The following is a 65,846-nucleotide window of genomic DNA, read 5'->3' as shown; positions in this document are numbered from 1 at the left end:
TTTATTTGATTATCTTGTTAATATATTTTTGATTTGGATCATCATACTTGTTATTTTATATTAATAGGTGCTCGTAATCATCAAAGGTAAATTTATATTGAACTGTGACGAAATCAATTCACACATGTCATCGTTGTTATATATTTAAATAAAATTTTTAGGTCAGCATCTTCGGTGGTCTCGTATATACTCGAAGAATGAGTATCAATACTCTCAGCCTAAAAACCCTTGTTTCTAAGCTATCTATTGAACAATATCAGTACTATTCATCTAGTACCGATACTCGAACCCAGAAATACCATGTTTGGGCATGAGATTCTAACCCAACTATCCCCATTTGCCCCCTCTAAGACCCTTAAGCATTATTAAAGTCTTATGTGAGTTATTAAAGTCTCTCATGCTTAAAAACATTATGACTAATATCTACCACGAATCACATATATGTTCTATGAACTCAACTAACCAACATTGCTCACCATGTTTGGGCATGAGATTCTAACCCAACTATCCCCATTTGCCCCTCTAAGACCCTTAAGCATTATTAAAGTCTTATGTGAGTTATAAAGTCTCTCATGCTTAAAAACATTAGACTAATATCTACCACGAAAGCACTATATGTTCATGAACTCAACTAACCAACATTGCTCACCTAATGAACTACAAGTGGTATAGACAAGTTAGAATGTTACCTTAGTGCTAGGCTACTGGAAAACGTCCTCAATTCAATCAAGGACCAATTTCTCTTTGCCTCTTGCCTTGGAGCTTTCTCCACTTTTTTCACTAAACACGAATGAAACATATCACTAACCTAACTAGAGGCTTAAGAATAATAGAAACGAGATTCATAAGCTCTAAGAATGAACTAGGAATGCTCTTGAACCCCTAAATATAAAACCCATCATAAACCCCCACCTAAGGTTTCCATGGCCAAAATATAAGAGATTAGCTTGAAAAGAAAACTCAAGAGATATGGATTTAATTTCTTACCTTTGCAATCTCGGAATGAGGATGAATGATTAACAAAGTTATCACTTTTGTGGAATTGAGTGAGAATGAGAATGAGAGATGGTAGAGGAGAAGGACAAAAGAGTATAGAAAAAGTGCTTCCGACGTGAGATCACCCAACATTAATGGAATTCAACCTTTGTTTCAAAAAGGGTATCAAAGGTGCTCGTAATCATCAAAGGTAAATTTCTATTGATCTGTGACGAAATCAATTCACACATGTCAACATTGTTATATTTAAATAAATTTTTTAGGCCAGCCACTTCGGTGGTCCTGTGTAATACTCGAAGAATGAGTATCAATACTCCCAGCCTAAAACCCTTGTTTTTAATCTATCTATTGAACAATATCATTACTATTCATCTAGTACCGATACCGAACCCAGAAATACCATGTTTGGGTATGAGATTCTAACCCAACTATCCCCATTTACCCCTCTAAGACCCTTAAGAATTATTAAAGTCTTATGTGAGTTATTAGAGGTTAAAAGGAGTCTCTCATGCTCAATCATCATGACTAATATCTACAAAATGCACATATATGTTTCATGAACTCAACTAACCAACATTGCTCACCTAATGAACTACAAGTGTATAGGCAAGTTAGAAATGTGTTACCTTAGTGCTAGGCTACTGGAAAACGTCCTCAAATCAATCAAAGACCAATTTCTCTTTGCCTCTTGTCTTGGAGCTTTCTCAACTTTTTTTACTAAACAATGAATGAAACATATTACTAACTAACTAGAGGCTTAAGAATAATAGAAACGAGATTCCTAAGCTCTAAGAATGAACTTAGGAATGCTCCAAATATAAAACCCATCATAACCCCCACCTAAGGTTTCATGGCCAAAATATAAGAAGAATAACTTGAAAGGAAACTCAAGAGATATGGATTTCATTTCTTACCTTGCAATCTCGAATGAGGATGAATGATTAACAAAGTTATCACTTTGTGGAATTGAGAGAATGAGAATGAGATGATAGAGGAGAAGAGATAAAAGAGTATAGGAAATAGTGCTTCCGACGTGAGATCACCCAACATAATGAATTCTACCTTTGTTTCAAAAAAGGGTATAATTGCTCTCCTAGTCCTTCCCTTTTTGACCCAAGATAAAAATGATTTTTAACATCTTTGGGCCTTAACAAGCCCAATTTCATATTCACTTGGACCAAGGCTTTCTTACAAAGCTAATGGGTTTATTTAAGGTTCTCACGGTTTAGTTTAAAACTCTTAACCTGAGATTTAGAGCATTACATAGTTGATATCGATACTAAATGGATCAATATCGACACCCTTATATTATTTGGGCAAAAAGCCTAATTTGTGGTTAAGAGCTTGGAAAGGGGTTAGAAACATATTTACTACTCCAATAAGCTTGAATGTAACATCCTCAATACCGGGTTAGTGATTAAATTGTAAAGTTTCAGAATTTGGTGATTAAAATAGAATTTTGAATAGTTAAAGGACTTATATAGGAAATATTATGTATGATCAAATTATAAAGGAGGAGGAATTGAAGGATAAAATGGTCATTTGCAAGAAATAATTAAATTTGGTTATGGATTATATTAACCCACGTGGAGTGAAGAGAAACACAAATTTCCAGAGCTCTCGTCTTCTTCATCTTCCTTCTACGTGATAACCAAGCCGAATGTAAGAATTCTTATTAGTTGCTTTTTAGCTGAAATTAGGTTGATTTATGATCATTAGATGAAAATTAAGCTTAAGGAAAGCTTAATTTGTTTTAAAACAACAAGATTAAGGGGATATGAAAGATTAAAGATTAGGAGTTCATAAATGGAATTTTGGTATGGAGTTCATAATTCGAATTTGAAGTTAAATTTGACTGTCATCAATCTAGTTAAGACATAAGAAGTTCTAGAATTGAATTTAGAACATGTTGAAATTTGAGTATGATTCTTGAATTTCATAAAGAGGAAAGGATATTGAGGTTAAAGATGGGATAAATGAATATTAATGAGGCTAAGCATGTGTATTTTAGTTAGGATTATTAAAGGGGATGAAATATGAAGCATTGAGCTGAAATAAAGTGATTTTTGTGCTCAAAATATGATTTCTGGCAGAGTGTATCAGTACACATTCCATCAGGTATCATATACTCTTGAATAAAGAAAACATCGAATGCAATAAGTGTATCGATACACAGTCAGTGTATCGATACACCCCTCAAGATGGAAACATCGAATGTAATTTGTGTACCGATACATAGTTAGTGTATCGATATACACGTTAAGGGATGTATTGATATACTGTAGAGTGTACGATACCTACCTTGATTAAGAGATGAAAGTAACATTTCTTTAGTCTAAGAAGTGATATATTATATATACTAATTAGTATACTGATATGTATCATGAATTATTATGTAGATTTAGAGCATAATTCCGTTTCGGAACAATCAAAGAATTAGGATCAAGCCAAAGCAATCAAGGCTAAGGTGAGTGCATATCCTAGATAGAATTGTATCGAGATAAGACTTGTGATGAGTCTATCTCTTATAGTTAAATTTATTGTTCATATTCATGCACATACATATATATGTATTAATGTTATAGTGATTTCATGCATAATTCATTCATGCTTTAACATGATAGTATATGAATGAATGCCATTATAAAAGAATCAATCCAAGTATGTGAAAATATGGAAGAGATCATATGTGTGCATATGAAGTGACTTATGTGTTTATTGACAGTGATAAAAGAGATATGAAAATGAGAAATGTATTTATAATTAAGACCAAGTTATTTAATATGAGAACTATGTATAATTGGCATGCCAAGAGTCGAGGGATTATTAGTGGTCCTTCGAGACATAGTGGTCCTTCAGGACATAGTGGTCTTTCGGGACATAGTGGTCATTCGGGACAAATATTCAGTGCCCCTACTGGGAATTTATTCGAGTTGTGGTGACAACATTTGTGCACAACCTCAGTGTACTCACGTACCTTGCTCTCAATAATGTACATGGGCATCTATAGATAAATTAAAAGAAAATATTTAAGAAGTGAAAGTTCATTTGTGCATATCATAATTATATGTTATAGTGTAGTATACTTGTACATTGCAATGTCATAATAGATTGATGGTATTACATGTTCATGATTTCATTGTTATGTGTTTATTATTATACCTCACTAAGTCTGTGACTTAGCGTGTAAGTGATTTACATGTAGGTACTAAGAAACAAGAAGATCAGAAATGAGTGGCAAGGACAACGTCACTACTAGAAGATCAGATCAGAAGTAACTGATAAAGTATGTATTTTATTGTGTATAGTGTGTTGGCATGTAAAATGTGTTAGTTACGAATGCTCTGATCGATTTTGTATTGTTTTGGTCAACTTATGTAAAGTAACAACTTTTATTTTAATGAAAGTTTAAAATTTCTTTGATTTTCTTTAATAGTCAAAGTTTGAAAAGTTAATGTGACACCTCATACTCGTATGGTCGGGTACAGGTTGGGGGTGTTACATTGAAAGTAAAAACCCTAATAATTGTGTGATAAGCATAAGAACGTCATGAAGAAGTAAACATAAGATTTATACTTGGTTTTTATACCCAATAAATGACAAGGAATTTGAGTTACTTAAATGTATGACGATCGTCTAATGTTTATATGTGAGATATTCGAATATATCCATACCAATGCTAATGAATTTTAGTATCAATGTGAAAGCACTTTTGTATTAGTGATGAGGCACTTTTGTACAAGTGGTAAAACACTTTAGTTATTTGGTGGCATGGCCATACTTTGTATTAAGAATATGTGCAATGCTTGTTATGATCCATGCTTGGTGCATTTCATTGCCTCATAACTATACTTGTTAGCATGCATGTTTAATGGATACATGTAGTATAGTAGAGTTATTTGTGTGACTTGAACTCGTGGATCAGCGTTTGAAATTTATGATGCCATTTGAGGATCTTAAGTTACATATTTCAAATTCAATCGAGTTGTAGAGTATGTATTTGCTATTTTAGAGAGCATGTATTTCATAGACCTTTTGTATAATTTAGTCGTAAATATTTATTTAACTTTGATATTATATTTTGAGATGTTATTCGAGATATTCAAAATTTGTAAAACTTTATATTTATGTTTTTATCTATGGATGTATATTTATGTTTCTCGGTAATATTTGTTTAAAAAATGGTTAGCCATTTCGATAGTTAGTGTAATATTTAAATCCCCCGAATTTCGGGTCAGATTAGATTTTGGTGTTATATTTAGTGGTATCAGAGCGTTAAGTTCAATCATCCTAAGATCTGTAGGTTAAAATCGATAAGTGTCAATGAAATATATGTCTTTAGAGTGACAAGAGTACTTAAACAATATATGTCTTTAGAGTGACAAGAGTGTCAATGAAATATATGTATGAAATATCGTAGGATATAGCTAATGATCCTACTCTTAGACAGGAGTAGTGGGATGAGAGTCATGTTTCACTCGTAAGAGATATTGGCGACGAGGTCATCCCGAACTCTGAGGACATGAGCATCCCGGAGGATGAGAGAATAAACTAGGCCATCTTCTTTAGGGGACTCCCAACAGCCTTGGACACATCGTTAGAGACATTCCAAGAGCACCTACCGCACCTGCAATACTTGTTCCACCACCTATAATACTTAGAAGTTGCCGGTAGAGAGACTCCACTACTACAAGACCACCAATTTTCTCGGTTCTAAGGATGATGATCCTATCGTTACTGACTAGTTGCTTCGTGAGACCCTCTATATCCTTTGACAACTACACTTTACCCCAGAACGTAAGCTGAAGTATGCCACCATCTTGCTGAAGGGTGATGTGATCCGACTGGTGGGAGATAATCGAGTTTTCCCTAGAGTCAGAGAGGTAGATATGGGAGTACCTCATGGTGGAGTTTAGACAAAAAATCATTGATAATGCCCTATTGATGATTTGAGGGACCAATTTGTGCTTCTAGCTCAAGGTGACCATTCGATATTTGAGCATGAGTGCAACTTCCTCCGTTTGAACCGTTATATGCTAGAGCTAGTGGTGACCGAAGATTTTCAATATAGGAGGTTTAAAGAGGGACTATACATCGATATTCTCACTCATCTAACAGTTGATCCCCTAGTGTCTTCGCAGAGTTGACTCGGCAGGCGAAAGCGATTGATAAAGTATAATCCATAAAACCCCATCTGATGGGCAGATCAGTAGGTTAGAGCCATAGGGTATCATATTCAGCTAAACCATTACAGTATTTGGTCAAGTGGGCCAGGGAATCCTAAGGAGCGAGGAGGTCCCCACTATCATAGTCCTAGAAGATTGGGCAGAGCTCAGGATGTTTGTAACTTTAGCCTCTGTAGCGAACACTAAAGGTTTAACTAGGGGTTCATAGCCTTCTCTGCGTGGATACTACGAAAAATGGCATACTGGAGACTATTATCATATTTCTAATGTGTTCTTTGGTTGTTAGTCAGTAGAGTATTTCATTGCAGACTATGCTGAGACAAGGAGTGCGACACCACATGTTACTCAAAGATTAGTCCAATCAGTTATGAAATGTTAGAGATATGTCGTGTAACACCTTAATCCTATTTGACCTGAAGATCCATGAATTACAATGTCACAAGACTACTGAAATAGTGACCCAAAATATTTCTTTAAAAACTGCTTTTAGAATAACTGAAATATTTTATCTATAATATTAAAAAACTATAATAATAATATGATTTTACAAAATAATGGGGAGCTCCCAAAATATATCCAAAATAAATACAGTACTAGTACAAATCAAAGTTACGACTGAATATTAAAAAAGGGTCTATAAATAATACATGCCCTCTAAAGAAGACTCAAGACATACTCTGATAGTCACAACTGGTTTGGTCTGTTGCACTAGAATATCCGCTGATGATAACTCCCCATGATCTGTCCCTAGAACCTACACGGAAACACATTTTGAGCATTGAGCTTACGAGCTTAGTGCCTCACTAATAACTGTACTATACTATATGCATTCATTTAGAGAGCTGACTAGCGACACCGATCTGAAACATGGAAAAACATATGATAATGAAGCCTAATACGCTAATTGTGGTAGGCATCATGGTGCGGTGGAGGGATTCTATCTTCTCGGAGCTCACAATCCTCTAGCCTACCAGGTGAAAATCCAAATTTCTATCATCGAAGGCTTACACCCTCTAACCAATCCATCGAGTCTTGGGGCATCGGGTGCCCAGTTGGCTGCTGAAGTTTCGTGGCACTAACTTGGATCCACTAATTGTCATATTTTTCTAAGAGTAACTCGGGTGTCCTGATTATTTCCCAAGCATCAAGCAAGGCTAGTTTTATGAAATTCCTAGTCGTTTCTATTATGCTATTATTACCGTTCTCACTTGGAGTCTTATTTAATGTTATATTGAAGTTTGGGGTACCTCAGGTCTAATCCCTTAAAATTTGAATTATTAGCCTAAAAATGCATGTTGGTATCGATATGGCCCTTTGGTATCGATACCACTGACCAAGTTTCGATTCTTGATGAAAGTATTGAACTAAAATGCTCACTGGGATTTTAGTCTCGAGAGAGACCTTGGGGGTCTCAAGACCGTGACCCCGGTATCGATACCTATGACTGGTATCGATACCACTTCTCATAAAATCATGGGTTTTTGCCCAGATGAAGAACAATCTCGATACCAACCTTTCGGTATCGAGACCCAACCTACATATTGTTTTGCACGAAAAATCCTATCTTTCTATCATAAACCCCCCAAAAAGATCCCTAATTGATGTTTAAAGGTTATGTATGATAACATTTGTCATAAAGAGTGTCCATCAACAATGCTGAAAACACATAAACACCAAATCTACCATGAATATGCTCAAACTCATGCAACCTATCAAAATTCATCTACATGAGCTACATATGGTATAGGTGAGTTAAGAGTTAGTTGCCCGAGTATCTAGGTGTTGATGGTGTCCAAAGCTCAATCAAGAACGAGCTTTTCTTTCCCCTAGCTTTGGAGTTTTCTCCAACCTCTCTCACTAAGAAAGAAATTAATGAAAGAGTTGCTAATTAAATTCTAGAGGTTAGAAATGATGTAAGAACACTTCATAAGACCTAAACTTTTTGAAAAAAATGGATTCAAACCATCTAGTTCCTTAAACCATTCCAAAACCCTCGATTTTGGGGTGAAGGTGAATAAGAGACTTGAAAATGGTTCGTCTTTCGTCACTAGCGATGACGGCTGACATGACAAAGAGACCTTGGAGCGGTTTCTGTTTTCTGATTTAAAAGACGAATGCGAAGAACACACGAAGAATATTAAGAGATTTTGAAAGTAGTTTAAAACAAAGGTTTTGATTCAAACTTTTAAGGAAAAGGAAATGAGTTTCGTTTTCTTTGGTTAAGTATTATAGTATTAATGAAGTGCCCATTAAAGGCCTCCATATTTTTAAGTGATCAGGGTTAAGCCGCTGTCGCTCCTTCTAACTTTGTCATTACTTCATTTTGGTTATCTTCGAATGTTTTTATTAATGATTTGACTTCTTATTTTTTAATGTTAGCAATATGGTCGTGTAGTTTGTTCCCTTGTTTGATTTAGTCCTAAATGGCAGTTTTATCCATGTTTTTTTATGCCTTTTGGCTTATGTATGCTTTGTTGTATTCTTGTGCATTTCAGTCCTTGTTCTTCAGTTTTAGATTTTTGCATTTAGATAACACTTTCTGATTTAATTCCATTTTTGTCCTATTTAATTTCAAATTTTTAAACTTAGGGTGCATGTTCACTGTTTTTTTTTTCTCTCATTTTGATAACTATGATGTGTTTCTTTAGTTGAGCATGTATATATATTTATATAGTACTTTGTGTTATATTACTTAAGCGTATATTTATATATTATCTACTGAAAGTGTTTTCTTTATTTGTTACATTAAATGCAATGCGTATCATATATGTTTATGTGTTAAATAAGTTTTGAACCTTAAATGTATGTTATGTATGCGTACGCAGTGTATGTTTCTATATTTAGGCATATTGTTTCACATAGTGAACTGCCATTTCTTAAATGTATGTTTTGTAAGGAATCATTATTTGTCTTAATATTTATATAAAGGTATCATTTTTATATTTGCATAAATTTGGTCACTTGATATCATTCTTTGTATGATATGCAATTCTCATGGGCATTACTTTAATCAATCTCATAATTAAATTAAAGGTAATTTTTTATTATCATAAAATTATTAAGAAAAGGTGGACTTAAAATAATTAAATATCATATTTATTGAAATAAAGAAAGATAATCGCGCTTAAAATTACTAAGATAAAGAAAACAAAAGGAAATGTTTTCTTTATTTAAACTTGTTGAAGAAATGTCGTTTAATGCAAATTTAAAGCTTTGACTCGATATTTTTAAATAATCGAACATTATCCATTTTTTCTAAATGGATATGTAATGAAAATAATTTGGTTAAATGTCTCATTTGTCCTTTTTTTTATAAGTGCTAATTTTGGAATTCTTTGGGAGAAAGGTGATATTTTTTATCTCAATTGGTGAGAGAAATAGTTGTCTTAATATACATTTAGAGTTTATTTCTCTTCGATTGGAAATGATAGAATACCATCTTTTTCTTCTTAGAATCTTGAATTTATAAAATAACATGTTTGTAAAAAATGATCCTTAATTAAATTAATGTCAAATTCATAATATTATTCAATTCAAGGACAACAAGTTAATTGTTTAAGTATCGATTTTGGGATGCTCATTCTTTCCCACACGTAATCGACTCGTAAACCCTTTTCAAAATGAGTTTTTTGTTAAATGCATGCCACTTTTATCTTTTTAAAATGATTTTTCTTAAAATTCTTTTGAAAGACACTTTTAAGTATTCGACCTACATAATCTAATGATTGATGACAACTCCAACTTAAATTGTTTTTTCAAGATCAAAATTCACCCATGAACTTTTAAAACATCTTTAAGTAGAGACAGATCATGCCCCATTCGTTTAAGGATTAAGGACCGTTTCAATTAAAATAATATTTTAATAATAATATAGACATACATAATATCAAATAAATTATTTTAATATTATAAATAATAATATTAAGCTTTTCATAGTAAATAATGTATTTATTGTATTTGATATTTATAATAAATTTAATAAAAATATTTATAATAAATAATTTATAGAAAATTTGCCATTTGGTGAAAAATGATTTACACAACATCATCCAAACACCTTAAAATGATTTCCAAAAAGTTTTTCTCGAGAAAATGTAATTCATTTTCAGAAAACATTTTCCAAAAACATTTTCAGTAAAACAAATAGACCCTGAATCCTACTTGCATCACATATTCTCAAATCTCAAACTATGATCTTTGTTTTAAATTAGTCATTAAAATTTTATTTTTATCATTAAATTATATCTCTCATTCTAAATTGATTCTTACATTTTTGAATAGTCCAATTTTATTCTCAAATTATGACCATAATTCTAAATTAGTTCCTAAACTTCTAAACATTTCAATTTCATCTTAAACTATTGGTATATGCTAATCACATCCTTGTTTACAAAATCATTAGGCCAAACTATATTATTATATATTTGCGGGGGGTTAAACTATGGTATAAAGGAATTACATAATTGGATGAATTTGGGGATGAAATTAGAAGATTCAAGAGTTTAGGGACCAATTTATAATGAAAGATAGAGTTTGGGGATGAAATTAGAATATTCAATACTCTGAAGACTATTTTAGGATATAAAATTATAATTTGAGAATGAAATTAAAATATTTAAAAATTTAAAGACTGATTTTAAACAAGAGTCATAATTTGAGACATGAAATACAATAAATCAATTATACAAGACAAAAGAATAATAAATAAAAAATGCAGAAAACAAACGTAAACGAAATTGACTTTGAAACACAGCAAAAAGAAGGAAAAAGAAAAGTGAAAATCCTAATCCGTCGTCCCTTTCGAATTCCATTGCTCCATCTTTGGTGGTGGTGAGGGTATCAATTATTATGTCACTTCTCCTATATCATTATGTTAATGTGCCAAAAATGACGGGCCATCGGTATATTCTTGATGTCTGTACCCCAAACATTCTTATTGCCACATTGACATGCATGTCTTTTTCCATTCGTTGATGGTATGTAATACATAATCATATTTGTTTTCCTTGGAAACATAAGCTTCACGACTCTTACACAATCACCATCCACTCTCCCTTGTCTAAAACACTTTATTTTCTTTTTTTCCAAGCTTTCGGCTGCTGAGGAATATCTTTTCAGGAGAAATAACCTCAGTGACCAAAAAATGCCGTATAATATACGAATTTAACCAACATTTTTGGATTTGCCAAATGACCAACAATTCGCAACGCGAATTCTAATTTCGCAACCCAATTTCCAATTTCGCAACGCGAATATGTAAATCACATTGTGATTTTCCAAATTCGCAAAGCGATAGTCAAATTCGCAATGCGAAAGTCAAATTCGCAACTGAATTTCAAATTCGCACTGAATTTCAAATTCGCAACCGGTTTTAGTTTCGCAACACAAATGTTTTGGGTATATAACAACGCAGCAGCAACAACTCATAACCTAAATCCCTAAATCGCAACTCATTTCATCTCCATCTATCACTCTTTCCGGCGACATCCGTTCCTATATCCAACGACATCCTTCCCATCTCTATTTTTTTTTACATAATTTTATTTCTATATAATTTTTCAATGATTTCTCTCCCAAATTATCAACTATCAACTTAATAAAGGTATGTTTTCTCTAAGTTAGTGATGATATCTAGTTTATAGCTCGTTTGTTTAGTAAATTAATTTACAATTTTTAGAATGAAATCATCTAATGTTGATCATGTTTGGATAGATTTGTGTTTTGGAGGGTCATGGGAGAATGTTCATGGTGTTTTACAATATGTGCCTTTACCCATGAATCTTCAACTAAAACTGTCATTAAAAAAGTTAACTTATGAAACTCTAATGTTACGTGTTGCAAAGAAATTGAATTTAGAGCCTCTAAGTGGATTTAGGCTATCTTATTTGAGAAAAGATAAAGTTTATTTGTTAACCGACAATGAAGATGTTGAACGATTCATTGCTTACATTAGTGTTTCGCAAGAAGATGATGTTACATTGTATGTTGTTGAACCTAGAAGTAGTGAAGTTGGGTCAGTAGCGGGTAGCAATCAACTAAGTTCTTCAACCCAAAATTTAATGGTTCCACCACAATTTCATCACCAAGCAAATTTTGTTTCACCACATTTCCAATACCAAACACAATCTCAAAACCCACAACCTTTTCCTAATCCAAATCCCAATCAACTTTCAGCAACAAATTCCAGTTTTCGTATTGACCAGTTAGACGATTATGAGCCAACAGAAAAAATTGTGAGTACTAGTCAGTATTCAAAATTTGATCTTGGTCAATACCCGGAATTGATCTTGGTCAATACTCAGATTTTGATGATGTGATGGAAGAAGAAACAGACCCTGCATGTAATGATTTTGATATTGGTCAATACTTGAATTTTGATGATGAAACAGCCGCTGTCGAGGAAGATGTTATTGATGATAATGAGGAGGAAGTTACGACTATGAATGAACATGTTGAACATCCATTCTTTAATTCATATAACCCTGAAGAAGAAAAAGAAGAAGAAGAAGAAGTCCCCGAAGAAAAAAAAAAGAAGAAAATGCCACAGGAGTATAACTGGAATATGCCAGAATTACTTCAGATACCGGAAGAAGAGTTGGTAAAGATATCAGTTGATTGTTACACAAAAGTTATTCGTATCAAGAAAGATGATTGTTTTGATACAAAGAAGACTTGAAGATAGATTTGTATACGAAATATGTGGAAGATGGCTATCAACTAAGAGTTACAAATCAAGCAAAGATCGTTTCGAAACAAGGTGTATGATTGACAAAAACTGTACGTGGCGTATGATTACAAATAGGATAAAAGATTGCGAAATGTTTCAAGTTAGGACTTTTATTGATAAACATACATGTTCAAGAACCCAAGTTTTTCCTCACCATAGACAGGCAAACAAAAAGGTGTTTGGTGGTTTTCTGGCTGAGTTAATGTTTTGAATGGAAGGTATATCGGGACATGAAATTATGACTGACATGAATGCTCGGTTCAAGATTAGTATCTCATATTCTCAAGCTTGGAGAGCCAAATGTTATGCCTTGGAATTGTTGAGGGGGTCTCTAGAAGCATCGTTTGCCCAACTGTCGGCTTATTATCACAATTTAAAGCTGAAAAATCCTGGGTCGGTAACTTATATCAAACAGATAGAGATGGACGCTTTGAGTTGCTGTTTATCGCCATTGGTGCTGCGGTTAGTAAATCATTATAATTTTGTTGACTCGTTTTTGTTAGTTGCATGCATTTCACATTTAAATGATTATATTTCTTGTGTATATGATTTTGTAGATTCGTTCGTTTGTTACTTGCATGCGCTCAATTATTATAGTTGACGGAGCACATTTGAAAGGTTGATACCTTGGAGTAAACTTATTAGCAGTTGCCATGGATGCTAACAATGTGATACTGCCAATAGCTTACAGGGTTGGCAAATCTGAAACCTCTGATTCATGGACATGGTTTATGGGGCATCTTAGGGATTGCATAGGTCCTATTAGCAACTGACAATCATATCCGATAGGGCTAGTATAAAAAATCACAAATGGACATACTAGAAGGCTGTAAAAGCTTATCGGGAAGTGGATTTTAATAAGCATATAAATTGTTTAAGACGTGTTTGCCTCAATGTGCTCAAACACTAGAAGATGTCGGGTTTGAAAGATGGTCAAGAGTACATCAACTTGGAGCAAGATATGGTTTCATGACGTCTAATAGTGCAGAATCAATCAACGCTCTAAGTCGTCATTCCGGAAATTACCCATTACTATGTTAATGGAGTTTTTCGAGCCTCTATTCAACAGTGGTACTACAAGAAAAGAAACCATGCAGGTATTATTTCTTTAAATTCGTAACTTATCATATATTTTACTAAGTATTATTTATTTAAATTTACAGGAACATTGGAACGTCGTGTTACACCATAGACTGAAAAAAGATAACAAAACGTGTTGTGAAGTCAACGTCCTAGAGAGTTGAACCATGTTCAAACACTTTGTTTGAAGTATTGGATAATAAGTTAAATGGGCTTGTTGATCTAAAAACGCTTACTAGCTTGCCACCAATCAGTGGCAAGCTCAGCATATGAGGGTCAGCCTCTGTAAGGTAGTTGGCCTCCTAACAATAAAAGCTCAAACAAAGTTAAATGTGTACTAGTAATAACTTGTTTATATATGGTAGTATTTGTGTGTTAACTTACATCATTAATCGTCGTGTATGGGAGTAAGTCTTCCCAATCCAACATGCGGATTCTCTTCCAGGTAATAGCCCTAGGAATATCATTTGATATTTTTATCGCATATGTCCACATGCTGGGGAAAGCCTTAAATATCCAAATCTAGAAACAATATAATACACAAACATTAGTAATTGTTAAATAATTAATTATAATTTTGGAAACATATAGAAATTCTTACCTTAAAGGCCCAAGTAAAGCCTGTCAAAGTGTATTTAGAACCATCGCCCCGTAAACTTTTTCGGTCCTCGAAGGCAGACGACAACTTCGTCCAGGTAGCTTTCCATATATATGAACCCCACGGAAACAGGTTCCATGCATTTAGGTCCTCTACCAATAATATTAGGTCCTCGAAGATTGGTTGTCTGCACTCTTTGCCTAAAAAGCCAACATGAAAAATTAGTAAATGGCATACTCGACAACATCAAGGTCATCCATCCGAGTAAAACCATCTTTATCAAATAATCTCTTCAATTCGTCGACATATATACTCGGCTTCGACTTTTCCAGCTCAGGAAAAACCCGATATAACCATGATGGGCGGGCGATATGACTAGTGCACCGACCTACATCATCGTGTCCAAAGCGTAGACCGGTGATTAAGCAAAACTCCTCCTGCCCAAAACAATTATACGTCGGTGCGGAGGAAAATGAAACCATATCTCCTCATCACCACGTTGTACCCCCTCGGGTAGATCGCTAGTCATGGTCTGAAGAACAAATGTGTCAACATAGCATCTCCACCCGTTTGTTGTACTTTCAGCCATGGCCCGAAACAAGTATCCTTAAACAATTTTGTTTGTAGAGGTGTAAGCGTCGACGTAATTTTAGTGGCTAGGCTCAATTTATTCCTTAAGGTCAATGCAACCAAAAAAAGTTCTACAAAAACAATAAATATACCAAGTTAGATATACCAAAAAACTACAAATTATACACTATAAACATACATGATATTAAACAGTGAAAACAAAACCAAATATGTTTCAAACTAGCATGGTATTCACCCAAGTCATTATTCCATCATAGTTCACAAAATGCATCAGATAACATTCCAGAAGTAAGAACTTATATAAACATTTAAAAGGACAACATAAAGAGTAGTAGTTTATTCTTGAAACTTAAATTAGCAACACTGTGAAGTTAGTATTTGTCTTTGTTTTTTTTGTTGAAGTAATGCAATTCATTCAAGTTTCAATTTGTAGAATAAAAGAAGTTTCTGAAACTTAAATTCGCAACGCGAAAATGAAAATCGCAACGCGATTTTAGTTTCGTGTTGCGATTTTCATTTTCGCGTTGCGAATTTGGTGTGCGATTTATGGTTTCTTCAACAAAAAGACAAAACAAAGACAAATACTAACTTCACAGGGTTAAAGACTAAACAGTTTAGCAGTATTGGCAGCAACCGAATGAATTTAGCAATCTCAGTGAAATGGTTAATGTAATAATAATACAAAATTCAAAATAAAATAAGAGATTAAAAACTAACCCTCGGTTGTTGATTTTCCATTTCTGACTGTGAATAGTTGTGAGGGTTGATATGAGAGATGGAGATAGACAGATTTCGTCGGAAATGGGGACGAATTTCGTCGGAGATGGGGACGGATGTCGTCGTAGAGAGTGAGAGATAGAGATGTGACTGAGTTGTGCTTTAGGGTTTTAGGTTAGAGATGATTTGCGATAATACTGTTTACATTTGTGTTGCGAAATTAATATTGTGTTTCGCGTAAAAACATTTGACTTTCGCGTTGCAAATTTCACTATCGCGTTGCGAATTTGACTTCTGTGTTGCGATTTACAAATTCCCGTTGCGAATTTGAAAAATCGCAGCGCGAATTTGACTATCGCGTTGCGAAATTGGAAACTGGGTTGCGAAATTGGAATTCGCGTTGCGAATTTGTTGGTTATTTTGGCAAATTCAAAAAAAGTTGGTTAAATTCGTATATTATAAGGCATTTTTAGAGACTGAGGTTATTTTCTCTATTTCAGCCATCTTATTAGTGAATTTTAATGTTTTTATTTGATAAACCTAAGATGATTTCGGTAAACAAATTTAGTCAAAAAATTGGATTTCTTTCGATAATTTTTCCCACCGGAATATTCAAAGTTTTTCTTTAAAGTATTTTTTATTGTTATGTGTAACTGGATAGATACCAGTCGGGGGTTAAAGTGATACTATCTTTTTCATCGCTGATCAGAAATTTAAAGGAATTCAAAAATTTTAATAATGAGTATATAACTTTTTTAATTTTTCTCTTCTCTCATTAAAATATTAAATTATATTTAATTAATTATTTAAAATAATGGATATGCAATTAAACCTTTAACTGTATAATTATACCAACCATCCCTTTAATTGTCCATAAAACCTGGGGTCTAATCATACCAACCATGATCCTATAATTGTCTTAAATGAATGAAGTGTTTGGATTTTATGAATCATAAGAAGCAGAATGCATGAGATGTTCTATGCACATATACTGCAAGTTTTCCTACAAACAAGTCAAATGGTATACTATTTTCTTTCTTTTCTCAGAACCTACATGACGGGGTTAACCATTTCTTGTATTGTTGACAAGAGAATAAGTATGTAATGGTTTTGACGGTTTGGTTTTTCATACATGAATAAGAATATCAAACATGTATTAGAGAAAAATAGAATAAAGGAATTGACTGCTAGATAATATATTTAGCTATACCAGATTAAGTGGATCTTCCAATAATCATGTCAATGGACTACAATAATCTAGACTATATGAGACTCTGAAATCTTCCAAAACTTTACTAATAGATTTGGTAGACATATGAATATGACTTACGAAAGATATTCGAAGAAAATAAATATACATATAAAATATATTGCTCCTTTTATATTTTTTGTCCTTTTTTCTAAGTGTCTTGGGGCAATGGGTGGAGGGTTCCTATCTACTTTTGCAAAGAGCCATCGCTTTTATCATAGGGAAGGAATAATGGCTGTGTTTCCTTGACCCTTTATGGACCCCGTTTCATTTCAGTCCAATCATGTGGATTACTCTTGGCCTCATAATAATAAAAGAATAAATTGCAATAATGGTCACTAAAATTTTATGATATTTATCATTTGATCACTTACATCGAAAAAGTTTTATTCAAGTAACTGAATTTAAGGATTTTTTTTAATTTTGATTATTGTCCATACCCACATGTTTAATGACATACGAGTCAATACATTACATGTCATTTTCTATTTTTTGAACAATTTATAATTAGGGAATGGGAACAAGAAATTTTGCTCCTAATAGCAATGAATCCACATTAAGAAAGGTGTCACTAAGAGCTTTTAACTACTTGTTCTAAAGATTGTTGACACATGTTATTTTCTTTAATAAATTAGTATACTATAACAAGATAACAATACGTGTCACTATCTTATTGATCAATAAAAATAAAAAAATATTTTATTAAAGAGGAGATTCAAACTTGAAACTCTGTAAAAATATTCAAGGCTTAGCCACTACACCAAAATATTTAATGGTTAAAATTAATTACATTTATTTTATATAAATATATTAATTATAATATAAATTATAAAATATTATAAGATAATATATGTTTGAAATACTCTATCATTAACAATTAAAATTTAAAAAATTCTTATAATGTTGTAACACCATAATCTGATCGACCCAAAAATCGAGGGATTAAAGTATTACACGACACCACCGAAGTTGCTAACCCAAAATTTTTCTTTTGAAAAAAATATTAAAATCACGCTGAGTAATCATAATTGAGAAATCATCCATTTAGAAAGAGAAAATAATAAATGAGTCAAAATTTACAAGGGGGAGTTCCCAAAATACGTCACAAAGCAACATCACAATATTTAAAACAAAATAAAGTTACGACTGAATACATGAAGGTCTATGAATATAGTACATGCCCTTTAAAAAGACTCAAGACGTACTCTCATTCCTTGGCAAATTTGGAACCACTGATGTCGATAATGCTCCTCGAAGAACTTGTACACGAAAATAAATTTCGAGCGCTGAGCTCAAAAGCTTAGTGCCACACTAATAATTGCACTATACTATGTGCATTCACTACATGATTATGCTATCAGTCATAGGTTTGACATACAAGAATACTAACAATCAAAGATGGGGTAGGCATCATAGAGTGGGTAATGCATCTCGGGACACACACCCATCTAGCCTACTTAAAATACCCTTCGGTATCTGGAGTGGGATCTGGAACTGCATAAAAAACGTACACTCGACCAGCTTACTCCTTAGAGTACTTGGGGCTTCTACGTCTAACCGGCAACTGAAGTACATTGACACTGGCTGAGATATATCCAGATATTTTAACATGTAAGACGATCGTAATACTGTTAAAGTAACTCGAGATTCCTGGTTGTTTCTTGATCTTCGTATAATGACTAATTTAATGTCACCTTAGTTCGTATCATTTCTAGCTGTATTTGTGTTCATTAATTATTCTCACTTGTAGTTTTTCAACAAAATTTTGGTGTTATTGATCCCCTATTCCAACCCATTGATCGCGATGGGTTTCTTACCCAAATATGTACGTTGGTACCAATACTAAGCCCTTTAGTATCGATACTGACCCCTAAGTATCGGCTATTACCCTTAGTATCGATACCAAAATTGGCTACTGAAATCTGATAAGGCTTAACAGTATCGGTACCCTCTTCGGAGTATTGATAATTATGTACTATGATATCGATACCATCATGTGTATTGATATACCAAAATTAGATTCGATGTTTCAAAAATTGATCGGGTATTAATACCCTAACATAACATCGATACTTCAATAAGTACCAATCCAAAACTATCTACTAGAATTTGGTAACTGAAAATGGTATTGATAATCGACCCTTGAGTATCGATACCCATTAAACAATATCGATACCTAAAGAAAATATCTGTATTATTTATCCAATAAACAATAAACAATACTCTTAGCAAAAAACCCTTTGTTTAAGGCTACTTAAAGAAAATATTGGTACTATTCATCCAATACTGATACCTAAGCCCAGAAATGCTCTGTTTTGAGCAAGAAAATGCTATATAACATTCCCCAAAAACCCTACTAAAGTACCTAATTGTTATTTAAGTCATATATATGTTAAGATGGGTCATTATAGGACAATATTCATGCTGAAAAGCACCATAAATTAAAATATTCCATGAATATACTTACATGTTTCATAACTCATGCAAACCAACCAAACACATCTAGTGTTCTACAAGTGGTAAATATGAGTTATAAATGTGTTACCTTGAATCGTAAGCTTCTAAAAATGCTCAAGACTGAACCTAGAGTTAACTTTTCATTTCCCTTGTTCTTTGAGCTTTCTCTAACTTCTCTCACTAGACAAGAACAAAAACCTAAGCTACTATCTTGATAGATAGATTAGAAAATGATTAAGAACATTTCCTAAGACTTAAATCCACAAAAAATTAGTTAGTACACTAGGAATTCTTAAACCCCACTAAAACCCATTTATGGTCACCATAGCCAAAATCTGTGTTTGAGGGCATGAATTAAAGCTTACAATATGGAGATTCAACCTTTACCTTTATAATTCCAAACTAAACTTGTAAGGCCACTAAGTTATCACCTTTTTTCCACCTAACAAGAAAGAGAAGAAAAAATGAAATGAGGTATAAGACAAAAGGAGGATGAGGAAAAATAGGAGTTCAAGCGTGGGATCATCCTAAATAAACGAGAATCAACATTTCAAAAAAAGGGTATAATTACCTCTATGGTCACTTTAACTTTGGTCAACATTCAAAAATCAGTTTTTAACTTTAATTGGGCTCAAACCAAGCCCAATCTAACTTTTATTTGGACTTGACTTCCCTATAAGGCTGATGGGTTTGTCAAAAACCCACTCGGGTTACAACTCTCCATTCCTTAATAGAAATTTGTTCTCTAAATTTACGTGAATTGAAGAGGTGTAGATACTGAAGTTGCATGTCCTTCTCAATTTCCCACGTGTCTTCCTCGGCACCATGGTTCTTCTACAATACCTTTATTAGAGGAATCATTTTGTTCCTTAGCTCATTTGCGTATCTTACTAAGATTATACTAGACTCTTCCTCATAGGTCATGTCTTGCCTCACTTCAATATGTTCTAAAGGTATGATATGGGAATGATCGAAATGATATCTCCTAAGCATGAATACATGGAATAAATTATGAATACAATCCAACTCTGGGGGTAAAGCTAACCACTATGGTATTGGTTCAACCTTCTCAAGATCTCGTAAGGTCCTATGAATCACGGGGGTTTTCTTTTTCGCCCAAACTGAAGTATTTTCTTTTAAGGGGACACCTTGAGAAATACCTTGTCTCCCTTTACAAACTCTATATCCTTGCACTTTAAATCTGCATACAATTTATGTCAGACAGAGACTTCTTTCAAGCGACCCTGAATCAACCGAACCTTTTCTTCGAGGTTTCTAACCAAATTAAGACCTACAATTTTTCCCTCACTAAGCTCTAAACAACCCAACAAAGTTCTACATTTATTCCCATATAAAGCTTTATATGGAGCCATCTAAATGCTCAACTGATAAATGTTGTTGTAGGCGAACCCCGCTAAAGGAAAGTGGTTATCCCAACTACCCTCAATGACTATATTAGTGCACCAAGCATGTCCTTCAAGATCTGGATGTCACACTTTGATTGACAGTCTGTCTAAGGATGAAAAGCAGTGCTAAAGTGTAGTTTGGTGCCTAGGGATTCATGAATAACTTTTTGAAATTGGGAGGTGAAACTTAGGTCTTTGTTGGATATGATTGAAGTCGGTACCCCATGCAACCACACAAGCTCATAGATGTACAACTACGCTAACCTCTCTAAGGTATAGTTCATCCGAACTGGGAGAAAATGAGCTGACTTGGTTAAACGGTCCATTATAACCCACTATGTGTTGTGCTCTGCCAAGTCATTGATAAATCGGTCACAAAGTCCATGGTCACCCTATCCCATTTCCACTATAGTATCTGAATGAGTTGAAGTAACTTAGAAGGAACCTGATGTTTCACCTTAACTTGATGACACACTAAGCACATAGAGACGAACTTGGATATTTCTTATTTCATGCCCGACCACCAATACAACTGTTAGAGCTTTTGGTACATCTTATTACTATATGTATGAATTGAGAATGGACTGCAATGTGCCTCATGCAAGATTTCGCTATGCAATTATTCATCTACGGGTACAGAAAAATAACCCCTAAAGTATAAAACATCCCCCTTCACGCAGATCAAAACTTAGAGCCTCGCATTGGCAAACTCGTTCCACCTGAGTTTGAAATTGGTTATCAAAATTTTGTAATCTCTTAGTCTCGCTCACTAACTTAGGTTCAAATCGTAGTTTAGCTAAAATTCCCCTTTACTTGTCAAACTCAACCGCGCTAATTGGGCTCATAGCTCGAACATTGATTTTCGGTTTATGGCATCGATAACTATATTTGGTTTCTTTGGATGGTAGTTGATCACATAATCGTAGTGTTTGAACAACTCGACCCACATTCGTTGCCTCAAGTTCAACTCTTTTTGAAAGAGTAGATACTTAAAGCCCTTTTCGTATGTGAAGATGCGACCTTTCTCCCATAAGAGGTAATGCATTCAAATCTTCAAGGCAAAGACTACTACTTTTAGTTCTAGGTCATGGTTGGGGTAATTACGTTTGTGTGGCTTGAGCTGACAATATGCATAATCTAACACCCCCAACCCGTATCCGACCCGAATCTGAGTCTGAGGTGTCATATTAACTTTTCAAACTTTGACACTTAAAGAAAAATAGGGAAATTTAAAACTTTCATTAAATAAAAACTGTTAATTTACATAAATTGACCATACTACGCAAAACCGATCAGAGCATTCATAACTCACAAGTTGATTACATGCCAACACACTAATTACAACAAAATACCTACTTTGTAAGTTACTTCTGATCTGATCTGCCTATAGAGTATGCTGTCCACTCAGCTCTTAATTCTGATCTTCTTGCTTCTTGGTACCCACGTATAAATCACTTACACACTAAGTCATAGACTTAGTGAGGCAATAAATGAACATGCAACAATAAATTCGTGAATATGTACTCTTACCTTTTTATCATGATATTTCAATGTACATATATATTATATGATAACATATGTAAACATTATATACACATATGAACTTTACTTCTTATACGCTTTTCCATTCAATTTATCTTTAGATTGCCCATGTACATGATTGAGAACAGAGGTACTTGAGTACATTGAGGTTGTGCACTAATGCTGTCACCACAACTCAATGAATTCCCTCATGGGGCACCGAACATTCGTTCAGTATTTGTCCCAAAAGACCACTGGATACGTCCCGAAGGGCCACTGAATACGTCCAGAATGACCATTGAATACGTCTTGAAGGACCACTATACCCTCGACTTTTGGCATGCCAATTATACCTATAGCTCTCGTATCATATAACATGGGTTTTAATATGCATACATTTCTCATTTTATATCTCTTTCATCACTTTTCATATAAACACATATAATCTTTTCCATTATTTCACATACCTAAATTATATTCTCTGGCAATAATATTCATTTATTCAATGTATATGAACATATAATTAATTATGCATGCAATCACTATTACAATAGTATATGTATGCAGATACATGGGTATGGAATCATGAATTTAACTATCAGAGATAGAGTTATCACAAGTCTTGTCTCTGTACACTTTAACTATAAAATGCACTCACCTTAGCCTTGCTCGTTTTGACTTGATACTAATCCTTTGATTGTTCCGAAACAGACTTACGTTCTATATCTACATAATAATACATTAATACATATCATTATACTAATTGATACATGCTAAAATATCACTTCTTAGACTAAAAGAAAGGATAACTTTATCTTTAATGAGGGTATGCATCGATGCACTCTACAGTGCATCGATGCATTCCTTAACGGGTGCATCGATGCACTACTTATGCATCGGTGCATGAATCATATTCGATGTTTGTATTTAATGTGGTGCATCGATGCACTCATTATGCATCGATGCACTAATGGCATTCGATGTTTTTGTTTTATCAGAGTGCATCGATGCACTTCATGTGCATCGATACACCTTGAACAATTTCTGGAATTTATCCTTGATGCATCGGTGCACATTGAATGTGCATCGATGCACATAGCCCAGAATTGTTATTTTTAGCACGAAATTCACCCCTTTTTCAACAAAATTCTTCTTATTTCACTTCCTTTAAGGTTTCTAACTTGCATACATATACTTACACTCATTACTACTCAATAATCACTTCTTTAACTTAAAAATCCAATATTCCACATAAAATTCAAGAATTTTACCCCAATTCCAACATGTTCAAAATCTAATTCTGACACTTCATATCCTTTAATTAGGTAGATGACAAGTCAAATTCAACTTCTTATTCTAATTATGGACTCTATTTCGAAATTTCATTCAAAAACTCTTAATCTTTAAATCCTCCTACACTCTTCATTTTGTTGTTTGGAAGAAAAATAAGCTTTCCTTAATCTCACTTATCACCTAAAAATCAAAACCCAACTTAAATCTCAGTACATAATCAGTTTAAGAGAAATCTCACCTTTGCTTGGTTCACACATGAAGAAGAAAAAGAGAAAGGAATAGAACTTTAGAACCTTCATTTTCCCCCCTCTTCCACATATATTTATAAATACCACTATTAAACAATTTCTTTGCAAAAGATCATACTATCCTTCTATTCGTCATTCTTTTCAATTTGATCCCACATCATATTTTCACATAAGTCCTTATATTATTCGATTATTCTACTTTAATCACTAATTTCAGAAATTTTTGCAATTAGGTTACTAACCTGGTATTGAGGATATTACAAATCTCCCCCTTAAGAAAATTCATCCTCGAATTTTCATTGCGCAAAGAGATGGGGGTACTGATTCTTCATGTCTTCTTCACACTCCCATGTTGCTTCCTTTACCTTATCATTCTTCCACAAAACTTTAACCAATGGAGTAGTCTTGTTCCTCAATTGTTTAACCTTGTATGCTAAGATTTGAACCGGTTCTTCTTCATAAGTTAAATCCGATTGAACCTCAACTTCTTCTGGGGTGACGTTATGGGAGGGATCGGATCGATATCTCCAAAGCATTGAGACATGGAATACGTCATGAATCATTCCCATTTCAGATGGTAATTCTAACTGATATGCCATTGGTCCCACTCTTTTCACGATCTCATATGGACCAATAAATCTAGGACTCAGCTTTCCTTTACATCCAAATCTCAAAACTTTCTTCCAAGGAGATACTTTTAAAAATACCTTGTCTCCAACTTGATACTCTATCTCTTTTCTCTTTAAATCTGGATACGATTTCTGTCTATCAACTGCTGCTTTGAGATTATTCTGAATAACCTGTACTTTTCCTTCCACTTCTTGAATCAATTCTGGACCGATGACCTCTCTATCTTTAAGCTCAAACCAATTTAGGGGTGTACGACATCTTCTTCCATAAAGAGCTTCATAGGGAGCATTTTAATGCTTGATTGATAACTGTTATTGTATGCGAACTCAGCAAGAGGTAAGTACCTTTCCCATGATCCTTTGAACTCGATAACACAAGCTCTCAACATATCCTCCAAAATTTGGATTGTTCTCTCGGATTGCCCATCAGTTTGTGGATGAAACGTTGTACTAAAGTTCAATCGAGTTCCCAACGCTTTATGCAATAATTTCTAAAACCGTGAAGTAAATCTAGGATTTCGATCCGAAACAATAGAAACAGGTACACCATGTAAACATATAATCTATCTGATATATAAATCAGTATACTTATCCATAGAAACGTCAACTCGTACGGGAATAAAATGAGCAGACTTAGTCAATCTGTCTACAATCACCCAAATGGAATCTCTTTTATTCGGGGTCAAAGGTAACCCCGCTATAAAATCCATTGTTACATTCTCCCATTTCCACTGAGGAATAGACATAGGTTGCAACAGTCCGGACGGAACCTGATGTTCAGCTTTGACTTGCTGACACGTCAAATATTTGGATACGAATTCTGTAATATCTCTCTTCATTCTAGGCCATCAATATCGACTCTTGATGTCCATATACATTTTATTTCCTCCTGGATGCATAGTCAATGGACAACAATGAGCTTTCGTTAACAAGTCTTTCTTTAACTCATCATTATCCGGAATCACTAACCTCCCTTGATAATACAGACTACCATCTAACTTGATCTCAAAATCTTTTACTTTATCTTCTTTCACTTGTAGCTTCTTCAAACACATCTAATCTCCACTTTGCAAATTCTTAATTCGATCCAGCTAAGATGACTTGAGAGTCATTTCTGTACAAATTACACCGTCTTCACTAATTGATAATCTGGCATTAAGAGCTCGCAAAGCTGCAAACGTCTTTCGACTTAAAGCATCAGCTACTACATTTGCTTTACCTGGATGGAAATCAATCACTACATCGTAATCGTTTAAGAATTCCACTCATCTTCTTTGTCTTAAATTCAACTCCTTCTGAGTCATCAAATACTTTAAACTCTTATGGTCTGTATACAAATAACATCGTTCACCATATAAGTAGTGACACCATATCTTAAGAGCGAACACTACTGCCGCCATTTCCAGATCATGTGTTGGATAATTTTTCTCATGTGGTTTTAATTGCCTCGAAGCATATGCCACCACTTTACCTTTTTTCATTAACACGCATTCCAAACCGTTATGAGACGCATCACTATACACTACAAAGTTCTTGCCAGATTCGGGTTGTACCAAGACTAGAGCTTCTGTCAAAATCTTCTTTAACTTTTCGAAACTCTCTTGACACTTTGGAGTCCAAGCAAATTTTACCTCTTTCCTCAACAACTTTGTTAGAGGTAATGCTATTATCGAAAAGTTTTTAACGAACCTTTGGTAATAACCAGCTAACCCCAGAAAACTCCGGACTTCTGACACATTCTTTGGAACTTCCCACTCTAAAATAGCTTTAATCTTTTGAGGATCCACTCGAATTCCTTCTGCAGAAATCACATGTCCAAGGAACGTCACTTCCTTCAACCAGAATTTACATTTGGAGAATTTGGCATAAAGCTTCTTTTCTCTCAAAGTCTGTAGAACTGTCTTCAAATGCAAAATATGCTCTTCTTCCGACTTCGAATATACTAATATATCATCAATGAATACCACAACAAACCGATCCAAATAGGGTTGAAATATTCGGTTCATAAGATCCATAAAAGTAGTCGGGGCATTTGTAACTCCAAACGACATCACAATAAACTCATAATGACCATACTTCGTTCTGAATGCTGTCTTTGGAATATCTTTATCTTGAATCTTCAATTGATGATACCCAGAACGTAAATCAATTTCGAAAACATTGAAGCTCCCTTTAACTGATCAAATAAATCATCAATTCGGGGGAGTGGATACTTGTTCTTAATGGTCACCTTATTGAGTTGCCTGTAATCAATGCAAAGACGCATGGATCCATCTTTATTTTTGACGAACAGGACTGGAGCTCCCCATGATGAACTTTACATATATATTATATGAACTTTACACAAATAAATTCGTGAATATGCACTCTTACCTTTTTATCATGATATTTCAATGTACATATATATTATATGATAACATATGTAAACATTATATACACATATGAACTTTACTTCTTAAACGCTTTTCCATTCAATTTATCTTTAGATTGCCCATGTCCATTATTGAGAACAGAGGTACTTGAGTACATTGAGGTTGTGCACTAATGCTGTCACCACATCTCAATGAATTCCCTCATGGGGCACCGAACATTCGTTCAGTATTTGTCCCGAAGGACCACTGGATACGTCCCGAAGGAACACTGAATACATCCTGAATGACCATTGAATACATCCTGAAGGACCACTATACCCTCAACTCTTGGCATGCCAATTATACCTATAACTCTCGTATCATATAACATGGGCTTTAATATGAATACATTTCTCATTTCATATCTCTTTCATCACTTTTCATATAAACACATATAATCTTTTCCATTATTTCACATACATGGATTATATTCTCTGCAATAATATTCATTCATTCAATATCATATGAACATATAATGAATTATGCATGCAATCATTATTACAATAGTATATGTATGCAGTTACATGGGTATGGAATCATGAATTTAACTATCAGAGATAGACTTATCACAAGTCTTGTCTCTGTACACTTTAACTATAAAATGCACTCACCTTAGCCTTGCTCGTTTTGACTCGATACTAATCCTTTGGTTATTCCGGAACACACTTACGTTCTATATCTACATAATAATAGATTAATACATATCAGTATACTAATTGATACATGCTAAAATATCACTTCTTAGACTAAAAGAAAGGATAACTTTATCTTTAAAGAGGGTATGCATCGATGCACTCTACAGTGTATCGATGCACTCTACAGTGTATCGATGCATTCCTTAACGGGTGCATCGATGCACTACTTATGCATCGGTGTATGAATCATATTCGATGTTTGTATTTAATGGGGTACATTGATGCACTCATTATGCATCGATGCACTAATGGCATTCGATGTTTTTATTTTATCAGAGTGCATCGATGCACTTCATGTGCATCGATATACCTTGAACAATTTCTGGGATTTATCCTTGATGCATCGGTGCACATTGAATGTGCAACGATACACATAGCCCAGAATTGTTATTTTTATCACGAAATTCACCCCCTTTTCAACACAATTCTTCTTATTTCACTTCCTTTAAGGTTTCTAACTTGCATACATATACTTACACTCATTACTACTCAATAATCACTTCTTTAACTTAAAAATCCAATCTTCCACATAAAATTCAAGAATTTTACCCCAATTTCAACATATTAAAAATCTAATTCTGACACTTCATATCCTTTAATTAGGTAGATGACAAGTCAAATTCAACTTCTTATTCTAATTATGGACTCTATTTCAAAATTTCATTCAAAAACTCTAAATCTTTAAATCCTCCTACACTCTTCATTTTGTTGTTTTGAAGCAAAATAAGCTTTCCTTAATCTCACTTATCACCTAAAAATCAAAACCCAACTTAAATCTCATCACATAATCAGTTTAAGAGAAATCTCACCTTTGCTTGGTTCACACGTGAAGAAGAAAAAGAAGAGAAAGGAAGAGAACTCTAGAACCTTTATTTTTTTTGTTTCCCCTCTTCCACGTGTATTTATAAATACCACTATTAAACATTTTCTTTGCAAAAGACCATACTATCCTTCCATTCCTCATTCTTTTCAATTTGATCCCACATTATATTTTCATATAAGTCCTTATATTATTCGATTATTCTACTTTAATCACTAAATTCTGAAAATTTTGCAATTAGGTTACTAACCCGGTATTGATGATATTACACATAAGTTACAACATTTTCTTCCTGTATCAGAAAGCATCCTAAGTCGTTCAACAAATCATCACTAAAAAATCTAAAGTACTTACCTGACTCTGGTTGAGTAAACACAGAGGCTTGAGTTAAGATGACTTTCAACTACTCAAAGCTTTTTTGTCATTTCTCATTTTGCAGGAAGAAGACTCCCTTCTGAAATAACTTTGTCAATAGGGTAATTATCATTGAGAAGCCCAAAACGAAGTAGCGATAGTACCTGACTAGAACCAGGAAACTATGTACCTCTGACATATTCTTAGGTGGTTCCTACTCAACTACTACTTGAATATTTCGAGGATCAACTCAGATCTCATCTACTACTACAACGTGACCCAAAAATGATACCTCTAATAACTAGAACTCAAACTTCCCAAACTTGGCATATATTTGACGCTCTTAAAGTTTTTGCAGAATGATACGTAGATGCCGGTCATACTCATCCTCTAATTAAGAGTACACAAGAATGTCATCAATGAATACCACGATGAACTTTTTAGGTACAGATAGACGACCCAGTTAATTAAGTCCATGGATTTTTTTGGGAGTTGGTGAGTCCAAACGACATTACCAAGAATTCATAGTGACCATATCTTGTCCTAAATGTCATCTTTTCTATATCGACATCCTTGACTTTCAATTGATAGTATCCTAACCTTAAGTCAATTTTAGGGAACACACATGTTCCCCTAAGTTGATTGAAGAGGTTGTCGATCCTAAGAATGAGATAACGATTCTTTGGTTAACTTGTTCAACTATCAATAGTCGATGCACAACCTGATCGATCTATCATTCTTTTTGATGAAGAAAATTGGTACTCACCAAGGAGATATACTTGGTCTGATAAAACCATTTTCTAGCAACTCTTAGATATAGGATTTTAACTTCTTTAGCTCTGTCAATTCCATACAATTGGGAACAACAGACATTAAAATGAAGCTCGACAACACTTCAATGATAAACTCTAACTCTTGGTCGGGTGGTAACTCCTCAAAAAACACGTAAGAGAAATCTCAAATGACGTGAATATCCCCGAGTGTTAGAACTAAAATTATGGTATCGATCACAAGAGCCAATAAGGCCTTACAACCTTGGGTGATCATTATCTGAGTTATTACAACTGATATCATCCTCAAATACCCCGATTTCTCGTTGATCATTACTAGAGGTACCATCGATGTTCTTGAGCTTAAGTTGCATGGACTTGCACTTTAAACTAGCGTCAAGCTTGGATAACCAATCCATACCCAAAATCATGTCAAATTCTCACAATGGTAACTCCATCAAGTTGGCTAGAAAAATCTAACCTTGAATTTCTATTAGGCATCATCGGTGAACCTTGTCAACCAGAATATCTAGACCTAAAGGGCTGGACACTCAGACTCTTATTTCTAAGTCATCTATTGGATGTTTCTCTCTCAAACTAGGTCATAACAGATATAGGAGTGGGTGGAACTGGATCTAGTAGTGTAGCATCCTAAAATCAGGGCTAGTGATCAAAATGGAAGTTTTGAAACTTTGAGGTATGATTTTAAAAGATTGAAAAGTTTAGGGACATATTTGGAAATATTTTGTGAATGATTGTTAGTAATTATTAAATGAAGTAAAGGGTAAAATGGTCATTTCACAAGAAAGATTTTTATTTTCCCTTTATAAGAGAATGAACCACGTGGAAAAGGAGAGAAAGGGAAAGACAACTCTGGAGGCTTGCTATATTTTTCCTCCCGTGGCTTCAATGGTAAGATATCAATCGAGAGCAAAGTTCAGAGAAGTCGACAAGTATTAGGCATCGAGGAAAAGATAAGAGAACGGTATTGACTAGTGAGGCCAGGTGAGTGCATATTAGATAATATATGATGTTTAATGGAAGTAAGACTTGCAACAAGTCTATTTCCTATAGTAGAATGCATGAATTCATTAATATGAGCATATGTTTGATATGATGTATGTGTTGTATGTTATATGATTTATGTGAACATGCCTGGTATGTATTATATATATGTGAATTATGTGAATATAAGAGAATAAAACATAAACTATATGAAAAAAATAAGAGACATATGATATAACCTATGTGAACATGTAAGAAGGTATATGAGTTATATGTGCTACATGATATAAATGATTTCATAAGAAATGACATGATCTATGTGATACAAAATTATGTGATTACATGATCACAACAGATAAGACATGTGATAAGAGATATGTGATATGAAAGTATGAATATGTGAAATGATATAAGTGTTAATGCCTATGTTATGTGTCATGAGAGCTAGAGTTATAGTTGGTATGCCAAGAGTCGAGGGTTACCTATGTCCTTCGGGGCATATAGACAGGTTACCTATGTCATTCGGAACATATGAATAGGTCCTTCGGGACATAGTTTTAACATGCCACTCAGTGGATTCTTATACGAGCTGTGGTGAAAGCATATGTGTGCACAACCTCAATGTACTCGCATATCTTTAGTTCTCACATGTGTACATGGGCTAATAAAGAGATAATAGAAATAAACTTGATATGATTGTTATGAAATTGTGTAATTGGATATGAGTGTATTGGTTGCATGTATTGCATATGTTATATTATCTATGTGAAATTATGTTTGTTTGATATTTGGAATATAAAAAAATATAATGAACTTATATGATATGTTACAAGTAATTACACGAGAAATGTTGTGAACTCCATAAGTATATGTATATGTAATAAGGTAGTGGACTATAGGATTATATGAATAGAATAACTATGATCGTACTGTGAGAATATATTTTGTGGGTGAACTAGTATAATGGAATTATATTATTAAATGAGAATAAAAATAAAATAAATAGTATATCAAATAGGAAACATGTACAGAAATAAGTATAAGAATAGATGAGATAAGTTGTATAGGAAGGTCTATATGTTTCAATGAAATTGTGATCTAAAAACTTGTTAAATTCTTAGTTAATATGAAATATAGTACAAGGATCTAGGAAATGAAGTCATATGAGAATATCATAGGAATTAGATCATGATAAATTATGAAAGTTTATGTTTATGTGACAAATTATATGAGAAATGAACTAATAGAATATAAGGAATTAGTATATAAGAATATGATATAGAATATGTAACAATAATCTGTGGGTTATATGATAAATAGGAGTATATGGAAATAATAGATAAGATATGTGACTCTAGAATAGAAATTATATGATTAAAAGTTATATAAAAGAAATGGTTTAAATGATAACAGGAGAATGTGATATAAGCTGAGTGGGGTAGATATAAATGATTATATGAATATGAAATAGTATACAATTCTATATGATATCATGATATATGTGTATGTATATATATTTATTACATGAAAATGTATATGAGGATGTATGATATGATGGTATAAATCATGCATTCATTGTTAGGAATTATAGTTTACCTTATATATTTTATATGCCTTAATAAGTCATAGACTTAGCGTGTGAGTGTTTCACACGTAGGTTCCGGAAAGCGAGAAGATAAGTGAAGAGGAGCAAGACAGGTCAGCATATCCTTTACGAAGTTCAGATCAGAAAAGAAATGATGAATATGTATTTTTTTATTTTAAATATAATTGGCATGTACTAATAGAATTGAGTTGAATATGCTCTGATATGTTTTGTAAAACCAATTGATTTTAATTTAAATGAAAAGTAATCATTTTCTTGAATTGTGGAATTAACTTTTAGTCATTTTGTAAAGAAAATGTTTGAAAAGTCAATATGACACCTTGGGCTCGGATCCGGGTCGGATACGGGTTGGGGGTGTTAAAAATAGTGTGATAACTAGAATGAAAAATACTATAAAGGTACCTAATATATGTAACGCCCGAATCCTGGGTTAGGTGTTCGAGTTAACTTGAGTGGTTCTTAGATAAATCCATTAGCATTTTGAGAAAACTTGAACCAAGTTAGCCTTGGGTCTAGGCTCGGTTTTGGCCCAACATGTGTTAAAAAGGGGGTTCTTAAGTTAGGATCAAAACTAAGAGGATTAAAAGAGCAATTCTACCATTTAGAAATTCAAAAGCTGAAAAATATTAATTGTGAGTGATCTCACGTTGTCCCCTCCGCTTTTCAACATTGTCTTATTTGTCTTCTTCCGCTCTTTCCTAATTATTTTCTTCATTTCCAAGAGTAGAACAAAGGTTGAAGCTTTTAGTTTTACAAGACTAGTTCAAGGGTTCCAAGGTAAGAAATGAAACCACCATCTCCTTAGTTTTCAATCAAGCTCTCATTTACAAGTTTTGGTTGAGAAAACTAAATATGGGTTTAATGGGGGGTTTAGAAACCTATGTGAAATCAACTAGTTTTTGGAAGATTCAGACCTCTAGAAATGTTCTAAAATCTCCCTTAAGCTTCCTAATAAGTAACCCCGATATTAATTTCTTATCTAGTAAGGAAAGTTGGAGAAAGCTCTAAGTGCAAAGGGAAGGAAAAACTCACCCTTGGTTGAGTTGAAGGAGCTTCTAGCAGCATAAAAACTCAGGTAACTCACTCCTAACTCAACTCTACCACATGTAGGTCATTAGATGAGTTTGTTAGCTTGCATGAGTTATGAAGCATGTTCATGGTAGAATTTAGAGTTTGTGTGTTTTCAGCATGTTTAAGGACTTATTATTACCCTTATTATCAGACATATCAGACTAATAACTTTTGGGGACCTCAATAGGACGTTTGGGAGTGTTGGGGAGGCATTTTCGTGTCCAAAATAGGGTATTTCCGGGCATGAGTATCAATACTGGAAGAACAATACTGATAATGTTCTTCAAACGTTAAAACAAATGGGTTTTTGGGCTAGAAGTATCGATGCTCATGCAATGGGTATGATACTGTAGGTAAGGTATCAATACTCTCATAGTGGTATCGATACCAAGTTTACTCCCCAACAGGGGTATCAATACTTAGGTATTTTTAAAAACATCGAAGTCAAATTTGGTATCGATACTCCAGCTAGAGTATCGATACCATCCCTTTGTCTTCATTCCTAAATAACTCAGTAGTATCAATGCCTAGAAGCCAATATAGATACTCAGAGGCTAAGGATGAAAGTGAATATTTTTCAAATAATGAGAGTTTAGTGTATCTTAACTACGACCTCCTAAATAAAACATTTTTTTGATGTGAATGAAAATATAATTAATTGGTAACTTCATACATACATTCTATCACAAAAATATGCAAAGCTCAATTGTTAGTGGACTATTAAAATGTGCCATATCCAGATGAAATTTGGAAGGAGAACAAGGGAAAATAGAGGACCACAAAGTCGTTCCCTTTGCGTGGCCAAAAAGATGCATCAGACTTTGGATTTTGGACCATTACTAATTAAATTTTGTTACGTCACGTAAATATTCAGGCAGTCCCAATTTTTTTCTCCAATTATTTAATGTCCTCCTACCCTTTTATAATGAAAATTAGTAGCTTCCAAACAAAGCTATTCATTTCCTCTCATTATTGATATGGAATTTCACCTTATTGCAACATCTTGGAATGTATCTCATAAATGAGATATTATGGGCTAATTAATGTGTATATATATAAGGAAAGAAAATAACTTTAAAAAGGTACAATGATGTATTTTATATTGAATACATTGTACCTTTATAAAATTTTGGTCATGTCATATAGGATCCACAAGTTCGTATTTATAAAATTATCTCATCAAGTATTTAACGTTACAACATTATGTAAATTTAAATTCAAAACCTTGATTAAGTTAGAATAATCCAAACACTTGTTAGATATCATATTTAGAAATAATAATATTTCCTAATCAGGGACATACACATGATTTTTTATTAAGGAGGCGAAAGTAAATTATCAATAAAAAATACAAAGAAAATACTTAAATTATATTAGAATTTAAAAATTTCAAGGAATTGATCGTCCCACCAACCCCTTCAATCGATCCCTAACCCAAATGGAATGGACTCCACGTTCACATCAAAGGCATTTGTGTTGGTAAGCAATTAATTCTTGTAACCTAAAACTATGCAATGAAGAGATTAATGGCAAAGAGGTTGCCTAGCTATCAATGGGAAACTCTATTGAAGAAAGACTATGGGGATATTCAAAAGTAATTAAATGAACATAACAACAACGACAATATGAATGTAAAGGCTCAATGATGTCGTTAACCTTCAATAGCTGGTTCCTCTAATTGCAGAAAATAAGAATTTAAGCTTCATCGTTTAGGTCTTGTCATCCATTGTATAAAAAAAGCTTCAATATTTTTCACGTTAAAATCGAATCTAACCGCGCCATTAGTAGTTAATAGGTGGTCCCCAATATGACATGCAAAACCCTTATGTTAGGCCAAACCTGCCTCTACTAAATATTAACAATGGAAACAAAAAGGGTATTCAAGTTTAAAAATAGTTCATTAATGCTTCAAATGGGTTGTTGAAACCAAACCCTTTGTTAAACTAATAACAAAAAAAAAAAAGGTATCAAATTGAACCTTGAGACTAATTAGGTACCAAAATGTATATTTACTAAAAAGGAAAGTGCTATTAGGTGGAAGATATGAGGGCTCTCAAGCACTTGTTGTAGAGCATTTAGGACCACATGGGTGACAAATTGAGATTGAGCTTTGAACAGATGTTGCATTGAAGTACAATGATGAGGCTAGAAATGTTTTAGATTCAAATTTTGACCATATACGAAGAAACTTTGACATTACCATAAGAAAATATCATTAAAATATTCAACCCCATAATCAAAGTTTGTTTAACATTTTTGAAAGTTCATTGTTTCAGTATAAATTTTAAGCTTAATTAAAAATAAGTGTCCAAATTATACTTATTTTTTCATTTATGTGACAATTGTTTTGGTTAATTCAGGTGTCTAACGTTACAAACGTTAACATTTTAAATACCTCAGTAGTAGCAACCGTTAAAAATTTTTGTTAAGTGACACATGTCGTATTCATATAATTTAAAAAAATTATTTAAAATAAAAAATAAAAAAATATTTAAAAAACTCAATTTTTTCTCAAATTCTAAAAAAGCACTACTAAAAACCCTTATTCCAATCGCAGGCCGTCGGCCTTTTCCACCATCGATGACCACTCACCCATCGTTGGGAGAGCCCACTATCTGCCACTCACAATCACAAGTGCAAGACCAAATCTTTTGGTCATAAATCTCAAATATGCTAAAGACTATTGATATAACTTTTGAAAAGTAACTTTTAAAAGTATTGTAGAATTGAACTTTTAAAAGTGTTGTACAAAAGTGCACTTTAAAATTTAATTATTTGGGATTGTTGTTAAATAATGAGTTTGAAAATATAAAATGTTCATTATAGACATTATGTTGTAAATTAAAAATATAGCATTTGAATTATATTTACACTTATATATGAATTATATTAATTTAAACTATAATAAATTTAATTTTTTTATTATATATGAATTATATCCATTTAAACTATAAAAAATATAATTATAATAAAAATATATTTTATATAACTCATTATTAATATTTTAATATATTAATCATAAATTTTATTTATTTTTAAATAAAGAAAATAAATTATTAAAAGTAATAAACTAATTTTTAAGGATGTTAGTATTAAATTATTAAAATAAAATGTAAATACATAATAGTGTGGAGTCCATGCATGAGTATGAGTAAAATTATAATTTCCTTTCAAATGCAAAATTGAAAATAAAAAACTAGAAATCTAGGTCCGTTTGGTTCTAGAAAATATTTTCTATTTTCATTTTCTGTTTTTGTTTTCAAGAAATAGTTTTATTTTCAACTTTTTGAAGATTAGAAAACATGTTTGGTTAATATAAATGAAACATTTAATTCAAAACTAAAATAGTAAAAATGTATGTTGTATCTAATTTTTAAAAATATAGAAATAAACAAATAGCTATTAAATAATTAAATTAAACTATATTTACTAAACAAAACATTACAATAAATTTAACATGTGAATTATGTAAATATAAAATAATAAAATTCATAATAAATTTCATAATGCATAATTTTTTAGTTTATAATAAAAATATAATGTTAATGCATATTAAACATTTATTAAATTTAAAAAGTACACAAATTTTTTTTTATAAACAATAGCACAAAAAAGCGTCATTAACATAAAAAATATGTTTAATGGTAATTGATACACTCAAACTTTTGGGAAAAATAATTAGTGTAGTCCATGAATTTTTTTTGCACCAAATATGATTCTTAAACTTAGAAAAAAATTAATCTAACCCTTTAAATAGAGGAATCAAATTATTGAACCATGTTTTATAATATTTTGATATAACAAATCAAGACAAAATGTTTTGGACTTGATTGAATTTATTTAAAGTTTTCAAAAATAATTCAAAGTCTAATAAACTAGAATTTGAGCAAAAACAGTTTTTCGCGTACGAAGTACTGATACTGTTTCAAAGTCTAATTCTCCCATTCTTAGCACATTTTCAGTTGTCAATCAAGCTTCATAAATCCTAGCAATTGGTATCAGAGATTGACTCATTAGAAGGTTTAACAACCTTGAGACGATCCTTGAAGAAGCTCTCTCCATTTCTGACACAACTGAGAAGATGGCTTCCACCTCCGGCTCATTCCACATGGAAGACTCCCAACCGATCAACAAGCTTCTATACTTTAATGGAGCCAACCACCCTCATTGGAAGAAATTAATGAAGCTATTCATCCAATCCAATGATCTTGATACATGGCAGATGATAGAGAACGACTACTCTTCTCCAAAGAAGAAGAAGAAGAAGAAGGAGTGGAGTGCCTAAGAACGGAAGAAAGTTCAACAAAATGCTAACGCCATGCACATGTTGTTTTGTGCATTTGGTCCCGATGTTTATGAAGGAGTTTCTTCTTGTTCAAATGTCAATGAGCTTTGGAATAAGCTTGAGGAAATTCATGTAAACAAGAAAGAAGAACCAACAAAGGCGGTGTCCTTAATGGCTCTTGAAGAGCCCGAGGTATATTCTAAATCTAGTGAATCTAATTCATATTCTTTTTAATGAGTTACAAGATGTATACGATGAATTATTTTTGGAGTTTGAGACCATGAACTCCAAATATAAGAAAATGATTTCAAAATTTAAAGTTGAAAATGATTTTCTTTTGAAAGCAAAAATGGGTTTTGAAAATCAAAATAAACTTTTGAAAAAGGATTTAGAGCTTTGAAAAGTAAAAAATTGAAAATTTTGAAAAAGAATGCTTTGATTTAAAAGTTAAGCTTGAATTCTTAACAAAAGAAAATGAAATCATTTTAAATAATTCATCTAATTTCATAATGACAAAATGCTCACATTGTCATTTTCATGGTCATTTGGAACATATTTGTCCTTTAAAGAAAGGAAAATGTTTTAAAATTAAACAAGTATGGGTTCCTAAGGGAACAAGGGGCATTGAAACTAACGTCCAAGGATCCAAAGCAATTTGGATACCAAAAACTACTTAAATGTCTCTTGTAGGTGTGTGGGAGCAATGGTAATGAAAGTAAAGATACTCAAATGCTCTAGCCACACTTGAAAATGAATGGGTAACCTCTAAGCTTATTTTAATTATCTTGCATAATTGGTTTCTCTTTTAGTTTAAACATGCATGAGCTTTGATTTTAAATAGTTTTATGTTTTCATCTCATTTATGTTGAAAAGTATGTTATGATGGACATTTTAAAGTTTTAATGATTTTTCAAAATTTTTAGTTCATCATAATGAATTTTGGTCAAAATTGGTTTTAAATGCAAATGATATATATCTAACAATTGATATCAATTTTTCAAATGCTTTGTTTTTACAAAATTTTTAATTTTTGACCTTAATTTAAATGATTATGCATGTAATTCATTGCAAAAGATATCTCTCTAACAATTGATATCAATTTTTCAAATGCATAATGTTTTTGGATAACTTTATGCATATGCACTTAATTTCAACAATTGGTATTGCATAAAATATATTAGATTGATATATTGAATTTCATGTGTTACTAACATGCTTGTTCATCTTTGTTGAAATTCAATTTTTTAAAATTGTCAAGCTTTTACAAATCAATTTTTTTTGGAATGCTTTTATTGAGGGGGAGCTTTTGAATTTTCAAATGTTTTTAATTATAAAATGTATCACTTACTCTCCATTGTTATTTTTTAACCTTAAAGTTGAATTATTTTTTATATAACAAAAAAGGCGAGAAGTATGGTTTGAAAATTTTAATTTCAAGAATGAAAAAGGGGGAGCTTTAATGTTTTTCCAAAATATATCTCTTTTTCATTAAATGTTTTATTAAGGAGAGTTTTGCCAAAAATGATTTTTCAAATGTTTTATTATATCAAAAAGGGGGAGATTTTTGAACCATGTTTTATAATATTTTGATATAACAAATTAAGGTAAAATGTTTTTGGACTTGATTGAATTTATTCAAATTTTTAAAAAATAATTCAAAGTCCAATAAACTAGAATTTGAGCAAAAACAGTTTTCACATACGAAGTACCGATACTATTCTTACAGTATCGATACTATATGAATAGTACTAATATTGTTTATGTGGTATTGATACCAAGGGTAAGAGAAGTATCAATACTCTATATGTAGTATCGATACAACCAGTATTTTTCAAATAACTCAAATTCCAGAATGCAAAATAGGTACCGAAACCAAAGTGGTACCGATACTACTTTACATAGTAGTATCAATACCATGGTCATAGTATCGATACAGTTAGGCCCAACGGCTAGTAACAACTAGTTTTATTTAAAATTAATAAAGGAAGTACTAATACCCATTAAAGGAGTATTGATACTCCCTATCCTGGGTAGTTTACCTTTGCAGAGAAAACATCCCCAAACGGCTAAAAATCATTCCCAACGGCTAGAAATGACCACAAACACATTCCAACTTATAAATACAAGTTCAAGACACTTGAAGAAGGTTGAAACACCTATCCAAGCAATCACACACAATAGAAACGATTTTTCACTCTTTATTTTATTTCTCTTATAAATAGTTGTGTTTTGCGAGCTTTAATTTGTAAACACCCTACCTTGTAGAGGTTTCTTTGTTTACTTTCTTTTTCTTTAGAAAAGGGGTTTTGGTTCTATCTTAGCCATTGAAAAGATAGGGAGTTTGTAAAGGTTATCTCTTTGTCATTGAAAAAGAAAGAACAAATTAGTGGATTTGTTGGAAAATTCTAAGTGATGAGCTTAGGTAATAGATGTAGACTTTGGTTGAGAAAGTCAAACCACTATAAATTCTTGTGCATAATTTTTCTATCTCTTTAAATCTCCTTACTCCCTAAAATTATCAAAAAGCCAATTCACCCCTCTTGGCACATTTTTAGTTGTCAATCAAGCTTCATAAATCCTAACACAAATGTTTGAGAGTCACGACGCTTACATGATAGTTCATAAGCTTACATGGTTTCTACAATTTTGATGTGATAGTTCACGATATTGTTGTGGTAGTACTCGATGATCGATGATGTGATGGATGGACTTAATTGATTATTAAAATGTTTGAGGACTTATTTAATTTAAAAAATAAAAAAATTATTTAGATTAAAAATATTAAGATACTAAATACATTAAATATAAAAATACTACAAAATTAAATTATTAAAAAAATTAATTTAAGGACTACATTGAGTGTAAAAAAGTTTAGGGATCATACTATTTTTTTATAAAAGTTTGAGGGTTTCAAATATCATTAAATCAAAAAAATTATTGTTAGAATGATTTAAACTTGTGTAAGCTAAGTTAAAAAATCTAGATATCATGTTACCTTAATTTTCAAATTTTTAAAACAATTTTAATGAAAATACTAAAAACATCTTTTTTTAAGTTTTCATATTTTAACTTATTTTTGTTTTCATTTTCCAAAAATCATTTTCTAATTTTACAACCAAACACGTTATTTTCAACGTTTTCTGTTTTCTAAGAAAATAAAAATGAAAATAGCCAATATTTTCTAAAACTAAATGTTGAAGAATCGGGTATAAATAACGAAAGAACACAAGAATTTTAACGAGGTTCGACAATGTGCTTACGTCCACTGTCCTCTTTACTAGTATATTTATGAGCCATACCTATCACTAAACGTACCCTAGTACGATTGGTTTGAAACATCATTTCCTTCATAATTTGTTTTCATTTTTTTTACCAGTTTGGTGTTTAATTTTGCATTCAAAACATACTTTTCACTAAAAGCAATTTTTAAAAACTTTACCAAACGTATCCTAAATCCACTTGGGTGGGGTTTGTGTTGGGATTAAATCCCAAAATCGTCGTTCATGTTGGGGGAGTATACAAGGCGAAGGAGGGAGAGAGTATACATGTTTCAGATGGGCGACGGCCCAGGGCAGCATGTAGGGGCATCATTTTCTAGAAGACAAAGATGGGCAGCATGTACTTGCTATTGCAAGCTGATTTGGACAAAGAAAGGTGCTGATGACTTTGGTTTTGTTGGTAATTATTTGGTTCACCATTCAACTCGACATCAGCTGAGTCAAACCCTTGTTCAATTCCCCCACTTGTTCTTTTCTCACCACTTAATTGCATTGGAGAATCAGAGAATGAAGTGTTGAGTGAATGGGTTGAGGGGGCATCATATTTTCTTTACTGGTTTTGTTTGGTTTGTGTTAAATTAATCAATGAAATCGGTATAACGAAATGAAAGGAGTTATAATTCTTTTATGGGATTTGAATTTCTAATTTTTGCATCTGGTGTTGTAATTTTTCACTTAAAATTTTGTTTTGTTGATGGGGATTGAAAGAAAATCTGGAAAAAGAAAAGTTCATTTGTTGGTTGTTTTCAGTGTTGGGTTATTTGAGAATTATTATTAATCATTCTAAATGTATAGAATGGGCTGTTGAAAAGCGAGCAGTGAGACTTGTTATATAGGGAACTGAGAGCTTTATTTGAAATGAAGTTGTAACATATAGCTTCTATGGAAATTATCTTTATCCAAAAGGAAATGTTACCTATTGTTTCTACGGAAATGATCTTTATCTGAAGTGAAAATTCTCTGGTTTTTTGGATTTTGAAGTCTATAGAGAATGGTGAGACAATGAATAGATTTATTAGGATTAGGAGCCGCTTTTTGTAATGCGGAAGGAGTTGTTGATATTAGATTTAGGGCCAGGAACTGTACAAGTTTGCACCCATGAATGGGTTAAATCCTAATTCGTTGCTTCACCATCCAGACTGGAAAATGCCGGGTTCGGATTCATTGATTTTTTTGAGGTGTTGTGGTGTCATTTTTCCTGAACTTCTCTGATTCTGATCTTACATGTTTGCTTTTAATTTTATGTTTGTAATAGTTTTTCGGATATAAGCAATTAGCATGTCACACGGATCTCTCATGTTATGTATGTCTTTTCTTCTTTTTACACTGTACAAATCCAGCAGCAGGTCGAGAGACATGCTGCCATTGCACGATTAGAACAAAGTCGGATAATTCTTGCATTGAGATTGGCTGAGCATCATGGAAAGAAGTACAAAAGTAATTGATGAAGCTCTAGTTTTTGTGGGAGATGTACACGATGCTAGCCGTTATGTCTCACCCGAAGACCTTTACCGTACGCCAAACAGTCTATTTGGACAGAATCTAGTATCAAACAAAGGGAAGTACTCTGATAAGCTAATCAAAGTTCTGGTTTCTAGCTTCAACTATGCAAAGAAATCCCTGAATTTTGACCATATGGGTGGGATACTAAGCAATGTAGCTATATTCGCAATCAGCATGGTAGCAATGATGCATCTCCAACAGCTTGCTCTTTCAGAACATTCAGGGAGACAAGAAGATAACATCAACAACCAGAGAAACCCGAGAAAGAATTATCAACTTGAAGGGCATAAAATTATTACCTAGCCCAGGGCATTAAAACTTATTGGACCGGCCTTGCCTATAATATAGGGACCTTCTTAGTATTTATACCATCTTGTAGCCTATTATCAAACAAGCTCCGAGATGGATTTTGGTTTGCAGAGTACTAAAAGATGTTCCTTTCATATGACTGAAAGCAACCTAAGTTTGTTTTGGTTAGTACTTGGTAGATGATTGCTAATAGTTTGATTAAATAATTACTTTAGTTCACATTTTTTTAGAACATTGTGATCATAACATTTTATTTTGTGACAAAAAAAATCTTTTTGTAGTTAAAAATTATTAGTCAACAAACGAGTAATGATCTAAAGTAAGTTTTTTACCTTATGAATGTTGAAAGGTGAAAGTACTCCCAAAAAAGGAGTAAGAATTAAAACGATTATTTAGTCAAATGCAACAGCGAATGTACATTGATGGTAGGGTGGGCACATGCCCCCTAAAATTTCCTAGAATTCAAATTTTTTTCTTTAAAACTCGAAGTTGTGTTCATTGTTATGTGTGTCCACCCTGAAAATTTATGGTGTCCACCCTGAAAATTAATCGTATCAAAAAATTTATATTATTAATATATATGTATCCACCCTCAAAATAATTTCTAAATCCGCCACTAGTCAAATGTTGAAGTCTTTTTTTCCTAAAATGAAACATTGGAGTTAAAATACTTCAAAAAATGGAGACAAAAAATAACTATTTAATCAAACATTAAGAGCATTTTTAGCATTATGTCTATATTATCCCTTACTTTAACAAGATCTTTCATTTACAGTCCTTCCAAGGGTACACTTCGGTCATTTGCTTTTTTTCTTTTCTTTTCTTTTCTGGGAATTAAGAAAATTCTATGTCCCATTGGGAATTGGAGTCTTGCCAATGCCATCTACAGTGTTTTGGTAAGTTCCTCGCATCATCAAATTATGTTGTGGATTGGAGCACACCTTTGTAAACTCAAACCATTGTGTTACTAATTTGTCATTTGTAGTGGAAACTGAAAAGAAGTGAATTTTGTAACTTTAGAAACCAGTTAAGAAGGAGAACCTCAAATACAGGATTTGATGATGTAATGAAGTATGTGTTGCCTCGGAAACATTACACTAGACATAATAACAGTAAATGCAATTATATGGGGCTGCTGAATGCTGATACTAACTTAATCTTGCATAGACTGTAGCTTCTAAGATAACAAGAAGAGAAGATGGTCAAAAATAAAGGATAAGTTAAAAACACTCTTATGAGATTACAAAAGTAATAAAACAAACTTGATACCAACACAACCACATAACTCTTGCTCTCTTGCCTCAAATTCGGGATTCGATCCATCATCACCATCAGATTTTGAGTAGTTCTAAACTCTGTACCGTCTCCGATTCTTGCAGGTTCTTTGATGTTTTTCTTGCAACTTCCTCAGCTTGAGCAGGTGATTTGTTGGGCAGGGCAGAAGCAGTAACAGTCACAGTATCTTCATTTCCGACAGGAATGGTTTGTTTTTCTTTAAGTACCGGTGGAGCGGCAAATATGGGAACTGCCCGCCTAATGGCGACAGGTGAGGCGATTTGTACAGGAGCTAGCAGCAGTTGGGTGGGGAGTGGAGATGGTGATGGGTGAGGAACTACAGATTTTGGTGGTTGAACGGGAAGAACAGACTGTGCTGGATAAGTAGGAAGTGCTGATGCTGGTGGTTGAGGGGATACTGCCGATGGTGCTGGACGTGGTGGTGCAGAGAAAACAGGCACTGCAGTTCTTATTGTCACCGGTGGAGCAATGCCATGGCAAGGTGTCCTTAATTGTCGGATGGGGACATAAGGAGCTGCTCCAGCTGCAGGGAATTTCAGTGGACGAGCACCACAGCTTTCAGCTACATATGTTTGTGATGATGCCGGTATGGACTTGTCACTTGCTGCTGCTGACATCGACCTGTTTCGAGGAACCCCCTTGGGGCAGATTAAAGGAAGGATTTTTGAGGTGGCAGCAGGAGACTGTGGACTTGTTGGTCTAGGATTCTGAGTAGGAAACTTCTTTGTAAATAGTATCGGGCCACCGGAGGAGTTTGACATGGCCATCTTTTCCTTTATTCGGTAATTCAACAGTGCCCGAGCTATTGTTATCTGTTCAAGCTCATCGTTGTTCTCAGGCTCTGAAGAAGAATTTGCGGTTTCTTTTGCCACTGGAAATAAAATATAATATTTCAGTTTCAGCTAAAAGATAATTATAATCTAGATGAAAAACGAAAACATTAAACAATTTTACCATCCCAACATTAATCCATAGGAAAAATGGAACCTTGAGTTGACTCACATAGTTTTAGAGATGTCCAAGCTGCCATGGCTGCATTCTTTTCTGCTTGTTTCTTGTTCTTAGCAGGTTCCCCAGTGAATTTGATTCCAGCCAACTCAACTATTCCCGTAAAAATAGGTAGGTGTCCAAGGCCTGATCTAAATGTCATATACTGCGGCAATGGAGCTCCGACTCTTTGTGCTATTTCCTGTAAGAGGTTTTTATAAACCCCCGTCTCATCCTAACATTACAAAGCCAAATCAGTATCAACCCGGTGAAGCTTGAGACAACCAAGGCATATTCAAGAAAATTCATATATAAACACAGCAAAATTCATGTCATCCACTATCATGAATATCGTATGAAATTATCAACTAAAATGCCTCACATATGTATAATTCTACATAATCCAAACCAAAATCCGAGCCCCAAAATCAATCAGCTTAATCATACTACGCCAAGCTAAGCATACATTACGAGAATTCAAATTCAAATCCAAAAACAACTTGTAGACACTAATTTTCGTCCATATTTTTTATTATTATTTTATACATATATACCTATATATATATTATATGGTTTGCAAACGGTTTTTGAAAATATATATATAATATATAGTTTTTAAAAAGAAAACATTTTGAAAATATGGGTAATATATAGTTTTTTTAAAATATTTTTTGAAAACTATATAACATATAGTTTTTAAAACATTTTAGAAAATATATATAACATATAGTTTTAAAATCATTTTAAAAACTTATATAATATATAGTTTTAAAAACATTTTTGAATAAATTATATAATATATAGTTTTAAAAACGTTTTTTAAAAACTTATATAATATTTTTAAAACATTTTGAAAACTATATAATATAGTTTTGAAAACTTTTTTAAATATAATATATAGTTTAAAAAATATTTTTGAAATATATGTATTATATAATTTATATTATATCAGTATTATTATTATTTATTTTCTTTTTATTATTTTCTTTTTATGTTTTTTTAGGGTCCAAACAGTCCAATAAGTCTCGAGGGCCTGATCCAGCCCAGAGCTCAGATTAGGGTTCCAACGTATGTTCAAACAGGCGCAGCGTAAGCCAAGGAGGTCAAGGGTCAGTCACACCGGCCACCGAGATTTCCGGCCGAGGAGATCGGGACTGACCCATCCCGAAATCCCCGGCCAACTAACCACGAGCACGTTACCGTTATCATCGGAGCAGACCCCCGGTGGGGTGGGTATAAATATCCCACCACGGCCATCAGGGAGGGGGAGCCACGCAAATCTCAGAAGCATAAACACAGTAAACCAAATAACCAAAACAAGATCAAGGAGAACCCACAACGGATCAACAGTAAACCAAGAGTTCAAACCAACAACAAGTAAAAACTGAAGCCAACAGTACATCAGAGTCACAAAAACCAGAAACCAGAAGACATCAAAAACCCATCAAACCACAACTACCAAATACATCCAAGATACAAAGCAAAATATATCAAAGGAAGGATCGAAACTCTTGGCGCGAGGAAAAGCACCACCGTGAGGAACGAAAAACGTCGGGATACGAAGGGTTTTAAGGGTAAAAATCGAATATTTACGCCTAGATCTACGCCGGTAGGGGCATGTTTTGTGTTTTTGAGTCACATATTTAGGTTTACGGGGTGGAGAGGAGTATTTTGAGGGGCTTTGGTTTTTTCGGAATCGCCAGGGGAGAGAGCTTCAGAGCCTTCTCTCGCTTGAGAGAAGAATCTGTGAGGAAATGGTGGAAATGAGCTTGAGAAAGGGTGTGTTTGGGCATTTATATACGAGGGACCAGTGTGCAAATAAAGGATTCTTAAATCCTTTCCGCAGTCCCTATCATTTTGAGTCGCAGTTCAATTTGGTCACTACCTGTAAATTGGCCTCCATATTTCTGATTTAATCAATTTGGTCCCTATTTATATTTTTTTATATTCTGTGAATTGGTCCCCTAACTTTTTATTTGTTCTTTTGCAGTTCATTTTCTAATTCATTAAGCTCAATTTGTTCCAATTTGATCCTAAATTTTATCTCTATTTTTTATTTTACTTTTTAAATATTTTTTTTTTAAATTTAACCTTTTATTATTATTTTATTATTTCTTTCTTTCATTATTATTATTATTTTTTATATTTTTTTTTTATTTATTAGCATTTTGTTTTCGCTTTTTATCTAACGTATTTTGTTTCAGTCATGGTTTCAGCCGATCAAATGGTAAGTAATTCGGATCGAATGAATTTAATTTTAATTTAAATTCTAATTTTCGCAATTAAAGACAACCGACAAATTAATTGGTACCGAAAGGGCGGTTCAAGGGTGCTAATCCTTCCTTGACCGTAACCGACTCCCGAACCCGACACGTTTCTGGTACGACGCAGATCAGGTAAGATGGTATCCGGCCCACCTAAATTCGTTTTAAAGTGGTCGGTGGCGACTCCAATTCATTTAATCCAAGTCGAAGCCCAATTCCGGGGCACAACCGAAAGACGGTTCCGACACAACTCATACCATTCATACATCAAAACTCGGTCTCAAAACTGCAATTCATAAAAAAGATGACCTAGATAATTACGGTATCCTAATCCCATATCTGCATTTGCTAGATTAAGCCTATAACTATAACAACCCCTCAAAGATTATATATTTCGTTTTGGATAGATTCAAGTTGATCAGTTGCTAAAGCAAAACTACAAAGTTCTCTAAGTTGATGAACTGAAACCGAACCCGCACTTTCCGGTTCTTCCTCATTAGATAACCCGACCTGAAAGACCACATTTTTGCAGGGAAGAAATCCATACATGAATATATACACAAATATTTGCATCTCATCTACTTATTTATTTTGGACGCGGAATTGCATCCACATCTGCTCATAGACTTACTTGAATTTAATTAGCCTGCAAGAGGTTAGGACACCAAAGTAATTTTAAAAAAAATTGATTTCTCCACCGTTTTATTTTCAGGCAGTCAATTGAGACGACCTGAAAGGAAACATTTTTCAGGACCGAAATACCCTAGATTAAGCCATTAATTACACCTACAAAACAAAATTTGTCCGACTGCAGCTGTTTCCCAGACTATGAGAAGAGAAAAAGAAAAGAAAATATTTAATTAATTAAGGCATTAAATGTCATAACATGGATTCTTAACTCCCCATTGTTATTTCCCTTAAAAATTGATTTAATTTTCGTTTTCGTCACCGACTAAAAAGTCAAGAAAATCCTACTACCTTCGGGTAATTCATTAACTATTGAAGGGCATTCTATTAATTTCCACTCTCCTCACAGCCAGCTTAACTGAACCTCCGGCGATTACGGCGGCGGCGCAGGCTAACGCCGATTACTCCCCATGGAAAAAAGGGGGGATATCAAGAAAGAAAGGCGAACATTAGCATATGCTTTGAGGAAAAAAAAACTTACTAGGATTCTAGCGGCGAGGGAGTGAGAAGGTCCACGATTAGAGATGGATTGGAGTGCGACTTCGGCGGCGGAGTGTTCGGCTTGACGGAGAGTAGAACAGTACTGAGGGCTCTCGAAGGTTTCTCCGTTAAAGTTAACGGTGGCCTTGAACCTCGGCGCGTGGTCTGGACCTTCCCTAATGCACGTATAGGAAGGAAGATTAAAGCAGCTCCTCTGGGCCAGCTCTTGTAGCTGGTTCTTATACATTTCTCCCTTCTCTCTGTCTGCCTCAAATGAAACCCAAAAAAAGAAAAGAAAAATATCACTTTTTTCTTCTAATTTTTGTTCGAATACTTTATCTGTTTTCCCATGGTTGAAGAAGGGGAAATGGATTAGGACCCAGATCGGGTCGGGTCGAGACGGGAAATGGGTCAGGTGAGATCAAGGTTTTAGGGTTTCTCAGGGCTCCGTAGAAAACGTAAAAAAGAAGAAAAAGGAGGAAGAAAGAAAAGTAGCATTCTTTTTGGTGAAATGGGAAGGCAAAGGGAAGGCTTTGTTTTGTTTTTTTTAATGGTTTTCAGAACCGGATCGATTAGCGAATTAGTCATATTATCAGTTCATTGATTTAATCGGTCAAATTGATTCAATCGGTTGAATCGATTTAATCGATCGAAATAATCGAACGATATTATAATTATTTAAAAAATTAAATAAAAATACCAAAAATATTTAATAAAAAATAATTTTTTATATCACAAGTTATATTTAAAACAAGTCATAACATATATAAGTTAAAAACCATAAAATCAAGTGAAAAAATGATTCAAATTAACTATAACATAATATTTAAGGTAAAATATATTAAATAATAAATATAATTATATAACTATAATTAAAAAATAAATTTGGGGTTAAAAAACTCATAACAAAATGATATTATTTTATTTAATTTTTTTTAAAAAACAATCTCACATGGCTAAGAAACATAGAAGAATATTCCAAAAGTCTAAAGAGTAAAAATATGAGAACAAAACAATCTCACATGGCTAAGAAACATAGAAGAGCATCCCAACTAACTTCTATAAATAATAGAGGTAATTTGACATTCAAAATTATAGAGCCTTTTGGTGAGCATTGAGTGAACTATTCTTTCACTTCAATCAAATTCGAATTTTAGGCTTCAATCGAGCTTCTAAATTTTTTTTGAGTTCAAAACTTTTCAAGTTCAAGTTTTAATATTATATTTCGAGTTCGAGTTGAACTTGATAATTTTTAGCTTGTGAGTTTGAGTCGAGTTGAGCTTACTTTTAAAGTTTTCAAGTTCGAGTCGAGCTTAGCAATACTCGAGTTCGACTTGTCTCGTTTAACAAACGACGTTGTTTGGTTTAATTTTAAAAAAAAATAAAAACAAAATTGGCGGTTTTTTCCGGTTTTCAGCCGGTCCGGTTCGAACGATTCAGTGATTCTGACCGGTTCATTAATAACGATTCAATTGATGTAAATTAAACCGGACTAGACAACGATTTCTGATTGAACCAATCGATCCGGTCCGATTTTCAAAACACTGTTCTTCTAGAAGAGTGTAAGGAGAAATTTATTTATTATATATTTATTTATTTTTTATTTCTGGGAGTCAACTGAACGTTAGGCTGCATGGTCGTGGATGTAATTTTCTTTTCTTTCAGATTATAAAATTAATGTATTAAATTGTGATATTTTGATTAATTATTTATCAATTGTTAACAAAAAAGCAAAATTTTAAATTATTAAATATAAGTAACTAAATTATTAAATTGTTGTTAATTATTGCTGTAGATAAATTGTGGAACAATAAATTTAAAAGTTAGTAATTTAATGGTATTTTTAATATTTATTTTGGTAAAATATATAAATGGTCACTAAACTTTTCACATGCTTGCATTTAGGTCCCCAACTTTTAAAACTTGCAATACAACCACCAAACATTTAGTTCGTTTGCAATATGATACCCGACATAACGGCCGTTTCACTGCCGTTAGGGTAAATTATATAAATGGTCATTGAACTTTTCAGGTGCTTGCATTTAGGTCCCTAAACTTTTAAAACTTGCAACACAATCATCAATTACATTCTAAACTCCAAATTCCAAAATACTTCAATTATATTCTAAACCTCAAATTCAAAAAAATACTTCAATTACATGACCAACCCCAAATTCATAATCCATTATCAAAATCTACCATAACAAACTAAACTTGAAGTAGCAACCCTAAACCCTCAAAGTATAACCCTAAATGCTAAATTTCCCCACCAATTAACCCAACATAATCAATAACATTTAGTTCATTTTGGGTCCATAACAATAAGTGATTATGTTGGGTTTAGGATTTAAAAGTTAGATTTAACCAACTATAAGCGAATAATACTCAATTCGATTCGAAAAAATTATTTTTCGATTTGAATTGATTAAAAAAATTGATATAAATTGACTTTGAGTTGTAATTTCATAAACTCAACTTAAAAAAAATTCAAGTTAAAATCAAGTTGTAAAATAAAACTCGAATATCTCAAATTTTTAATAATTAGTGGATTAATTTTTAAGTTTGAGTCAAGTCCCTTGACTCTGTATGATATATGTATATCACATATGGAAAAAATATGAAGAAATATACGTATTGTATATGGTTAAAAACTATTTAAATTATAATAAAATAATATTATAGTTTTATAAATATTTATAATTAAATTTAAACAAAAACTCGAGAATTCAATTCAATTCGGCTTGATCTAAATTTTATAAACTCAAATCGAAAAAATTTCGAGTCAACTATTTTATAAACTGAACTGAATTAGAATCAAATAATATTATAATATGATAAATATTTGTAATTAAATTTAAACAGAAACTCGAAAATTAAATTCAATTCGACTTGATTTAAATTTTATAACCTCAAATCAAAAAAATTTCGAGTCAACTATTTTATAAACTATTTTGTTATGGTAGATTTTGAGAATGGATTGTAAATTTGGGGTTGGGCATGTAATTAAAGTGTTTTGAAAATTGAGGTTTAGAATGTAATTGAAGTATTTTGGATTTTGGGGTTTAGAATATAATTGATGACTGTGTTGCAAGTTTTAAAAATTGGGGGGGGGGACCTATATGCAAATGCCTGAAAAGTTCAGTGATCATTTATATAATTTACCCTAACGGCAGTGAAACGACCGTTATGTCTGGGACCATATTGCAAATGAACTAAATGTTTGGTGACCGTATTGCAAGTTTTAAAAGTTTGAGGACCTAAATGCAAGCATATAAAAAATTCAATGACCATTTATATACTTTACACTATTTATTTTTGTAGATATTTATTAACTATGTCAATAGTCCATTTTGTTTTTGGTATGATCGACTTTGGTCACCGGTTTTTTAATTAAATACGCTTAATCCCTAACGTTATCTGTCCGTTCGGTTCAAGTCCCTAAGCCGTTAACTTCCGTTAATTCAGTAACGAAAGTATGAGTTGGAAATTTAAAAATAATAAATAAATACACGTAAATTACTTGTAAATGACGTGGAAATAAGAGAATTAAGAAATAAAAGAATCCCAACAAATTTACACGTTTCTCCTTCCTCCATACTGTTCACATTGTCAGGGTTTCTTCAATGACAAAGCGATCTTGAAGGTGTGCAAAATCTATTACTTATCTTATGGCTTTTAAATATTGTATTATATGAAAAAAATTCTGATATAAAACTATTTGAAAGCCAATATTTCCAAGGTTTCAAGGTGAAAACTAAGACAAGAACAAGACTGAAAACAAGCATCCCTCCAAAAACCTTTCTTTTTTTTTTTTGGTTTGTTTTATCAAAGCAGTAAAAAAAGGATCTTGAGAGACCTCGAAGTAATAGCATCAACAACAGTAACAGTAACAACAACGCAACAAGTGAGCTACTACAGCGAAATAGGTTTTTAGCGGCCTTTTTCATTCATGTAGTGACGTTCTTAAGTGCCGCTAAAAATCCTTGTGGCGAAATAAGAAAACGTCGTAAAAACTAATGCTAAAACCAATGTCGCAAAAGGTAGTGGCGTTTATCGTCCACAAATGCCGCTAAAGGTTATGATTTTTAGCGGCATTTTTTCTACAAACGCATGTAAATGTTATGATATTTAGCGGCTTTTTTGAGAAATGACGCTATATATCTTTTCTTTTGTAGCATTTGTAAAACAATGCCGCTAAATGTTCTGACATATAGTAGTGTTTGTTTTTAGAAACGTCGGTAAAGGTAACGACATATATCGACATTTGTGAATGTAAAACGCCGCTATTGACTATGGCTATAGTGGCGTTTTCTATATAAACGCTGTAAAAGATCTAGAACTTTAGTGGCATTTTTTTTCTAAAACGTCGGTATTGAGTATGTATTTAGTGTCATTTTTTTATCCAAATTCCGTAATTAAAACTGGTTTTTCATATGCTATTTTCTTCTATTTTGTTACCGAAATTTTAATTTGTAACCTGTAGAATTATCTAATAAACTTGACATCCATAACAACAATCTTGAAATCCATAAAAAACCAACTTGAAATCCATAATAATAAATCAAAGTTTACATTAACGTAAAATATAATGTAGTTTAGCATTGTTAACTAGATTGTTAACTAGAATAAACAAAGAATATATCTAAAATAACACCTAAGATGGTGGACTATAGGGTTGATTTTGTCATATCATCTACATCATAGCTTGAAGTCAATTTTCAAAGTTTTCACATTTTTTTCTGATATGTTGTTTCTCTCTCTGCTTCCCTCGCTTCAGTTTTGACTTTCATTTGAGCAACTTTTTGATCCATTTCAGCCAAATGTTATTTTAAACGACTAACTTCTAATTGAAAAGACAGACTCTATGATGCCATGTACTGAGATGAACTGGATCCAAAATATTTGGTTGGAGTAAGGAATGATCCTTGAGAGCAAACCCGACCATATCTTTTAGGACCCAAAACTTCATTAATTACTTGATTTTTGATGTCATCCACATTAACACTACCATGACTTGAAGCCTCTGTCCTTTTATCCCTCAATTTTCCTAATAATCAATTCAATAATAATTTTAAATAAGAATGTCATACTATAGATATAAATATAAATAATTCAAATCTTGTGTCCAATAAATGTAACATAATTTATACAGCTTCATCAGTCATAGGAGTGCCATCCTTTTTTATATGTGTCATGTTGAAGAGCTTTATTCGTCCAACTTTACAACCAGGCATATTTTCCTACAATGTAGAATAAAAATTAAGTCTTGCAATAAAATAATTAATAATATAAATAATTTTCGTTACTATGTGCTACCAACTATAAATCACTATGTGAATAATCAATAATACCTCATCATTAGCTATACAAGCAAAGCTCTTCGATCCAGCTGTGTGAGTAAACTTTTGTTGTTGTCTGCTAGCAACACCAACATGCTCTCGGTCCTATAATTTTAAATTTGTACTTATAAAGTTAATATTATAATGAAATTATATTATTTTTGAAAAATACATCATATTTTTCCTTTCTTTGAACTCCAAAACCTGACTGCATCTTCCCATTGATACCCGAGCATTCTAGGTGGGGCAATTTGCAGCTTCTCTTCAAGGTTGAGATCATTCTTGAAGTATTTATTTTTTTAAAGAACTCTTGTGGTCTCTCCATTTATTCCCTAATGTTTTCTTCAAATAATCTTCTGAGACATCTAAAGAAAATTTCTCATACAAATAACATAAGTGTTCAAAGTAAATATAAATTACTATTGAATTGTTATGGATTATCTATTATAATGACATTATTACATTAACAAAATCCAAAGCCTGATTTTTGTAACTATTTGGAATTTCACGCCATGACTCATAATTGATCGGTAAAAGATTAACATTACGTGCAACCATGCCTAAGTAACCAGATAGAAGATGTGTATCTAGGACAATAGATTAACCAACATCGTTTCTTGAAACTTTCACATGGTTCCTAAGTAGAAGTTGGTATAATTCCTTCAACGTTGTACATTCTCTAGTCTTGCGTGTTCGACCATTTTCATTTATATAAGAAATAATTCAATGTAAGTTTTTAAAATGAACCAACAATTAAAGAAAGTGTTGAACATTACCTTCAATTTCTATAGTTTCTTCAACAGTAATCGGAACTTCTGAAGAGCCAACAACAGTCGATTTCTCATTATTTGTTTCTTCCTCTTGAGAAGCTCGAACAATCCGCAAATCACTTAATTTTCTCCTGGGCATGATATCTATAATAAATAAAGAACAATTTTAGTGAAAATATTACTATTAATGAATATATTGAATGACAACATGTTATAAGTTATAATATTATAAATGAATAAATTAAGATATAAAATCTTACTACATTGTTATGTCATATCAATTCTCATAAATAACTTCACCCATGTCCTCCCGAACCCATTGAAATTGTGTAGTATTAGTGATAGTTTCATCTAAGTTTTTTGCTACAAAAGGTAAAGCTTCTGATTTTGTTTCAATGTCACCCATCAATTGTTAAGCAGTGTGAGTTAATCGAGAGAAATTCACCATTATAAAACTAAATTTATCTCTTTTTATGCCTCGAGTAGTGTTTACATCAACCCAGTCACACCGAAACAACACAACCTTTTGTTTTCCATAATAATCCAACTCAATAATGTCCGTAAGAATTCTATAATATTCTACATCTCCATCCATATGATGATTGTCACTGGCACTAGCATAACTTGTAGTTGAAGTAACAACTACTCCATAATTTTGTGTCCTCCTTAATCTTTCACGAGATTTCGTATGGAACCTGAACCCATTAATGAGTAAGGCATTATATCTTTTAATAATTCTATTCGGACCTTAAGAAAGCCATTTAACATCTTCACTAACTTCTCTCCCACTCCAAACCTATTACACGTGAAAGGTGAATTAATTAGCATTTATGTTGATATATTAAATCAAATATATTATTTACATCTATATGCAATGATTTAGTTGCTTACCATCTTCCCTAATCATTCATGAAAAGTTTCAGTGAATAACTTATGAATCTCTCGCTAATGTCATCTTTGGGAGCGTGCACTAGACTCAAGACTTCTTTAAATTCACTATAAAGTATATTATGTCGTTACAGAAAGGGATCTATTAAATCGTGATGGAAAAAAACATATCGGTGTGCTTGTACCCAAGACTTATCATCTAAGTGTGCAATTTTAACTTTGTCGACTAGTTCACCATAACTTCCAAACAAATAAGTCTTAGCTAAGTCATTAGTAATGAACACATCATTTCTATTTGGTCTATTCAATCTTGTTTCAACATCTTCCAAATATCTAGAGCAAAAAGTCATACATTCCTCTGCCAAATACCTTTCAGTAATTGATCTTTCTGGATAACGCTTATTACGACATTAAGACTTCAACTTGCACAAGAACATAGACACAAAACAAAATAGTATGTAAATAGTTGTAATGAAAATGTATAATCCTTAGTCATTTAATACATATAAGTCAATTAACACCTTTCAATAGGATACATCAATCGATAGAAAACTGGTCCACCAACTTTTGCTTCGTGAGGAAGATGAATTAGCAGGTGCATCATAATTGTAAAGAATGAAGTTGGAAATATCTTCTCCAAGTTGCATAAAGTCAAGGCGGCTCGATCTTGTAGTTTCTCATGTTTTTTTAACCATCAGAACTATCTTACACATAGCTTTCATTATATTAGAAAGTTCAATGATACAAGACATCACCTCACTCGAAATACAACCGCATAAAGCTACTGGCAATAAATCTTGCATCAATATGAGATAATCATGTGACTTTAAAGAATAAAGTCTTTGATATTTAACACTGACACATCTTGATATATTTGATGCATACCCATCCGGGACCTTTACATCCTTTAACACCGTGCAAAACACTTCTTTTTTCTTTCTTCGACATCACAAATATAGAAGGCGACAAGAAATATTTTCCATTAGGATGTAACTGCAGATGAAGATCATGCCAAATTTTGGTGTCGACTAAGTCAAGTCAACTATTTATATTATCTTTAGATTTTTTGTCGACATTGAGAATGGTCTCGATAATATTCTCACAAGCATTCTTCTCAATGTGCATGACATTAAGATTATGTCTCAAAATTTGATCCTTCCAATAAGGCAACTCGAAGAAAATACTCATATTTTTCCACAAATCTACCTCATTTGGACCATCCTCTTCATCAGACTCATCATCACTTTGTTGGTCAACATCACAATCAAACACCTACTTTGCCTTTTTCTTTTATCGTGTATTCGGTGGTTGATTCATCTTCCCATAACTAAACTTGATATGTTTCAATATGGAGAAGTTATCAGACCCGATTGTTTGCTCAGGAGCTTTTCGAAACTCTTCAGTACCATCAAACATATTATTTTGACTTCTAAATCTATGATTTTCATCTAACCGTCAACGATGTCCTATATAAGAGAACTTCTTTCCATTATACAACCACTTCGAACATGTTTGTGCAGCACAACAAGGACAAGCATAACGACCTTTGGTACTCCAACCAGATAAATTTGCATAAGCAAGGAAATCATTAATTGTCCATAATAAAGTTGCGCGTAAATTGAAGTTCTCATTCTTCTACAAATCATATGTTTCGACCCCTACCCATGTAAAGTCATGGGTATGCAAAAGTATAACAATAAACACGAGGTAGGTTTAGTGGTGTAGTCGGAGGAATTTTCTACATCTTGGGACAACACACTAGCCTACCTTGGATACTCGAGGGTCTCGGGGTAAGAAATGGAATATTACTTCCATCAGAAGCTTACATCCCTAGCCTACATAAAGTCTCTCTAGCATTAAGGCATGATCTAGAATTTGCATGTATCGGATACGTGCCCTGTCCAACTTACTCCGTCGAGTCTTGACACTTCTGCACCTAGTTGGCAACTGAAGTGCCTAATGCACTAGCAAATTATATTCGGATATTTCATCATGAAAAGAATCATCATATTGTAAAAGGGCCTCGGGTGTTCTGACTATTTCCCGAGCATCACAGAAGGTCAGTCTTCTATCATCATAACTTGTTTGGTTTCTAATTGTAATTATTATTACTTTGGTGGTTCTCACTTTGTTGAACCTATTTTGATATAACAAAGTTAAGGGAAAAATGTTTTTAGACTTGATTGAATTTATTAAAAGTTTTCAAAAATAATTCAAAGTCTATAAAACTTGAATTTGAACACAAAAATGATTTTCAAAGTTAGCAGTGCCAATATTGTTCTTACAGTATCAATATTGCATGAACAGTACCAATATTGTTCTTGTAATATCAATACTCAAGGTAAGGGAAATATCGATACTCAAATGGCAGTACCAATACTGCCTATTATTTTAAATTGTGTTCAGATTCCAGTATGCATTTTTTGTACCGATATTGTGCAAGTATCGATACTCTAGTTAGAATACCGATACTCCTTGTCTAACGATAGAAAAATGGCTAGTTTATATTGGTACAATATCGATACTCATCACTCGAGTACTAATACTCCATGATCTGGACAGTTTTGTTTTACATAGTTTTAATCCCCATCGATTCCAAAACATCTCCAACAACTAGAATAGGCTAGAAACTCATTCCAACATATAAAAAGAAATTAAAGACACTTGAAGGAGATTACAACGCCTATCCAATCAATCTACATCAAGAGAAAACCTTTTTCAATCTTATTTTTCATTTTCTCTTGTACATAGTGGTTTTTATGAGTTTAACTTGTAAACTCCTACCTTTTAGAGGGTTTCTTGTTTACATTTCATTATCCTTTTGTAAAAAGTGTTTGGTTCTAGTTTATCCATTGAAAACTAAGGAATTGTAAAAAGGTTACTCTCGAGCCTAGAAAAAGAAATAACAAATTAGTGAATTTGTTAGAAAAACCTTAGTGTGAGATAAAGTAGTGGATGTAGACTTAGTTAAAAAGTTGAACCACTTCTTTGCACCATTTTCGGTTTATTAATTGAACTTCAAAAACCCTAACAATAGATATTAGAGCATATCACAATCGATGGTTTAACAACCTTGTGAAGATCTTTAAAGCTCTCTATCAATTCCACATTCAACCAAGAAGGTGGGATATCCGACACGTATTATCTCGAGGATTCACACTCCATCACTAGACCACCTTACTTCAATGGTGCCGACAACTCCTATTGGAAGATTATGAGGACTTTGTTCATTCAAGCCACTGACCTTGTGGTTTGGGATTGTAACACCCTTAACCCGTATACTTACTAAAATACGAGTTAAAGATGTCACACAACTTTTACATAAATTCTCTAGTTTAAAACTAATACAAAATTGAACTTCTAAAATTTATTTAATTTAATCATTTCAATAAAATAATATGTCACGTAAAATAATAATATAATATCTAAACATTCGAATTAATAATATCTCATGTAATAGCCAGACAGTTTTGTACTATTTCATATCGTAAAGTAAGTTGTCTAAAAATGTCAAATTTTAAAATATTTCTTTATTCTATAAAAATATAACCTTTATCTAAAACATTAAACTTAGATTCAGTTATATATCCCTAATAACATGTCTTAAACAATTCTTATTCGTATACATGCCATATAGAGAATTTAAAGTTGTAGGATGACATTACTGATACCTGTAACTTTTCCTTGTTGATTGATGCCCACTCAACTCCTTACTTCACTTGCTCTTCTTTACCTACGCGTGAAAATCATCACACGCTAATATATACTTAGTGAGGCATTATAAACAATCTAAATGATATAAAAAATTGAAAAACTTAATAACATCTAAACCATATATTCGCTTATATCAAACTTGAAATATCATAACAACTTAAAACATTAAAATTAAATTCCAATATAATCATTAAATATCCAAACCAACTTATTCGAGCCATTTTTCCTCATCAGAAACTGAAAATCATCATCTCATGATTTTTTCAGAACCATGATAATCAATATTAGACATATCAATCATGTCATATTCTTTTTCATTCAGATATTTTTTTCATATTTCACTTTCATATTCATTACATAACAAGTACATTCACATTTTAGAATTCATTTTCTGATTCAGAACTCACTTTTATATTAATAACTTAATTTCATATTCATAGCTTATTTTCAAATTCATAGCCCAATGCATATTTATGAGAATGCAAGTTCCTGAGTCTTACAAAATGAACACACTAGGCACTACACGGTGCCAACCATCATCATAGGATGCACTCCAAGTATAAATCATATCATATGCACCAACGGTACCATACATAATGTACACGAATGTACCATAACTTAACTTAACTTGAACTTTACTAAACTTCCTGGCATGCCAAGTGTACCTACGACTCTCAATGCAACATACAATGAGCTTTTTCTATTAATTTATTTTTTATTGAATATCAAAGATCTCAATATCTCAACATATCAAAATTTTCATATCATAACATAATGGGCAGTTCATACCCTAAACATTTCATTCCCACATAATATATATATATATATCATGATCATCATCACTTACCTTTCTTTAATATGCATATCATATTCATAAAGAAATAAATATCATAATAATTATGTCAACTATAATAAATTTGACTCATTTTGAACATTTATAATAGCATATAACATAAGAGCAACATGAAATCAAAATTTATGACAAATTTCATATACTGGCAGATTGCACTACCTTCAAAGAAATATTATTTTGTAATAATCTACACACTTAAAAAATTATTTCATTTATAAAAATAGAGAGTAGACTCGAATAAGAATCTAACCATATAAGATAATTCTTCTAGTTCAATTTGTACAATGTATAGTGAATTTTCAAAGTTGACTTACAGAAGCTGTTTTGAGCAGAATCTGCTGTTTTGTTTTCTGACCTATCCTCAATTAAAAATTCATTTCTTTTTGTATTTTCCTCAATATCAGTAGCCGTTTGTTTTAAACAAAACTATACTGATATAAGAATCCAATGGTATAAAAATCATTCTTTAATCATTTCTTTAGATTTTCTAAACATACTATTCAGATTACAATTCTAGATAAATTGCACCAATTTGCATTTTCAGCTTATTCACTAATTCTATTAGCTAACCAAATGCACATATAGGCATAAATCACATAGTCACACAAAAATAAGAGTTACTTCTTACCATAGAAAATCTGTCACTGGCTCATCGCAAGCCAATGTTTGTTCGATAATATAATTATAAATCAAATATGCACTCACATGGTGTCCTTAGCTTGTAAACCTTCCTTAGCAATTCACGTTTCATCCTTAAGCTTCTCCTTATCTTTAATGTTGTTTGATATTGAATTCAAGCATGCAATCTAGATAAGCATCATTTACACAACATAAATAATTCGAGTCACATGTTAGAATCTTACTAACATGAGCACATACTAGAAAATAAATTCCTAAAATTCTTTTGATGCTCATTCGATACTAGTTCCATGTCACAAAATCTATGTTGACCTTAACACTTCAAATTGATCATTCAAGTCCCCTTCCTAGTTTCATCAAAGCTTCATATAAAATTTTTAACTTTACATTTTTAACTATTAGTTATGAATTCTTTTAGAATTCATCTCAACTTTTTCATTTTATTCTGAATAATCATTTACCCTTTTACCTCAATTCAAGTTTCAAACAATTTAATTAAATTTTAGCACCTAATTTCCAGCCCAATACCTCAATAATTCCACCTTTACCACTTAAGTCACTAACTTTCTCAATATTTGCCATTTAGTACTCAAACTTTGCCAACTTCCCATAATAGTCCAATTTCACATTCTAACATTTAATTCAACAATCTAACATTAATTTCTAGCATAGTAAAACAACTATTGAACAATTACACATCAAACCCATAACTTTTTAAATTTTAGAATAGATCCTCCGACTTTCATAAAATTACAAATTGGCCCTAAATTTTTTAAGGCTTGTAGAATCCTTTCTACATCATTTCCAACCCCTACATAATTTTTCCATAATTTTTATCACATGTTTATGCCTAGGCCGAATGCTTCAAGGCTAGGATTCCTTGATTTTTCACTTGATTTCAATTGATTCAAGCATGAAATCAACCTCTATTAAACATTTCAAAACCTCTACAATCAAACCCCTAACTCAATTTCATCAAATCATAAACTTCCCTTAATTTAGGGTTTAAGCCAAAAATCATATATGCGTTTCTAGGAGATTTTGATCATCAAACAAGCTTGGAAATGATTCTACAACCTCAAAATTCATCATCAATTCATAAAATCCTAACATGAACATAAACCCTAAAATTTTGGAACTTGACATTCAAGCAAGATTAGCATGCAATAATGGTACCAAATTATAGAGCTCTTCGAATAGAACAATTTTCTATTTTACTCTTTAAACCAAAAAAATGAAATTGATCAAAAATGAAAAATAAAATTTTCTCTTACCTTGTATGAAGCTCTCATCCATGGCTGAATTTGGAGATGAATTTGTCATAAAATTTCTACATTAATTTCATCCACATTTGTCATTTATAAGCTTTAATGAATTTAAAATTCTTTTAATGGGAAATTTCAATTTTACTATTAATAAAAAATGATAATTACATCCATTCCAAGCCACATGTTACTTATCATCTTCCAAAGTCAAAGATGAACAACATATTATACCATTGACAACTTTATCTATGCAACTTTCCAAAAATTTCAATCTTGCCATTTTCATTCAGCGGTCCAAATTGAACATGGAAATAAATTCTCAAATCCAATGATCCGTATTATTTTCCATCATTTTAAAATGTGGAATTAATATTTTTAATCTTAATTTATCATCCTTTAAAATTTCTCAAGATTTTTATTCAATCTAATTTACCGAATCTTTACCAGACTTTAACATTTCCCATGTTTTAACATATATTTTGGATCAACAATATAATTCCTACCAAAACGTCATTCTTGGGGTGAATTATTAATTTATGGAATAATAATTTTTGGGAAAATTATCACTTTGGTCCCTAAACTTTTCCCTATTTTATACTTTAGACACTAAACTTTAAAAAATTATGTTTTGGTCACTAACCAAAATTTAGGGTATTACAATTATCTCCCCATTAAGAAAATTCATCTTCAAATTTTTAGCACGTGCCTAATGTAAATAAATAAATAAACACACTGCTTGTTCATACCTTTGATTTCTTTAAAGTACTTTAATAAGTACTCTCTATATTCATAAGTCACCTTCTGACTGAATCTTAATGTCCTCAAGTGATGACATGAGAAGGATCTGATTGATACATTTAGAATCACTTACCACCAACTTAATAAAAGATCTTCTTTCTTTTCAAATATGAATAAGATTTTTGTCGATCGACAATTATCTTGATATTATCTTAAATAATCTTTACTTATTACCAACGTCCATTATAATTCGTTCCAGTTTTCATTAAAATATGGAAATCAGTTACAATACTCCCAAAGGTACTTGATGCTCTACTTTGACTTGTTGACTTATATGACATTTTGAATCAACCTCGGTGATAGTTCTTTCATGACTGCTACTAATATCGACTTTGTATCATACTTTGTTTCAAGGTCTTTGATTTACTTTTTTCACTTTCTCTATATTTGACAAGCATTTTTCATCTTTTATTTGAAGATCCTTTAATCGATCTAACAACATAGGCTTTAAATTTAAATTATGCAATCAAGGCACCATCTTTCTTTAAAGTTAATCACGTATTCAAAACTCTTAGAACGAAAGTGTCTTTCAGCTTTATCGTATCAACCACCACAATATCCTTTCTTAGTTGTAGTCGATAAGCAAATCATCGTTCTTTAAGGAATTCAATCTATTTTCCTTATTTTCACTCCTTCGAGTTAACACATACTTTTGACTTTTAAGATATGTATAGATATAGTGTCACTCACCATATAGGTAGTGGCATTATATCAATGACGTAAACACAATTGTTGCCAACTCAAGATCGAAAGTCGAATAATTTTCTTCATGATTCTTTAGTTTCTTTGTAGCATAATCCATAATTTTCCCTCTTGCATGAGCACGCATCCCGTACCATTATGAAACACATTACTATAAATCATATAATCTTTTCTAGATTGGACTACATTGACACTGAGGCTCCTGTCAGTATTCTCTTTAATTTCTCAAATTTTCTTATCACTTTCTAGTCTAAATGAATGACACGTCTTTTCTCAATAGCTTGGTTAGAAGGAAGACAATTATCAAAAAGTTATTTACAAACATTCGACAGTAACCAATAAGTCCCAAGAAACTTCGAATCTTGGAAACACGCTTTGGAATTTATCATTCAACTATAGCTTGTGCTTTCTTGGAGTCTATTCTTATCCCCTCTACTAAGATCACATGGCCAAGAAATACAACTTTAAATAACCATAACTAACACTTTGTCAATTTAACATACAACTTTTTCTCTCGAAGAGTTGAGGGAATTATACAAAAATATGCATCGTATTCTTTCTTAATCTTAAGATAGACCAAATTATCATCAATGAACACTATCACTAATTAATCCAAATATAACTAAAATACTCGGTTTATCAAATCCATAAATGACGTAGGAACATTCTCTAAACCAAACGACATTACTGCATACTTGTAATATCCATACTGAATATTGAAACTATCTTAGGAAGATCTTCTTCCTTAATATTTAAAGGATAATATTCCAAATCGAAGTCCAATTTTATAAAATATCAATACACTTTTTAATTGATCAAAAGTTCATCAATCCTCGGAAGAGGAAACTTGTTCTTCACTATTATCTTATTTTTGACTAACAATAATCTATGTATAATTGCATAAATTCGTCTTTTCTTTTTCACGTGTAATACTGAGGCATCCCAGATGACACACTTGGTCTCGTAAATACCTTATTTTAACAATTCTAATAATTAAAAAATTAAATTTTCTGTCTCAGTTAGAGCCATTCCATATGAAACTATAAAAATAAACATAATACCCGATAACATCTCTATTTTAATTTTGCAGCTCAATCCGGAGGTAATCCAAGTAACTATTCTAGAAATATATCTAGATAATCTGTAGCAGTTGAGATATCTTCCAACCTAATCTTTGAAAATTTGCATATCCTTCACATTGATTAAGTAGGCTTAACAACCTTATAGAAATAACTTCTTGGTAGTTACTGCTAAAATCACATCAAATAACAAATTTATTTCCCACTATGATATCAAAACCTTTTTTGAGTTCTTTAAATCAATCACTCTAAGTAGTTATGACATGATAAGAGCCAACTAATCCATACAAAATTACCTTTGAAAGATAATTCTATTACTTGAATCTGTAACAAACTATTCTACATATGTGACTCCCTCGTCTCTCTGGCCCAAAGGGTAGTTATACATAATTCACTTTAAAATAATTCTATCCTATATTTCTTTCTTTAATCAAGTCAATATTTAAACAAGAATGATGATTCTCTATTCTAACACTAGCACATCTGTTGCACCGATGCACTATCATAATTTGATTAATCGGAGGTTTATGATTAATTATATTATTATCACTTTCTTTATATTCTCGAACCTCTTGTTCAATCATTTACCTTAAACCTTCAATTTCAGACATTATATATATATATATTGTACTTATCCATTTTCATTAGTAAGGAGTGGCATCAAGCGAATCATATAATATTTTCAACTTAAAATATTTTCGGTTTAGGCCGAGAATGTGCTAAACATGCAGCTCTGATATTAATAAATGTAACACTCTTAACACGTATACTTACTAAAATATGAGTTAAAGATGTCACACAACTTGTATATAAATCCTTTAGTTGAAAACCAGTACAAAATTGACCTTTTAAAATTTATCTAATTTAATCATTTCAATAAAATAACATGTCATGTAAAATAATAATATAATATCTAAACATTTGACTTAATAATAATCTCAGGTAGCATCTAGACAATTTTGTACTATTTCATATCGTAAAGTAAAATGTCTAAAATTTGTCAAATTTAAAGTTATTTCTTTCATACAATCATCGAAATTATTCTTAGTATGCCCATCATACCTATCTTTCCGTATATTTCTCCCAATTATTCTTTATTTGCCCTATGTATGTTAAATTAGAAAGTAATGTACATGTATTGCACCAAAATGTCAAATGGTCATTTATCTTTTATATATACCATGAGTGGCACCTAACATGTCATTAATACACCATTATGTATTTTCATTTGTAGCATCCTTTCATGCCGATTATGCACCGTTATGCATTTCCATTTATGG

The 65,846-nt window shown here is 32.5% G+C and overlaps 1 protein-coding gene and 1 pseudogene across 2 annotated transcripts; one reads left to right on the top strand and one right to left on the bottom strand.

Moving 5' to 3' along the window:
* The first annotated feature begins 42,294 nt into the window (after nt 1–42,294).
* LOC120118846 lies at nt 42,295–42,811 on the top strand (annotated as a pseudogene).
* A 1,193-nt stretch (nt 42,812–44,004) lies between these two features.
* LOC120119507 (double-stranded RNA-binding protein 2-like) lies at nt 44,005–60,707 on the bottom strand. Of its 2 annotated transcripts, XM_039139332.1 has the most exons (4): nt 60,680–60,707; nt 48,521–48,777; nt 45,104–45,323; nt 44,005–44,972 (listed from the first exon to the last, which is right to left on the bottom strand). In XM_039139332.1, the coding sequence occupies exons 2-4, from the start codon at nt 48,764–48,766 to the stop codon at nt 44,137–44,139; spliced, it is 1,302 nt and encodes a 433-aa protein (XP_038995263.1). In that variant the 5' UTR covers nt 48,767–48,777; nt 60,680–60,707; the 3' UTR covers nt 44,005–44,136. The 2 variants fall into 2 exon arrangements, with proteins under 2 accessions (XP_038995263.1, XP_038995255.1); XM_039139324.1 differs by lacking the exon at nt 60,680–60,707 and having other exon boundaries at nt 48,521–49,052.
* Between the last annotated feature and the right edge of the window lie 5,139 nt (nt 60,708–65,846).

Source organism: Hibiscus syriacus, unplaced genomic scaffold (assembly GCF_006381635.1).
Source record: "Hibiscus syriacus cultivar Baekdansim isolate YM2019G1 unplaced genomic scaffold, ASM638163v2 tig00000991_pilon, whole genome shotgun sequence".
Lineage (NCBI taxonomy): Eukaryota > Viridiplantae > Streptophyta > Magnoliopsida > Malvales > Malvaceae > Hibiscus > Hibiscus syriacus.
This window is presented reverse-complemented; position numbering and strand designations above follow the sequence as displayed.

What these genes read in the sequence shown, in the direction of transcription:
- LOC120119507 (XM_039139332.1), bottom strand. Translation starts at nt 48,766, where the DNA reads ATGTATAAGAACCAGCTACAAGAGCTGGCCCAGAGGAGCTGCTTTAAT. An exon ending in CCCTCGCCGCTAGAATCCTA is followed by an intron (nt 45,324 to 48,520) that starts GTAAGTTTTTTT and finishes TTGTAATGTTAG; the next exon opens with GATGAGACGGGGGTTTATAA. An exon ending in TTGGACATCTCTAAAACTAT is followed by an intron (nt 44,973 to 45,103) that starts GTGAGTCAACTC and finishes TTTTATTTCCAG; the next exon opens with TGGCAAAAGAAACCGCAAAT.